The sequence below is a fragment of the Parasteatoda tepidariorum genome, chromosome 2 (genome assembly GCF_982258835.1).
Source record: "Parasteatoda tepidariorum strain Cologne lab strain chromosome 2, Ptep-v5.0, whole genome shotgun sequence".
NCBI lineage: Eukaryota > Metazoa > Arthropoda > Arachnida > Araneae > Theridiidae > Parasteatoda > Parasteatoda tepidariorum.
The window spans coordinates 27,573,373-27,645,461 of record NC_141756.1 but is presented as its reverse complement, the minus strand read 5'-3'; the positions used below and the strand labels follow the sequence as shown (position 1 = coordinate 27,645,461).

Sequence of the window (72,089 nt, the reverse complement as noted above, 5' to 3'; positions counted from 1 at the left end):
TCCATTTCGGTCTATTCTTAAGCAATAGAAATTTAAGAAACAAATCCAGAAATTAGTAGAAATTATTGTTTTTTCCCCTTATTAAACTCTAGTAAAGTAAGGAAAATGTTTTTGAAGTTTTTAAAAATCTTTAGCTGTTTCAGACAATAAAATTCTTTGCACAATACACGAAATCAATTCTGTACAAAAGGAATGATCCCAATTTGAAGCTCTCATTATAATTCCTTTTTATTGTTTCAGATTTAGAAAGAGAGAAATTATTCCGAATCTTTCATTAAGAAAATTATAAAAATCTCTAATTATTTCTTCTTATTTTGTGTTTTCAATTTCTTAGCCGTTTCTCGCACCTCCATCTGAGATGATGATATAATAATTTGTGGATACTGTAATAAATTGGATTTCTTCAATTCACATTAGAGATTTTCGATTACGAAATGTTTATTGGAATTACATACATTTCGATGAAATTGAACATTTCGGCCGATTCGAATGAAAGGCTTGTTTGCTCAATTTAGGCTTATAAACCTTTGTCAACATTTTCTTAAGAACAATCTTTTCTGATGAGAAAATATTTTGCGCAGAACAAAGTTATAATGCTAAAAATAATGCTGTATATTCAGCAGCGTTCGATGATATACCTGGAAGTGTAAGATCTGTGCAACGCTTTCAGAACAAGAGTTCAGTAATGGCTTGGGTGCAGTGTCAAATAACAGAAAATTTCCTCAGAAATTCATCGATAAGGGGGTAAAAATAAACACAGAATATTACAAAAAGGAAGTATCGGCTACACATTTATTGCCACATGCTGACAGATTGTATTCTAAAAAGAATTGGATATTTCAGCAATATTCTACACCGTCACATTGGGCCAAAACAACGCAGGCTTAGATCCATATCAATTGTCTGAAATTTATTAAGCAAGAAGATTAGCCCCCTTATTCACCAAATCGAAATCCTTTAAACTATTGTGTTTCGAGAAATCTAGAGTCTGAAGTTAATGCTAAGCAGCAGACTAGTTTGGAATCCCACCGAGTTGTTTGATTCCCTCATGAATGGGACGAATCACCGCCTAAAATGATTCGTGCCGCCATCGGACAACTGCGTAAGCGATTATCTTTAGTAATCATTGAAGATAGGGGCCGATTCGAATGAAATTTTTTAAAGTTAAACGTCCATTTATAGTGTTCATCACATTTGTGTATTTCATTTTATATTATAACCGCCGTTGAACAGCCGATTCAATTTTGGGTTTAACTAATTTTCAATCCCGTAGCCTTGTAATTTTGAACCCAAACCAGAAAACAAAGGAACTCCTGGATCAAGTATTGAGGAGAAATTTGCCTTCGGGGAGGGCTTTATATTTGTTTATTTATCATATATATTTAACATCTGTACAATGAAAAGATTCGATATTTGTAACAGTATTTTGTAGCCATCCTGTAGTATCAGTTTCCATATTTAACTTCTTTATTGTCCAAAAATATTTTGTAGTGTTTGCTGTTTTTTTTAAATATCTTTGTCCATTTTATTATATATGAGATATTGATGATATTTTATATTTCATATGCTTTTTTTTAAATATTTTTTATTTCATTTCACATAAAAAACGAGCAATATTCTGATAAAAAATGCTTTTTTATCTTATCTGTTTTGCGTTACTGGTGAAAGAGACTGATATGGGTTGCATTTTCGACATTGTGTGATAATGCGTCAGATTAAAATTGAAAAAGTCAGTGAGCTATTTCCCCCTTCAGTGTACATTAGATTGTTTTGAAATTTAGTAACGAGTTAAAATATGTCTTCAACAGAAGAACACGGATTTATGTACGTTTGGAATATTAAACATTTTTGTAGGCTTATGGAATCAGAAACCAATGATGTAATAAGCAGCCCCTCGTTTAAAATTGAATTTTTGAAAGAAACTGAATGGAATCTAACATTAATAAAAGTGTCTAAAATACTGTTTTGTCAAATTAAGCGAGAGTGCTGCAGTAAAATTCGAGAACGCATTTCAGTCGACTATCAATATGAGCTAACAACTTCTGCTGGTGTTATTTTAAAAACGTCTGATATATTAAGTGATACATTTAGTGATCTGTCCAAAATATACAAATTACTTGAATTGACTGACACCAACAAGCCTGAAGGTGTCAGCCTGCGATGCCGTATGACAATACCTTGCATAATTCCGTCAATGATCTCAAGTCCAACTTCTGTTGTCGGCTGGGAAGCTGAAACAGACATTGTGGCAACTAGTTACCCTTTTGAGTGGTCCTTAATGTTTTTCGGAGATAGTGACTGGACAGCTGTTGAAAGAGTAACTGTGGAAAATATACCAATCGATGTTCAATTTAAATATGTTGAGCCTAGGCTTGAGATTAAACTAATTCCCAAAATCGTTGATCATAAATTTCACACTGTGTGGTGTAGAATGGATTTAAAAGCAAATGGAAATTCAATTACAGTGAATAAATGGCAAAAATTTAAATTTAGTAGCACAAATAGAGAATACGAGTTATCCCATTCCGTTAATAAATTGCTCCTGGAAGAAGCTAATTGCTTTATTCATAAAAGAATTAATATGGGAGGGATGTTTGAATATTCATGTAGCGCTTCAGTCACAGAGGTAAAGAGTTTTAATGAAATTTCCCCAAGAGTTAAGCACTTTGCATTAACTCAAAATAAGGATGATTCAGACAGCATATTGTATCTACATTAGCATCTCAGGAACATGTTGAATGAAGAAACCTACCCTGACGTGAAACTGCGTGCTGGTGATGAGGTTATCTTTGCTCACAAATGCTTACTGGCTAGTCGATCGCCAGTATTCAAGGCTATGCTTGATCAAGAGATGCCAGAAAGCAAAACTAACACTATTGATATACGTGATGTTGAAGCAAAGATCCTGAAATATTTTTTGGAGTATATCTACACTGGAACAGTGAATGACTTGAACGATGAAACTGCTTTGAACCTACTGGTCGTTGCAGATAAATATCAGGTTTCCCCTTTGACTGAGAAGTGTTCGACATTCCTAAAGTCAGTTTCTAGCTTTGACAATATACTGGATATACTACTGATAGCAGACATGGTAAATCGAGAACAACTGAAAGTATTTTCTTTGGAGTACATCGTAGAAAACTCTACACAAGTTTTGTCTACAGTGAACTGGCCACAATGGATGAAAATGAATCGCACATTGACATCTGAAATATTTCTTAGGCTCTCCAAAAAGTTTGATTCGACTACTAATTGCAATAAGGTAAGTTAAAAGTGCCTAAACATTTTTATAAGCAATACCTTTTAACTTAGATCAATAAATGTACTAAGTTTGATATAGTTTCATTTGTTTTAAGTAGTTAAAAATATAAAATATCGAAATAAATATATAAATACTTTTTATTAGAAGTTCTGAAACATTTTATCTTTTCTGTAAAAAAGTTCTTAACATTTTAATACACGCTAATAGAGAGATTAAGCACCATCAGTTTTATACCACTATCAGTTTTATGCCACCCATTAACCTGTACGGAAGTAACTGGGTAATTTGTGTCTTAAACATGTGTAATTACTTAAGAATAAACATATGGTACATGGAAATTCCAAATCTCATTTTGATATATCATAACTTATTCACCAACTTAAGAAAGTATATCAAACACTACAAGCAATTTTAGTGCATCAAAACATCAAAAATAGTGTTTAACTACACCACGAAATGGATAACTCTTGGATTAGTGAAACATCAAGAATATTCTTTCACGCTACTTGGCGTAAATTCGAAGCCACCATTTTTAGTTTTGAGTAAAACTAAACTTTATATTTGCAATAAGAAATTTTTCATATAAGAGTCATTAAAGATGTTTTTACGATGCTATATCAAGTAATAATCATTAATTTGGGGAGGATATATGAACAGCAATTCACAAAATAAAATAAGTTTGTCAATCAATCTTGCACACAGCATAGAGAGAATCTTCAAATTACATCGAACTATGCTTAAGAGTACAGAAGCAAAGTGAAGTTAAATGTTATAACTATTTAATACTTTGTATAAGAACATATTTATCTTTTTTATATAGCTGAAAATATACAGGGATTACAACAGTTTACTCCTGTTTTTATTTTTATTTATTTATTTATTTTATTTTTTGAATGTTTAGATGCGTGCAAGGTGACAAAAAATTGTTACCTTGTCACATTCGATTGTGTTTTCATTTGACTATTTCAAAACATACGCAACAATTGGAGAAAATTATTCATGAATGGAGTAAATGCATCTGAGCTTGGTGAAAGGTTTCTCAATTATTGTTGTTTTAATGTAACCACACCCTTTAAAATGTGTATGAACTTATGATTCCAATATGACTTGAAATGAAATATTAATTCTCTGGAGTTTTTCTACATCTGATTCGAATAGTAGAAAGCACATGTCAAGAGATTGACTACGACCCTCCAAATTTAGGGGGTAGCCGCAATCTACGAAATGCGGTCCCCATAGTTTGGTTAGGAAAGCGATCCAAACTTTGGACCGCATAATGTTAATTTTACTTTTGTGTATTTCGGCATGACCTGAGAGCATTTTAAGCGAATTGAGAAATTTTTGCACACAGTTATAAAATTCACTTATCCAAAGGTATTTCCATGCAAAAAATAATTTTTTTTGAATATTTATTGTTTTTCATTTCTTCATTAAATAATTGAAAAAAATTTAAATTGCAAGGTTTACAATTTTTCGTTACATCATTTTAAAATAGGTAAATTTACATGTCAAAATTCAAAATTTGAGAAAAGTCGGTAAAACAGTTCCTGAGTAATCAAATTTTAAAAAAGTCGTAAATTTAAAATTTTATTTCTTAGGAACTATACTACCGATTTCGTTCAAATTTTATATTTCTTCATGTAATACATACTTTAAAATGATGTAAAAACATTTTATACCTAACAATTGAAAAACTTTTTGACAGTTATGAAATAAAATAATAAAAAATAATTAATATTTACTGATATTTATTTTTTGCAAGAAATTATCTTTAGATAAACGAATTGTATAATTAAAGAATTTTACAATTCCCTTAAAAAGTTCTCGGGGTATAGCAAAATACGCAAAAAATAGAATTAACCTTATGGTGTCCTAACTTTGGATCGCTCTCCAGACCAAACTGACCAGACTCTATTTCCCAGATTGTGGCTACTTTTTAGGGGTCAGAAATGCACATCTGTTGAAAAAAAGATGTATATATTTAGAGAAAATACGTTTTTGTGTCTAATTTCATAACTTAAAATATCGTCTGCACTAATTAATTAGTTTGAATCCTAGATTATTAGATCAAAAGTTTGACCCGATTATTAGATCAAAAGTTTGACCCGATTATTAGATCAAAAGTTATCCAAAATGGTCCGTGTTCTTTCTCTTTGCGCATGCTGGTACAGTTTATTTTTCGTTAGATTGAAGTCAATATTTTTTTTAATTCCAGGCTTAAGAAGATGACCAACCTTTGACCTTTTGACCAGCTTCATGAATGCATTCTTAAAATGTCTTTTTCATTCGGTTTTGTTATTCAAAGGACTGGAAGGAAACAAAGTCTGTTCATAAAAACAGAAGACAGAAATTGCTTTTATTTTTTACTTTTCATTCACGTTTTAAAGCTTATTGTTTTATCGCAACTAAAATTGAAATAGAAAGTCAATTTTAGAAAGTTTATAAAATCATAAATTTATTAGCATTCTCTGGTTATATCTTAAAAAATCTTGCTTATTTTCCAGATATATTTTTAATTCTTCAAGCTATGTGACGCAGCAAAAATAAATTGTTTGATGTTTAGTGTTTTTTATTCCTAAAAACTGAATTCTCAATTTTTAAAGAGATTACAGAAAGTAAGTCTTGTAATAAGTGCAAAAACTGATGTTGTTTTTCTACTGTGTCAATTTAAAATCATTTGTTTTGCTTCTCTTTAGTATATATTTTAACAAATTATTAAACGTTTTTTAAAGATATAATTTTTAATTACGTTCAAATTTAAATAATTAAGGAAAAATTAAGTTATTAAAGTTTAATTTTGAATAACTAATTCTCAAAACTGAAGAAGACAATCATATAATTCCGTTTTTTTGTTTCATAATTAACAACTGAATAATGATTGGCGTTAAAATTTTGAAAATATCAAATACTATAAAAATCTATTGGGGATTAAAAAGAGAAATTATACTGTCATTTGAGCCGAAATAGGCTAAACAGCTCTGTCATGCCTCCATGTTGGGATGGCGCTGTCATCAAGGTAGATGTAAAAAGACAGAGGAGGGAACGCTCTGATGGAGAGTGGTAAGCGAATTGTTTAGGTTGATTCGTTATATTAATTTTCTCCAAACTTCAATTTTTTTCTTTGTTAATAAGTATTTGTGTTGTTATCTGGTTACCATTTATTTGGCCAATTGTGATTTTGGGAAGTATCTGAGTGAAGAAGGGAAAAGGAGGAAAAATTATACATAATATCACAAGCTCCAAACTGAATGATGAACTAAAGGATACTTGTCAAATGCTTTTTCGTGGTGAACTATCCATATAGCTCCAATTATAGTCCATATATTCGAAATCAAGAAGATGATGGAAATTATAGATTAATTTTTGAAAGAAACTCTCCATCGCAGATTCTTTCAGGCAAAACTAAACAAATATAAATTATAAATTATAAAATACAAATATGAAATATCGTTTCAAGGAAAACTGTTAAATTTTACGGTTGACAGCAATGGCATCTGATTACATATCTGCAGTACAACTATGTAATTCTATGTTATTACAGTAGCAATACAGTGCAACATACCTATACTGCAGTGCAATGGAAAAATGAACGTGAACTACTAAAAATTATACAGTTGGCCTTTGCCTAGGATAAATTATTCACAGCAAAAACAATTTAAAAAACAAATTTTGTTTTTTCAGTTTTTTGAAATTTTATATTAGAGTTCATAGCAATAGAAGTAAATAGTTGTCAATCCACTTTTCTCGAAATCCATCGTAAAGCACCTATGTTATATTTTCAGTTGCAATAAAAAATAGTGTATAATTTACAAAAATTTCTAAGGAATTCCAGGAATGTATTAATATTATAACTATATGGTAAATATTAATTTCGAATTATACGTTTTTACTTTTTTATGAGAGATTAGAGCTGAAAATAGTTTATTTAAGGTATGCGACTGATTAAGAATTTAGAATTTTGAAGGAAATTTCGATTATTTTACTGTCTGATTTTGAAATTTTGAACATTAAAAAAATATTTTGTACAAAAAGATATTCTAATAAAAAAATTTTTTGCTCATTAAAAAAATTTTGCTTGTACATTAGCTTTCAAAAAAATTGCTTTCTTTAAAACATTTTTCTCCAGTCCTTAAAATCAAAGTTATACTTGTTTTTTGTAATCTGAAAGACAAAAGAAAATGTTTATTACTTTGCTTTTTCAGAAAGATGTTGATATGGAAATCTCTTAACGCAAAAACAAACTACAAAAAAAGTTTATTGTAGAATTCTTTGAAACTTGGAAAGTAAATTTTGAATAATGTTAACTGTGATTTTAACTATAACCTAAGGTGAGCCGTGATGGCTCAGTGGATAGAGCTTTCGCCTTTCAATGAGGTGAACCGGGTTCGAATCCCAGCAATGACTGGCCGATATGAATTCTTGCATCCGGCTCGCACCGACCACAATGCCGACGTAAAATATCCTCAGTGGTTGACGGATCATGGTTTAAAGTACTCTTACTGTCAAACTAACCGTGGAAGGTTTCCGTGGTTTTTCTCTCCATTTAGCGCAAATGAGTGTTAATTCCATCAAAAAGTCCTCTACGAATTCAAAATTTCTGTCGCTATTTGATCTAGGACAGGGATGGCGAACCAATGGCACGCGTGCCATTTATGGCACCCGACACAATATTTTGGGCACGCCACCGATCCCATTTGTTATTACACTATGAATTGTTATTACTCAAATGCTATTTCACTATGAAGCATATGTCACAATTAAATTAAAATTCACAAAAAACACGCAAAATAATAAACAATTATTAATGAAAAAAATTAACAATTAATGCTAAAAAAGCAATTAATAACCATAAAAAACAAGTTAACAATAAATAAATAACAAAAAAAATAAACAGCCCTGCTTAAACTAACATCTTACAACCTAATATAAGTTATTTGTCATCTAATCTGCAACAACAGAAGTCACACTGATGTTACTTTAAGTTGAATTACGCGTATAACTGAGACATTGCAAAATATATAACTTTTCAATGTAATTAAAGAGTTTTGAGTTGATAGTATTTAGTATTATTATTTTCCCAATAATCACGAAGGCATAATTATTTGACGGCACGTCTATGACCTTATTAAACAATTTTTTGGAAAAAATGGCACGTTGGTGTATAAAGGTTCGCCATCCCTGATCTAGGAGTTCCCTTGTCTTCTGGATTGGTTTCAAAATTGCAAGGCTACGGAGTTGAACATTGATAGCGAAAAGTGCAATATTTTTTGATAACAGTGAATGTTGATTTTAATAGTAAGGTTTCAAGAAGAAATAAAAGGGCAGTCTTATTAAAAGTAGTTCAGAATTTCTGAAAGAAATTTTCTTTTATTGGGAAGAAAATTACTTAGTCGGCGGTCACCCACGCATTGCTTTTAACATGAATGGTTAAAATTATAAAAAGGAAACTGTGTTCATTTTTTGCTTTTCTGCTCTCATAATAAATAAATAAAATGTATAATTTTGCTCACTTAAACAGTGGAAAAAATATATTTCCCTAAAAAAATGTCGCAATAGCGGAAGGTTACAAATTAAAATTTTTTTAACTCGTTATACCTTTAGTATTAGCATTTTAAAGCTGATTTAGAAAGCTACAGCATTAACGATTTTCCCAATATGCCGTACTTGTTATATCGAGCTTTAACATTATATTTTTTCAGTTTTTCCAATATATCTGAAAAACAATAGGAATAATGCGAGTACAATTCTCAAGAAGAATTCTCATGACTTGAAATATATTTTGAACCAAGATATTTTTATTTTTTCATCCTGTCTTTCTCATTAGTGGTTTCCCATGTTTCAATGCCTTTTTTGATGCTAACTATGATTCTTTTTTGACAAAAATTCTAAAAGTACGCATTAAGGGTGCTTACTAGGGTACACCCTGAAAATTTTACTCGTTGCCAAGACTGCTAAAGAAAGGGTTTTCAGAAGTGTGTGTCTGTTTTATCCCAGTTTTCCCTACTAACAATACTTTAATTAGTTTTATAGGATATGTTACTTCGCTTATTTTGATTTTTTATTTATTTGTTTATTTTCGAAATCTTAAAAGGCGAATTTTTTTTCCGTTTACTTCCCTTTTATGGCTCGTAATTTTCTAAACCATTAATCCCATAGTGATATATCTAGCAAGTATCTTATTGGAAATTATATGGTGCACTAAGAAAAAACTTATAGTCAAAACTACCAGTCAAAACTACCAGAATATGGCATAATTTACAGTATTTCTGTCTTTATGGCAACAAATAGGTAATTTTTACTGAAGCGCTTTGGATTTGATTGTGGTAAAACAACAATAGAAATATCTATTATATATAATTCTCTTACGTGGCTCCCAAATTTTGGCTGTATTTCTTTTCCGCCGGTGGCAACGTTTGCTTTGTTTCGAAAACTCCAAAGCATTCTGCCTTTTAATGATGTGTTTCTGATCTAATATATATAATTCTCTTACGTGGCTCCCAAATTTTGGCTGAAGTACTTTGTACAACTAAATAAGATTCTTTTCACAGCAGTTAAATATTTACTTCATTTTCTTCATTCATAGAGAAAACAGTCGGCAAAGAATTATATTAGGTTAAAAAACATTTCGCTAAAAAAATAACGAATTCTAATAAATAAAAATAAACAACTTAAAATAAAAATGCTGTTGCCAGCCATAAAATTTTTTGAAAGTTAACTTAGCAACATAAATCAAAATGACATAGAAGCGCAACTAGATCAAAATTATGATACCTGAGTACTTGACGTAACAAATCCTTCAATTCTAAAAGTTTTGTATCGCCAAATGCCCAAATTAACAATTGTGTTCTTAAAGAAATTCTATAAATTGCTCATTGATTAAAAATATTGTTTTAATTTTACAGTACTAACTTTACTTCTACATTCATTATTGCTATGACCCTCATTTTATAACTTCATGCTAAATTTGAGGACTTTAAGTTGTTTTGTGGTTGAATACTGACATTTAGAAATGTGCACATAAATGTGTACAAAAAATAATATTTAGAGGTTAAGAGTTGCCTCAGAAAAATTTGAATTGTTGACATTGAACTTAACAATGGAAGCAATCGTTTTTGTAAAAAATTGAATTGTATTGTCGACATCAAAACTAAAAATATTGTGTTTCAACTTAACAATACTACCTTAATTTATACTTTAGAATTGCCTCGGAGAAATTTGAATTGTTAGCAATGACTTAAACAAAAAGTTTTATTTCAACTGACAAATACTATATTATAATTTTAACTTTTTCTCTGACTATACCATACCTGCCAACTTTTTATCCCTTCCATTATTATTTTTCCCAGTGGTATTAAAATGGATTTAAAATTTCAATTTTAAGCATAAAAATACGATGTATTTGAAAAAGCTTAAGCTGTAAACCATGCAGTAGCACATATTAATATATATGATTAATTTTTTTAAGAATAGTGGTGATCAAAATCATTTAAAAATAAGTTTATAAAAGAAATAATAGTACATATTTACTACCACTTTAAATGTAAAAATAAAATTTTACGCCAAATGCGTAAAAGTTGGCAGGTATGCTATACTCATTTTCTTACTCTTTTCTTTGTTTTTTATACATTTTATATTTTTGTGATAAAATAAAAAACTTATAGTTGCTCTGCTTCTGAACACTGATGAAAACACAAAATGATGGGCATCATCAACAATCAAAAATATATACATTTATTTTACAAATTTCATATTATTAAGGTGGTGCCCTTCAGAGAATTAAAAATACAAAATTATCTTCATCAAAGCCGATGCTTTACATCCGGCGTTCAGTGGCAGACTACTATTTCATATTGTTTTACAACACATGGCTTTAGCCCTCTGGTGGGAAAGACTTTAAAACTGTGATTAAGAAAAATATGTGAACTGTTTGCAAGTTCAAATTAATATTGAAATGTACAGGTTTAGAATTTTCTACAGTGAAAAGTTTTCGGAACTTCAGTATCCAAAACAATATACAAAAACTAGACGTTAAGAACTTATGCAATGAGCGAGCAAAGCGAGCATTGGATTGCGAAGCAATCCGAAATGAACTGCGAAAGCAGTTCCGGGGGTTGATGAGCGACAGCGAGCAGGGGGCGTAGCCTCCTAGTAGTTTAATAAAAGGTGATAAAATTTGTAATTATGAAATTTGGTAATTTGATCATGATACTTTAGAGCACGGCATAAAAATTCCGTTAAATTTATTTTTCCGTTTTTTTTTTTTTTTTTGGATAAATTTATAGTTGTATATATAGGTACCTCGGCCGATGATGGTGGTGTTTTGATTTCGCTCTGATAAATATTAATTTTTGTTGGTGATTTCGATATTTCGATGTCCTATTTTGTGTCAAAAACTTGCCTCTACACCATGCTCTAGATTTTGGAGTGTCTACAGTTGGTGAGTTGAATTACAAACTCGTTGTATCTTATTTAACATTGTGTGTATTCAGTGATTCAAGATGGCGCCCGAAATGGCGGTGATAAATAAATTGCTGACCTGAAATAATTGATTGATTGATGGTTAATACATGATATCTGTTTCAATTGATTGAAGACGGAACTGGATCAGTACCTGTTGATCAATTACCTGCAACAGTGTCAAATCTCAACAGAGGGGTCAATTTAAACTTTGCGTTGCTTATTTGAAACTTTTCCCAAAATTGGAGTTATGGCAAAGTTTTGATGAATTTTGACTGTTTTTAGCTTCTGATCAAATTTTTGCAACTTTTGATTTTCTTTCAAAATTTTGAATTTGGGGATCATTTTATAATTGAGAGTTGAGAGCAAAACTGGATCAAGATAAGACTGGATCAATATACCTTTGATGAATCCGGATGTTTCATATGTTGCCTTTCTGAACTACCTGGCTTCCTGCTCGCATCGAACTTAATCTCCTGCTGCAACTTAGGGATCATTTCAACTAAAGAGTGGTTGATTGTGAGAGGCCATTTTTCAGTGTGGCGAAAGGTGGTATATACCGTATCGGAGTTAATGACTATCAATTTTAGCCACTGCCATGGATACTGAACGGTTGAGAGGATCTCAATCCTTGAACCAGAGTGAACAGGAGGAACAGGATGACTCGAATCAAGGAGACTCCTTGTTTGTTCCATTAATTACGCCTGCAATGACACTCCAGAATAGAATCCACTCAATCTTGTTGAGAGACAATTGTAGGATGACCAAAAGCGATAAGGAGGTTATTATGAACTACTTGGCGGATCTGATGATTCTGGTGTCAAAACAGGACGCTCAAATTGCAGTTCTACAGTCCAAGATGGATGAGTACTCCGCATTGAATCGTACTTACCTAGATCCGTTAATAGAAGACACAAACAAGCAGAGAGAGTTAAACAGGAAAACTTATGCAGATATCGTCAAGAACAATAGGAATAACAGGACCATAAATACCAAAAAGAAGAAGGAACATATAGCAATTATAAAACCAATGGCAAATGATGTGGGATCGGACAAAACAAAAACAGATATAACAAATCGAATTGATCCTGCCAAGTTGAAAATTGCAGTGAAAAGGGTTGGGAAAGTTAGAAATGGTGGAATTATAATAGAAACGGAGACAGAAAAAGAACTTGAAATATTTAGAAACGAAATGGAAAAAACTGGATTAAACAACGAATATACTTTCAACCCACCTAAATTAAAAAACCCCTCTATAATTATCTTTGGAGTTGAGGGGCAGGTGAGCAAGGAAACAGTCGGGGAGTCACTGGTGTCCCAACATGAAGGTGTTGATGAGGAGGAGGTAAACGTGAGAGGCTCCTTGGGAGGAAAGAAAGTTACCCGGCACTGGATTGTGGAACTTTCACCTGATGCTTTTCATTACATCAAATACCAGGATAAAATTAACATCAGCTGGAGAAGATACAACTACGACGAATATTTTGCGGTACGCCAATGCTACCGTTGTGCTGGCATCGGCCATCTCGCAAGAGATTGTCAAAGAGATGCAATCTGCAGACATTGTTCCTCAAATGAACACAAGATTCATGAATGCGAGGAGAGATCATATTGCGCGAATTGCCAACTAGCGAATGAAAAATATGGATTAAATCTCGAAACCGGCCATGGCCCTTTTGACAAGCAGTGTAACCAGTATCAGAGAGCACAGGCTGTCCAAGTAAGAAACACCGACTATGGCAAGTGGTATAATTAATCATCTTCCAATAGGGCACCTGAACCTTCATCATTCGCGCCTGGCTAACATACAACTTAATCTTGATATAAAACGACTAAATCTGCAGATCATTAGTCTTAATGAACCCTACTTTCAGCATGATGGTCAAATTCCATTCTTCTCAAATGATCTTAAAATTTATTCATTTAGAGAGAAACCTAGAGCTGCAGTTTTGGTGGGAACAGGGATTAGCGATGATTCCCTTGTTATCTGTCATAGAGATTTGTGCGCTGTTACCTTCCAAATTGACTCACAAATGTTTGTCTTTGTGTCTTTCTACCTACCACCTAGTGACTCAATGGATCCAACACTTAATATCCTGGACTCTCTTTTGGTCAAATACTCCCAATACAATGTAATACTGTGTGCTGATGTTAACGCTAAATCTACGGTCTGGGGCCCGAGATCTGATAATAGGGGAGATGACCTGTTGATGTTCTTGATTAGCCATGATGTTCATGTAATCAATGATCCTGAGGCTCCTCCGACTTACTCATCCACACTGGGACACAGCTGGATAGATATCATTGCTACTAACTCTGACTTGCTTGACAACTATACAGTCCATGACCACATTAGTTTGTCTGACCATGAATTAATTACAGCTGAAATAACCACCCAACATAACAAAATTCAACTTAAAAATAGATCACACAATTACAGGAATCTCAGGTGAATTGATCTCAGGACAAAGCTTTATAAGATTCCAGAAAAATGGAACGCTGAAAATATTGAGAATATTGATCAACTGGAAGATCTTATCAAGGGTATAACTAATGATATTAATAGGGCTTGCGATGAATCTAGGAGAAGATCCGGTTCTAGAAAAAAAAGACCAACTTGTCCCTGGTGGAGCCCCAGACTGAGTGAGATTAGAAATAAAACCAGAGCACATAGAAGATTGTACCAGAGAGCCCGGGAACAGGATGACAGAGTGGCACAGAAGATCAGGTATAAACAGACTCTGGCCAACTATAAATGTGAAATCAAAAAAGCAAAAAGAGACCACTTTAAGCAATTTATCAACGGTATTAACCTCGAACAGGTATTTGGATCGCCATACAAGATTGCTGACGACCAAGACCTTAGAAGACAGAATCTCAATAACACAATCAGATCTGATGGGACCACCACAATGGAGCTTAAAGAATCGATTGATAATATCCTTGCTTATCATTTTCAGGAGGTAGAGGAAGACATGATCACATGCTTTGGGCAGGAGGCTGAGGATGATCCTTTTGGCATTTATGAAATTGAGTGTGTAATTAGAGACTTAAAAAGTGGCAAGGCTCCAGGTCCAGATGGAATCCCGGGAGAGGTCATCAGAGACCTATTTTACACAAATAAGATCTGGTTCACTAGTATCATGAATAAATGTCTCTCTTTGGGTCACTTCCCAAAATGCTGGAAAATTGCCAGGGTTGCCCTAATTGGTAAACCAAACAAAGATCTTGTCAATCCAGATTCCTACAGGCCCATTTCCCTACTGCCAGTCTGGGGAAAAATTCTAGATAAGCTTTTATGCAAAAGACTCACATATTACTTGGAAAGTAAAAATATCTTGAATGATAATCAATATGGCTTCAGATCTGGTAGGGGGACGGATGACGCATTGAAGGCTGTAGTGGATTTTATTGGTGAGGCTAAACAATCCAGCAAACATACAATTGGAGTGGCCCTAGACATCAAGGGTGCTTTTAACAACGCGAGATCGGCTATACTCAGGGAGAGACTTAACAGCCTGGATCTTCCAATCAACATACTCAAGATTCTTTGCAGTTTTTTAAACGACAGAAGTGTTTTATATGAAAACAGTGCTGGTCACATTTTAACTCGAAGAGCTTTTAACGTTGGTGTTCCTCAGGGTTCTTCCCTCGGGCCTATTTTATGGCTGATCCTTATTGATCAAGTTTTTAATATCTTTAACGAGGAATACTTTAGCCGTTTTAATAATTTTAATTCTACTGACTTTAAACTTATCATTTTTGCTGATGACATGTTTTTACTTTTGAGGCGAACCATCTTGTATCACTTTGACTCTCTGGCTACACAAATTCTCGGCACGATCTTGACCTGGGCTGAAACCCAGCATCTCAACTTTAGCAAGGAAAAAACCAAATTAATCACTTTTCCGAAATCTAACAAAAGAATTGCTAGACTTCCTTGTGTCAAGATGGATCTTCCGGATAACGCTAATATAAAGAATGTGAAAACACTAAAGTATCTAGGTGTTATCTTGGATCCACAACTCACCTGGATTCCCCATCTTGACGAAGTTAAGGATCGTGTACAAATGTTCAATCACAAATTAAAGAGGATTGCTAGAGTCACCTGGGGTCTCAACCATCATGTTCTAAAAAAGATCTACCTCCAGGCAACCGAGAGAATCATCATCTATGCGGCCTGTGTCTGGTTTAGAAACACAGTCAAAATAAGAGAAAAACTAAAATCAATTCAAAGAATTCCGCTTATTACCATTACCAAATCTTATAGGACTGTCAGTACTGATGCACTCCAGATACTGGCCGGGGTAAAACCAATCTACTATAAAATAATTGACGAGATTTACATTAAAAGAAATATCTGGAAATGGAGGATAGAAGACATAAATTGGCTTGAAAATCATATGTACTTTCCTGATCACCTCTTACTACCTCCCAAACTGGTTCATCCCTCAAACTCTCTCGCGTTGCCCTGGGGGAAATTTCTTCCAACTAACCATGGCATTGAAATCTTCACAGACGAGTCGAGAATTCAAACTGAGAACAATGGTAGACTTATAAATAAATCTGCATATGGTGTTGTAATGAAGATAAATGGCAAAACCATTAATACCATCTCGGCGCGTTTAAATAACAACTGCAGTATTTATCTGGCTGAGCTCCTTGCGATACAGACAGCGCTCCAATGGCTTAAAAACCAGGGTTCTCCAATGGCAAGCATTTACACAGATTCCCTTTCTTCACTTATGAGCCTGGAGGACCCACGTAAACACCTCAAACTTATAGAAGACACCAAAGCCATGTGGAGTAGCAACTATAATATAAATTGGATTAAAGCACACTCAGGCATTGAAGGGAATGAAGAGGCCGACTGGGTTGCTAAGGAAGCCACTAAGCTTGGCCAGATTGATTTTGAGATCCCGGGTGAAAAATGCGAAATTAAATCTTACATTAAGAACATTACTTTTAACCGCTGGAGAAATGACTGGAGGTCTAGTGACAAGGGAAGACAAACCTATAAATTTTTTAAAGACCCAAGCATAAAGCGCCTGCAGGCCAATTTTTATTTAAACCAGCTCCTTACTGGCCACGGAGTGTTCGGGACCTATCAACAAAAATATTTCAAAAAATCAGCTTCATGCAATTACTGTGGAGTGAGACAGGACATTGATCATCTACTTAAGCACTGTCCAAGATTCCGGGCACTTCGTGGAACCCACATGAATAATTGCGAAGAGGAACATCAATTCTTCGCTATATTGACCTGCAGGAAAATTGTGACTCAAATTATTAAACAAACCCTCGAGGACATTCTAGCCCCAGATCAACTGACCCCAGTCATGAACCAACAATAGAGCATGTCATCGTTAATTTTTACTAATCAACTTTTAGCCTTACATTTTGAATTTTTATCTACTTTTGATTTTAGACTTCATAGACTTCTAGTCAGACTTTTACTTTTAGACATTTACTATTTGGACTTTTAGCTTTCATTGATTTTAGTTTTGAGATTTTTTATCTCTTGATTCTTTATTATTATAATCATTTAATTCTCGACATTTACACCGGCGCTATTGGGTTTCATTGCCTTTAACACATGTTTTTAATTGTCAAAGTTTACTGTTAATCCACTTTTAACTGATCACCACCACTGTCATTTGGCGAAATTTTACTGTAACTTTAGTTTTTAGAGAAATTTTATTGTAATAATTTTACTTTTATCTCCGTATACCCCCCTGGGGTGGGTCGGAGTTCAACCTTCTTATAGTTGTGAAATCTATGATTATGAAAGCCAGAATCTCCCATAAAACCGTTAACATAGTGAACGGTAAAATTACCAATCATCTTAAATAAAAATCAGTTAACACAAAATATATAAAAAAGCATTCAAATTGTCGTTATAAATATTGCATATTTAGAAATGGCATTTCTTAAATTTTAGTGTATTAAAAAATTTTTTTTTTTATTAGAGACTAGAGTATGACTTTGTATACGTAGATGTAAATAACCAAGATCATTAAGTAAAATGTATAAGTAATAGAACTTATATTTTTTAATTACTTTATTTCTTAATAATTACTTTTATTTCTTAATAATTATTAATTTCTTTTAATTACTTTTCTTTCTTATGTACTTTTATTTCTTAATAATAGAACTTTAACAAATTTAATAGAAATAACTAATATTAGTCTGATCCAAATAAAATAAAATATTTTAACAAATCTTAAATAAATTTCAGTGCATATAGTAGTAAAATTCAGTTGCACTTTTATTAAATTCAGAGCATTCAAAGAATTAGACAACAAACCACAATATCTATGAGTTAGTTTAAATAGAAGGAGAAAATAAAGATCAGTTATAAAAATAAATTTTAGTAAGACAAGGCAAATAAAATCAAATTTCATACATTCGGAAACATTTAACAGTAACAGTCTGATACAAATAAAGCATAAAATTTTGTAAAATCGTAAATTTCAATGTATACAGCGAAACATTAACATCAGTAATAAGACAAATTTCAGTAGCACTTATACAATAAATAAACTAAAATTGCTTACTTATCATATTAGCACTAATTCAAATAAAATGTAATTGTTTTTCAAATCGTGAATTTCAGAACGAGAAATTGGACAACAAACTACATTATCTATTGACTGAAGTAGAGGCAGAGAATCAGGGCCTGTAATAAAATAAATTTTAGTAACATTTATGCGAGAAAATAAATAAAACTGAATACAATAATTGGAAATAGTAAATATTCGCAGTTTAACTCAAATCTATTTATATAAAAATGAACGCCTGTCTGTCTGTCTGTCTGGGTGTGGGTGTTTGTGTCCTTTACAGACTCCTGAACCATCCAGCCGAAATCGATAAAATTTGGCACATGAAGCCTGATGATTAGTTTGAAGCACGTAGAAGGTCACCGTCGTCATTAGAACATTCTACTACAAACCGTTCTAGTGGTATGAGCAAAAATCTAAAAGGAATTTTCTGATTGTCAAGTGCTAGCCATTGTTTTAAATTTAACTATAGATGATTTAAATTTTTACATATATTAAAGATATTTTATTTTATATTTCATAACTGTCGTTGAACAGCCGACCAAATTTTATGGATTTACGACTACTACTGTTCAACTCCATAGCCTTGTAATTTTGAACCCAATCCAGAAGACAAGGGGATATATTGTGATCGAATATTGTGAGAAATTTGCCTTCGTGGAGGACATTTTGATGGAGCTAACCCGCATTTGCTTTACATGGAGAGGAAGACCACGAAAACCTCAGTCGGTTAGCCTGACGGCAAGGAGACTCTAACCCATGATCCGTCTACCACTGAGGATATTTCACGTTAGCAATGTGGTCGGTGCAAGCCGGATGCGGAATTCGTATCGCCTGCGATTCGGCATTGTTTAATTTTGGCTGTCTGGTTTAAATTAAGTTTAAAATTCTTCCAAATTATTAAAATCAGTACATTCAATAAAAATAAACAACAGACTGCTGTATCTGTGTTTTAATGTAGATTGAGAAAATCAAGATCAACTATAAAATAAACTTTAGTTGTGTTTAAACAGTAAATAAAATACGTATTACTGGCATTGTTTAATTTTGGCAGCCTGGTTTAAATAACGCAAAACATTCTGTCAAATCATTTATCTCAGTGCATTCAAAGAATTGGACTACAGACTACTGTATTTCTGTTTTAATGTAGATTGATAAAATCAAGATCAGCTTTAAAATAAACTAATATTACTTATACGATGAATGAAATCTAGTTGTATGCCAACTGGAAATATGTAATGTTAGTTTAATCAAATATATACATGTCTTGAACTTCACTTTACGCAAACAATTTTGTGGGTATGTTTAAATTTTGACGATAATAAAAACCTTTATTTATTAAATAAATTTTAGTAGGACTTAGATTTGTAATAAAATAAAATTATAAACTGGAAATATTAAAATATTAATTTAAATATCGGAACTAAATCAAAAATTACTTTTTAATTTTTGTAATATCTTCTTGAATTTCAGAGCAGTCTAAAAAGTGGACAACCAAATATATTGTAAATAAAAATAAAAAGATGGAGATAATTAATTAATTTTTTTAATAAATGCTGAATAAAATTTTATATAACTCGAAATTGTTAATATAAGGAATTTTGTAATCAAGTAAAAACTTTTAAAAGTGTGTTTACTGAAAAAAATTTTAGGTTTGTTGATAAATTTGACAGTAAAAACTGTAAAATTACTAGAAAATTTGGTTAGTAAATAAATCTGTAAGATCGATGATTTCCATTTAAAATTACTTTTAAAAGAGAAATAACCTAAAATAAATAATTATCTAGAATTATAATGCAGTAACGCAATTAAAAAAATAATAAAAATCATTATATTATTGCTAACAAATTCACATAGAATTTAACTTATATAAATTACAGATACAGATTTGAATTTCGCAAAAGAACTACACAAACCTAAATGTTTTTCTAAAAGACACAAGTATCACCAATACATATTTAATTTTATTTAACATTATGCCAATATTAATTAGAAACAAATAAAACACAACTTACTTATCTTCAAGCTGTTTTTTATGCTTAAAATATTTTGATAATTTGCTCAAAATATCAGAAGCTAATTTCACATTATTTTCAATCAATTCAGACCAGCTAGTTGTCTCTAAAACTTGTGTAGCATTACCAAACATATAGTTTAGTACTATATTCTTCAAACTTTCATGATTAATCATATCAGCCACAGCGATCACTTCACATACATTTTCTATATTCAAGTGACCCAACACCATGGATGAACATTCCTCCACTAGTGATTGAACCTGATACTTATCAGCTGCTAATAACAGTTTCAATGCACTCTCGCAATCCATATCATGTATGGTTTCAGTATATATATACTCTATTAAGCTATGCAAAGTGTTCATATCCACGTCTTGGATGTCTACAGTGCCGGTTTGAGTTTCCATCATTTCTTGATCGAACATTGTCGAGAAAATAGGTGATCGAACGGCTAGGACAGCTTTGTGGGCAAGAATCTCTTCATTTTCTGCTCGCAGTTTTACGTCTGAAAATTTTTTATTGGTGTAGAGTTTCTGAAAATCATTCAACAAACGATTACAAGATTTTGGCTTTGAATTGAATTCTTTACTGAAATTTAATCTGTGAATGTATCTTTGGATAGTTGATGAAGCAATTTTTGCTTTTGAAACGGCATATTCGGAAATGAATGTGTATTTGCGTCGAGTTGAAACAACGTTTGCTAATTTCAAATCTTCCATAGCTACAAATGTTGGATATTGCCATGGCTCCATCGATTCAAAAGTATGTACATCGCACTTAGAAGCTATTTCTCCCCATATGTCGCTCAGAAAAGTTATTTTAATCTTGATTAATTCGTTTAATAATTCCTCTTTTAATACCTGCATATTAATAGTAACATTCTTCTCTGGCGCACTTATAGTAATTTTAAAGTCAGAAGAATCTAAATATGGCAATGTTACACTATCAGTAGAGTTTAGAAATCCAAAGTTTGAAAGATCCCATTTAAAAGCACATGAATCGACATCTATAATAGTAAGAGCATCGCACTCTGTTCTTAGAGGTTTCTCAGTGTTCTCAAGACTTGTTATCGTACAACGAATCGTCAAGGTATCTTCGCTCCAAGTTTTCATACTTTCATATAGTTGCTCAACTTCAATCATATCCCAACCCCATGATCCATTATTTTTAAACTCCATTTCGGAAGATTTACTGTTTAAAACTTGATCATTTATGTCAACAAATTCTATTCTATAATTCAGGAGCACTGTTTGCCTAAATAAATCTGTTTTTTTCCTTGACAAAAAACATTCTGTGAAACGTCTTTTCTCATCGCAATATTTATTTAGATAGAAATCTAAATACCATTCTTGTACGACAAGAAAATCCACTACAAATATCGGACTGGAAATTTTTTCCGCGCTATTCCAGGTCAAACAATTTTTTATTTTCCAAGTAAAGATAAATTGGCTTTTTTTGTCATCAGCCATATTTTTAAAATAGAACGATGAACAGAAATAATATGAATGAAAAGAAGGTTGCTTCATGTCAGTTATGCGATTACATAATAATAAGCTTTAAGCCACCAGAACAAAATGAGAACACCCCTATCAGAGTTATCATTAAAAGCATGAGTGATGCTGTTAAAGCTTATCATTTTGTATCACTTTTTTAAAATTTATTTATCTCTTGTTTCGCTATTTGCTGAGAATGAGCAGATATTTAAATGCAATATGACACTTCATCGTATTTAAATGAAGTTAATGCAAAGCCACCGAGAGTCAAGGCTTCTGTGTCGTCATTTTCGGATGTATAAGCGAACAATAAACTAACGCCGTATTCAAGTTTCTAAAATGAAAACTATAATGAATAGTTCAAACTTTTGAGCCACGTAAAATATTTTTCACTTATTATTAATAAATTTTTGCTAATTTAATAACACTTAAATATTTTTCACGTAGTAAATTTTTAGCTTTCTATCAGAATAAATTTATGTAATTGTAGAATAAATTTATGTTATAATAAATGTTATTTAGCACGTTATAACTCAATAAAATGTTGGATTGTTCGATGCTTCTCATGAAGCAATATTATGTGTATTTCATTATAGAATATGATTTAATAAGGATTTTTTCGTTAATTTTAAATCTTGATTCATCATAACTATTTTAAATAACAAAAGAATAAACCTCATTTAAGTGCATAATTTATTATTTTCTAATATGTAATCAAATATTGGATTTAATCATATATTTTAAAATAAGAAATGATACGTTTCAATAAAGAAAAAAATGCGAGACACATAAAAATATGTTATATCATAGCAGAAAACAGACAAATTAAAAAAAAATTATAATTTTATTGGCACATTCATAAAATTGCAATTTTAAAATAGTTTCTAAGGAATTCTTTCAGAAACGTATGATATACATTTAATTTCAAGTTGACATAATATAAACGTAACCATTGTAATTATTAACAAATAAACGATGCATGTAGTATAAAAATAGGACCAAACAATTTAGCTAAGTAATAATTATAAAATAATAACGATAAATAAATAATAAATAATTAGAAAAGTATTTCGATCCTTAAGATTGTAAAACTTTAAAATAGTATTTTTTACTTATAATAATAATAATAAATAAATATAGCTTTATTTTTATTTTTTGTTGATTATTATGAAAAAGTAAAGTATTTTCGAATTTTCAGTTTTATTAACATATTAATTTATTGACAATATTTCCTATAAGATTTGTTTAAAAAAATATACCAAAATAGAAATTCCTCCAAAAAATTATAAGTATTTTATTCTGAGCAGAAATTGTTCAATAATTAAAAAAAATTACGCTCGGCCAAAGACAAGAAAATATTGAATATTTTTTTTCAACTGCATTTGAAATTGTCTACAAGTTCTTGTTTAATCGTTATTTTAAAAAAAAAATTATAAAAGCATTTATTAAAAATATTTTTCCTGTAACTCAATAAGATATTTCCGTTTAAAGTCCCTTGGATTAAAAGTAAAGCAAAACAAACATTTTCTTACAGTGTAGTTGTAGTGGTGACCTTGGTGACCTTAAATCAACCTTGGGTGAGATAAGAAATTTCTTCAACTGAGTCACTGACTCACGTGATTATCTGAAGAAAACATACAGATTGAATTACATGATTACTTCACTTCTAGAATTCGAAACATCAAGACTGGATAAATTTAATTTTACAATGTGTGAAGAGAAATTGAGTGAATACATTTTTACATGGAGAATAAAAAACTATTCGTCAGGCTGCAAAGCAAGGGGAGAACATATCGAGAGTCCCATGTTTCATACGGAAAATTTACAAGGAAGCCTATGGTCTCTGTGTTTTTACCCAAAAGGTGATATATGTTTAGAAGATAATGATAAGTATGCATCTGCCTATTTAATATGGTACGGATCGGACGAAGTTGTAGAAACAGATTCTGTAGATTTTAGTATAGAAATACTCAACGAAGATGACTGTATTTTGAATTATGCGGAATTTAACGACCATGCGTTTAATGAAGAAGAATTAGATTGGGGTCTTCCGGATTTCATGAATTTCGACAAATTAGCAACAGAAATGGATAACTGGTCAGAAGATATTTTAACCCTTCGATGTCGAATAAAGAATGGAAAACTAAGCAGAAAAACTATTTCCAAATCAGAAGCTTCTACAACAGTCGGAGTTGATCAAAGCGTGTCTGAATTGGACATTAGAATACCTGCATTGTTCGAATATAGCCAAAAGATGGCATTATCGATTCCAAACAAGTATGAATTTGAAATGACTGTCGAAGCCGCACCACTGTTGGAGACAGTTACGATTTTCATTCAGCTTAAAGATCGACCAGAGTTTGTTCGAGTTGTGACATTTAAAATCACCATTTACGATAGAGTTGGTTGTAAATTGATTTCAAAGCGAGCATCACGTTTGCTTGAAACTGATGGAAAATGGGAATTTCCTTATTTAATTACACGGAAACAGTTAGAGGTTTGTCAAATAGATCCAGCTTTTTATGAGTTTAAGTTGAAATGTGAAGCCTACGTTCCCAATGGTAACACATTTCACGAATCTATAGAACATTTCAAAATCGCACCCGTTCTGGAATCGCAAGCATCGGCTGGTTCTGCGGACAAAGAGAACTCCCCAAATGCTTATCCTACTTCTTCTCTCCTGAGGGAGTTTCGTAACAGTTTTCTTAGTAAAAAATATTCTGATGTGGCAATTCGTGTAGAAAACGAGGAATTACCAGCGCATAAATTCATTCTAAGAGTTCGATCACCAGTGTTCGCCGCCATGTTTGATCAAGATATGCTGGAAAACAAAACTGGTATAGTGGATGTAGCTGACATGAATGGGAAAACCTTAAAAGCCTTTCTTGAATATTTGTATACAGAAAATGTGGCTGAAATGGATTACGAAATAGCTAGCAGGCTAATTCTAGCTGCAGACAAATATGAAGTTCCTTCCCTTGTAAGTGAGTGTGCTTTTAGCTTGAAATCGGAAATGTCGGTGGAAAACGTATGTGAAATAATCACGATTGCTGATTTGGTTAATTGTGAATGCTTGAAACTATATGCTTTGAGCTTTATTAAAGCAAACGCAGCTCAAATTTTACCAACAGCTACTTGGTCGCGATGGATTGAAGGAAACGTCAAACTTGCCTCGCACATTTTATCCACCTTATCCGCTGCTCTCAGCACTAAATACAAGTTAGTCTAACTATCAATAATATAATGGATAAACATTTGTATTTTTCTTTTGCGAGTATTACTGAAATATTTTTTATAAATTTTAAATATTTTGAAATAAGTGAAAGTAATATAAGTTTAAAAATTCGTTTTGTCGTTGTTGTAAATAAAATAAATAGCACTGCATTTCTGCAATATAGAAATCACGCACATTTACTCTTAATATATATTGAAATATTGCCAAAATTGTCAGTCATATTTTGTCATGATCAGTTATACTCTTTGCATATTTTCAAGCTGAAAAACCAATTTGTTGTAGTGGAAGCACCAGAGATGGATGAGAAAAATTTGAAAGCTTCTGTTAGGGTTCTGTAATTAGAAACAAAGAGATAAAATATGGCCAGAAAAATTTACGCTGTTTGTAAATACCACTTGAGGTGTACGAAGTAAGTGTTAATTGTATATTTTTGGGTATATGGCTAAATATATATTTTTCCTGAAGTTAAACATATCAGTGAATAATGTGTGTGTTTTAATCATTATTGCCAATTTGATTAATTGTGAAAGTCTGAGATTATACGCTTTAAGCGTAATTAAAGTAAATACTGTGAAGTTGATAAAATATGACCAAAAAAATTAATCTTATTTGCAAGTACTACTTGAGGTGCACGAAGTAAGTATTAATTGTATCTTATTTGGCCTATGGCTAAATGTTCTTTTTCCTGAAGTCAAACATATTAGCGGATATTGTGTGTTACTTAATCATTATTGCCGATTTGATTAATTCTGAAAGTTTGAGATTACGCGCCTTTAAACATGATTAAAGTAAATGCAGCAAAGATTTAATTAAAATTAAAATTGGGTCGAATCTATTTTTGTTATATTGAAATAAATATTCAGACATCACAGAGACATTTTGAATCGAACAAGTAAAATGTTTTAAATTAAAATATGTTTTTAATTGTGTATAACAAATTAATTATAAAGTATAATATTATTGTTATCGGAATTGATTAAAATTAAAATTGGGTCGAATATATTTTTGCTATACTGAAATATATTTTTAGATATCACTGATACGTCATCGAATAAACATGTAAATTGTTTAAATTAAAATATGTTGTTAATTCTGTATAAGAAGCTAATTTTAGTGTATAATAATTAATTATTATTATAGATTTTAATGAATTACATTTTTTAATAAACACTAATTTGCACATTAAATTTGCACATTTGTTGAATTTACACATTAATTTTACAAATACCCGCAATATTAGTTCATTGTTTAGTGATAATTAGCCGGTATTAATTATACTATTAAACCTATATTTAAACACTTGTCTGAACAGTATTATGTTTTTAAAAATGCTATCTTTTACATCTATTAGTTTGCTGAAAATGTTAATTAAAGGATTAAACTTTCAAACTACGATTGAGTTGACAAGAATGTTTATTTAAAAAAAAAAAAAAAGGTGTAAGCGTCTATTTTGTTTAACACTATTATAAAAGTGAGCTATTTTTTCATGCATTTATGATGATTACTTAACTAAAATATTGGTCATAAAGAGATTCTAATCTCGAAATCTTCTTCTCCTCTGTCTCCTAAGCTTAAGAAAGTTATGTAAACGGATAATTCCTCAATAGGACAGTTATAAATATTTTGAACTTTTTTTTAAATCTTTAAGAAGCATTTGTAGAGCATTTGATTTTTAATGGCAAAATACATAGGTCACCATGCTGTTTTCTTATCAGAATTTCATCTGCGTTATAAGGTATATAGTTAAAAAATGGTCGTTTTTTTATACATGAAACTATTATAACTTCTAAACATTTAGTTCTATTGACTTAATCTTGTTTACTTTATATAAAGCATAAGCAATTCTAAGACCCAGTACCTTGCTTGTCTAGACAGCAATCTTTAAAGCTACCTCTCTTACTCTTTTAAATCACCGGAATCAAGGGCAAACTTTAGGCCATCAGGCTTATATAATGCAAAATATAGAGAGAAGAAGAAGAATACTGAAATAACATAATAAATCAAGAAAGAAAATCCGCGAAAAAAAATAATATAATCACATCAGCTCACACGATTATATTCGCAAAAAGGAGTGCTTTCTAATATTGTATTTTAACTTTAATAAAAATAAACTAGTTTCTTGGAATTCTAATGTTTCTAAAAACATCTATTTATATACCATTTTTAAACAAATGAACAGAGTTAACAGAATGTGTAGTAATGTTAATATATGTAGCAAAGAATATATGTAGAATATCTACATATTCATATGTATAAGGAATATATAATTGCCTTGAAGCAGAGCTATTATTTTATACCGCATCTGCCATCCTGATGTAAAGAATTATCTGGCTTTAAAACGGATAAATAACAAATAAATGAAACTTTAAAGTTATTGAACTTTTTTAAAAATTGAAATTTGGAGACATTTTTCCATCTAGGTAAAAATTAGCAAAATCAATGCCTCACTCCCATTTTTTTACAAATTTTAATGAGAACAGATAAGGTAGCATTGGAGTAAAGTTTTAAATATTTAAAAATTAGACCACAAACACTTTTTATTTTTTAAAAGCTGTGGCTTTTCTACATTATGACTTTTTTTTACAATTTTCAGAATAAACATAGAGGGCGCTCTATAACAGTCAGGCGTTATTGTTGCAAACTCAGATCAATTATGAAAATAGAATATTATTCCCAAATAAAATTTCATCTTATTATTAATGATGTGATGATTTAATATCTATAGATCAAAAAACATAAAAGTGTTCTGTTTTTTATTTTGCATACTTATAAGCTGCATGAAATAAAATTTATTTTCTTTGTATTCATTGAACAAAAATAAATACAATTGAGTGCTTCAAATTGTACAGCAATTTTAATCGTTAAAATATTTAAGTAATAAAAAATTGAGAACCTGCTTTTATTTTCCTTCCTAAGAAACAATACAATTCTGTATGGAAATAACATCATTTATTCAAATAAAAAAAATTTCGTTGATATAGTTTATGCAATTTATGAAACGTGATGATATATATCTTTGAATATAACTGAATTAATATTAGCAATAATTTTTTTTAGCCAAACTTCTGTGAAAGTTGTTCTGTCCTTCATACACAACTCAGTCCTGAAATCAAAAAAAAAAAAAATTAGATACAACTGCAATTAGTAAATTGGATAAGAATAAAAATAAAGCAATGTGTAATAAGAAATAATTGTAAGCAATAATTGTGGTGGAAGTAAATTAAATAATCCAGATTATCACTGCATTTATAGATTATTTTATCATATCGCATAGAGGTGGGAGAAACGACTAAAAATTTGCAATCACAAAATAAGAAAAGAAAAAAAAGAGTTTTTATGATTTCCTTAATGAGAAACAAGGAATAATTTTTCTCTTTTCAAATCTGAAACCGAAACCTAAAATTAGGATTTTTCCCTTTTTGTAAATGAAAAGATTTACCGTACATTGCAAAATATTTTATTTTCTGAAACATCTTAAGACAAGGACAAAAAAAAGAGCTTTCTTTGCTTTACTGGAGCATGCGACAAATAAAAAAAAAACTAAAAATATTAATTTTATTAATATCTACATTATTTTTATTTTTTCTTTCTCTACTGCTTCAAAATAGACCGAATCGGGATTTATCTAATTTTTTTCCAAGTACTACTTTAAAAAATGTTAGTGATGCGAATTTCTAACATAAATTTTATTGTATATATTTTTTGTTAACATATAGTATGTAAATTTTTCTTCATACATGTAAGTATAAAGCATAAATATTCTTTAGGTGATTGTGTAGAGAGAACAGGCAATTCCAATTAAAGATATAATTTAAGAAGTGTTTAGATCATGTGATTTCTCAATGAAGTTTAAAGGTTTGAGGGACCAACAATAAATTACAAACTGAAAATAGTGAGTTTTAACACCCTATGCTGAAAAATGAAGGAATAGATTTGTAACTTGTAACAATTATTTTGATAATTACATGCAATAATTGCGCAAAATTTAATAAACTTGGATTAGATATTAAAACTATTTTTTTTTTGTCTAAGGTTTTCTTGCTATAACTTAAAAAATATTCAATAAAATTAAACAAAATTTTTGAAGCAACTTAAAATTAATTACGAAATTATTGCTTTAAAATTTTTGAAAAATTCGTTTAAAATTGCGCAAGACATGAGTAATTGAAGTAGCTCTTTTATACTGCACATGCTTGACATTTTTTTCCTCATAGTTTTGCAGTGAGTCATTGTAAGGGGTTTGATACAAATGATAAGGGGTTTTCTACAAATAATATTTTATATTCGAAGGTAAAATTAAATAACAAAAGATAATTCTTAACAATAAACATTTATACTCAGAAATATGATAGCATAATAACAGAAATGAGGGAAAAGAATAGATGACTTTATTTGGAATGAACCCCAACAATACCTGTGACATTTTTAATGAATCTTGTTTTAATAGTACAAAATAAAATTTTTGTAAAACCCCTTATCATTTTGAGGTTTCTTTTAAAAGGTATGAAAACTACTTAAAAAATTGCTTAAAACTTTTTAAATTTTTAACATATTCAAATCGAACTATTTTTAAGATTCTCTTCCAAACTATGAGAAAAAAAATTTCAAAATTTTCCCGCTCACTGTATAAAAGAACTACTTCAATTGCTCATATCTGGGGCAGTTTTATACAAGTTTTTATAAAACTTTAGACCAAAAATTTTATAATTAATTTTAAATAGGTCTAAAAATCGTTTTTGATTTTATTTAATGTTTTTGAAGTTATAGCATAAAAAAAAAACACGTAAGAACAAAAAATTGTTTTTTTTTTTATATAAGAATATCCATATCTCTTTAATTATCGAATCTTGGTTTACGAAGTTTTGTGCTATTATTGCATAAAACAACCAAAATAATTGTTACAAGTTAGAAAATTATTCATACATGTTTTAGCATGAAGTGTTCAAAAACACTATTTTCCATTTGTAATTTATTGTCTGTCCCTCAAACCTCTAAGAGCTTTAAACTTCGTTGAGAATTCTCACTCTTCAATATCTTAAGTTATTTAGTTCATATAAACCTATATTTTAAAAATATCTTCAGATTATACTTTGAAGATTTTCTTCAGATTCTATTTTGAAGATTTTCTTCAGATTCTATTCTGAAGATTTTCTTCAGATTCTTTTCTTAAGAATATCTTAAGTTATTTGGCCCACGTAAACCTAAATCTTAAGAAAATCTTAAGTTTATATTTTGAAGATTTTCTTAAGATTTTCTTCAGAAAATATTCTTAAGAAAATCTTAAGAATGAGTGGGCCAAATAACTTGAGATATTCTTAAGCATTTTTCTTAAGAAATTCTTAGGATTTTTTTTAGTGGGCAAGTATGAGAAATCGGGGGATATAAATATTTCTGAAGTTATAAAATGATTCTCTTATTATTTCTTGAGAAATATAAACAAACTGTTTGAATTTATGCCATACATTTGCAACTTGAAACGCACCTATCCGTTTTCAAATCCAATTTCTAGAGGCACATTTTCATATTCCCTGTCTTTCTTATCATTGCCAAAGGTGAAACAGAATGACAGTCTTCAGGCCGACCAAGAGTTATAATTCGTGTGGAAGACGGTTTTCTAGCTTTTGCTTCAAAACGAGTATCGGATAGAAGCAACACCTCTTGGAAGAAACTAGCTTCCACTCGCATCAGTATAGTAAGTCTGATATAATGAACATAAACTGCGTAGTGGGGGAAATTATAAAATATGTCGTAACTTTCGGATTGCTAAACGATTGGATTTCTCGTTTATGATAACTCGTGAGGACCGTTTTTCTCTTCTAGGAGATGTTGATCGAAGTCGTTTATATCCAAGAATCTATCAGCTCCGTTTGCTGAGTAATTATTAAAAAAGAGAAAATATTGAGAATTACTTTTAAGCTTATTGGTCCTCTTTCAACCATAGAGGTTTAGATAGAAAAGGTATTGTAAATAATCTATGTGCATTTAAATGTTTAAAAATATCTTTTGCATGCGATTGTACACAAATATTTATAATTATGGTATAACAAATAGGACTTTGACAACAAATTTTACTTTTACAGTTAGTACCTTTTTGCAGCTTACCATTTTTTTCACCTTATGATTTCTTACAGATACTTTGTGTGTTTTCTCAGAATAATGTTTAAGATTTTGAAAATTCAAGTGATTTTAACATTTTAAATATCTCCTTCCATATTTTTATTTTTTAGTTTTTTTACTTGATCCCATCCAGTTTTTGTAGTGGAGATGGATCGATTGAAAAAATAAATTTTACCCAGAAATAAACACGTTTTTGTGACATAAAATAATAATATTATCTGTGAAATTCAATGCTTTTTACCCATTCTATTTCAAAAAAATAACGAAACCAGTATGAAGGAATATAAACATCGTGTAAACAATTCTTTTTATCAGGAAATATATACACGATTAAGAAAAGTATAGTATTTTCGTTACAAACTTGTGACTTATTTTTTATCTAAATACGGCATGATATCAGTAACTTATTCTACTATATTAGTCAATATACTACCACAAGGGTTGGACAAAATAATGGAAGCACTTCTATATTAACTCGTTTTTTTCATATTTTTCACGAAATACTTAGAATTATTTTAAAACTTTAGAAATATTTAAGTTATGTAATTTTTCATGCATATCAATTATGTTTAAAGCTATCAGAGGTTTGAGAGACCGGTAACAATTACGATCTTGACAGGATGTTTTGGAACACCCTATTAAGTTCAAAAATACAGCGCAAGCTTTTAACTCATGTAAATTATGTTGATTATAATATGAAAAAAACTGAAAAACATTTTGTTAACCTGGCGATTCATGGAGATGTGAACATTTTTATAAAAAGCTTATTTTTTTACCTACGTTTTCTTACTATAATTGCAGATATTTTCCATAAAAATTAACACAATTTTTAAAGTAATTTTTAAGTAAAAATAAATACTTCATTTTAAAATTTAAAAAAATTCGTTGAAAAGTATTGAATATTCGTTAAAAGATATGATTATTTAAATTAATATTTTCATATTGCATGGGAGAAAAACATTAACAAAATTTATTTCATAATTTTGAAAGAATCGTATTTGATAGCTTATAAAAGACGTCATGTTGAAATATTTTGAAAATTTCAAAGATTTGTAGCAATTTTCTACGAGTTTTTGTTAATTTGGATAGAAAGCTTTAAATGGTAAAGGGTTTCTCACAAAAAATGACATCTGCTCTATATAGGTTCACAGCCTATTAAAATACTTTTCACTTCACTTGTTTTATTGCCTAATACCATCATATTTTGTTGTTTGGACAATCCTTTTAAGTTTTTTATCATTTGTTGTAGAATTACGTTTTATGACACAAACTGAAATTTGTGGAAAATTCCTGATCATACAGATCTTTCAATAAAAAAGTACAAAAGCTACTTCGAAATTATCTATAAGCTTTTGAGATTTTCAAGATATTGAAATCGAACTTTTTCCCAAGTTAATAAAAATGATTCTGAATGAAATTATGATGAATAATCAAATGTTTTCCGCGCATGCGCAGTATAAAAAGATTACTTTAAATACCTATATCTTGCGCATTATAGTAATTCTTTTAAACTTTTAAAATGATCTTTTTTTCATTAATTAAAAATTACTCTAAAAATTTTATTTAATTTTATTGAATATTTCTGCAATTATAGTTGTGGAGAATTAAAAGAAATTAAAGAATATATAAGACGCGCGCATGCGCAAAGAATTACGTAACGCTTCCACCCACGTCTTCAGATCTTATGTACGAGCTAATTAATACGGTCGCTTTAATGCGGCGCTCTGTCTTTTACTATTGTTGTTGTTTATGTTAATAAAATATTGTTAATTACGATCTGCCTAATTAATTAAGAACCTCGATGGACATCCTTTAAGCAATAATAAGTAAGTTAATCAACATAGTGGCATCCCTGTCTGGACGTGCATCGAATTGATGCAAAGCGGATCGTAAAAAGAAAACATCAACTACGCAGTAAAGAAACTATAATTACGTAAGCATGGATGCTTCAAAACAATTACGAGCGGCTTCACGGACAAGTTTTACGAAAGCCTTAAATAAGTTAGAAGGATTAATACGAACTGAGACACCGGATATCATCGAAATAGAAATAAGTTTGGATACTTTAATGGAAAAATGTAAGCAGCTACGAGATACTCAAAACTTACACCTACGAAATATGCAAGCCGCAAAATGCACGGAGCAGGAGTACAACAATGAATATGAAGCTTCCGAGGAATACTACAACAAATTTTCTGCCACAAAAGTGAAAGCCCGAAAGCTAATATCGGCGACTACCAAAACCGAAACTACGACGCCGATTCGTGATGATACGTCTACACCAAATAAGTCTCCATCTACGGCGTATAAGTTACCTGACATCGAACTACCGAAATTTACGGGTGATCCAAGGCAGTGGCTTAATTTCTGGACTTTATTCAGCAAAATACACGATGATGAAAGAATTCAGGAGCGGGAAAAGTTCCAGTATTTAATACAAAGCACTGTTGCGGGATCCAAAGCAAGATTAATCATCGAGAGTTTTCCAGCAACAAAAGAAAATTATACGAAAGCTGTTGAACACTTAAAAACACGATTTGGAAATGAAAGTGTTCTCACGCAAGTCTACATACGGGACTTATTAAAACTTGTGTTAAGTGATAAATCTAAAGTTGATTTAGCTACATTATATGATAAACTACAAACACAACTAAGAGCTCTTGAATCACTGGGATTAACGAAAGATAAATATGCAGATTTCTTATTTCCTTTGGTAGAATCAGTTATTCCCACGGATTTATTACAGGTATTTGAAAGGCAAAAAAATTGTGCGACCGATACGTCAGGTAAGACTGATTTAGATTTGTTAATAGAATTTTTACGAAATGAAGTTGAATCTGAATATAGATTAAAATTAAGTAAGGAATCATTTTCTTCAGATAAAAATGTTAATAGTAAAAAGCATGTTAATAAGTATGAAACAAAACATATTGCTTCTTCATGTGAATTGTTTAACTCTAATAAGAATGAAAATGAATGTATAAATAAGTTTAAGAAATTTGATACGAATATTTGTATATTTTGTGATAAAGCACATACATCTGAGAGTTGCAGAGAATTAGCATCTATGACCTTGGAAACCAAAAGAGAAATAATTAAGAAAAAGAACGTTTGTTTCGTCTGTTTAAAAAAGGGTCATAGAGCTAATACTTGCAAAGCAAAGTATGTTAGATGTTTAATTTGTAATAATAGACATTTTTCTATTTTTTGTCCTGATAATCCGAAAAATAAGATCGATAATGTTTCGAATGAAGAAAACCATGAAAACAACATAAGTACGTTAAATAATCAAATTCAACTCTCAGACGTATTGCTTCAAACTTTAATTGTAAGAGTGCATAATGGTAAAAAGGAAATGTTAATTCGTGGAATTATAGATACTGGTAGTATGAGAAGTTATATTTCTGAAGATGTTGCACAATGTATGAGTTATATGCCTATAAACCAAGTAGAAATTAAGCAATTACTTTTTGGTGGGGTCGAAACTGAAGAAAGTATGCACAATGTATATAATGTAGAATTAAGTAGCATTGATAGGAGTTACAGATGCAGATTTGAAGCTTTAAGTCAAAAACAAATCTGTTCTGATATTAAACAGATCCCATATGGCCCCTGGGTTAAAGAGTTACGAAAACTAAATATTAAAATAAGTGATTTGGACAAAGAATTTTGTAATTTTGATAAAGGAATTAAGTTGTTGATAGGGGCAGATATTGCCGGAAAATTATTTACGGGTAGAATAAAAAACTTGAGTGCAGGACCCTGTGCGATTCATACTAGGCTAGGGTATACTTTAATTGGGAAGTTAAATGTTGGCAATATGCCAAAGGGGGAGAGCGAGGCTTCTTGTTACATTTCTTCACTTCTCGTGAAGGATAGAAACATTTCTGATTTATGGAAATTAGACGCATTGGGAATTACGGATCCAGAGATAGACAAAACAAAAACTCAGTTGGAGGAAGAAACATTAAAACATTTCGAGAATACCATTCAAGTCAATTTGGAGGGGAGGTATGAAATATCTTTACCATGGGTTTTAGACAGCTCGCTTTTGCCTGATAATAAAAATATTGCACTTAAGTCGATTTTGAATACGAAAAAGAAATTAATTAATTCGGGTAATTTTGAAGCTTATTCTAACGTATTTAAGGATTGGTCATCTTTAGGGATTATTGAAGTGGCCAACGATGTAAAGGTAGATAATGTTCATTATTTGCCTCATAGAGCAGTGGTTAAGGAAAATTCTAGTACGAAAATAAGGCCGGTTTTTAATGCATCAGCCAAGTCGGCCGGAAAACCATCTTTAAATGAATGTTTGGCTACTGGACCAAACTTAATGGAAATGATCCCGTCTATTCTTAATCGATTTCGTAAGAATTTTGTGGGTATATCTGCGGACATTGAGAAAGCATTTTTACAGATATCAATACGGGAAAAAGAAAGAGATTTTTTGCGATTTTTGTGGTACAGTGAAGACAATTCGGACGAACTTAAAATGTATCGGCACAGAAGGGTAGTCTTCGGAATTACCTCAAGTCCTTTTTTACTTGCCGCTACATTGCGTTACCATTTAAATCGAGTTTCTGAAAATTTAAATAGTACTGCAGATATTCTTAAACAATCATTTTATGTAGATAATTGTGTAACTAGTCTAAGTACAGAAACTGAAGCTCAAAATTTTATTTTAGAATCACAATGTATAATGTCTCAGGGTCATTTTAATTTAAGAGATTGGCAGACAAATTTACCTGATTTATGTGTTAAAGATTCATCTATTACAAAAAATGTACCAATTTTGGGACTTATTTGGGACACGGAGAAAGACACTTTGTCATGTAAGATTGAACGAGCAGATAATTCTGACGAATTAATTACGAAAAGAAAAGTGTTAGCTGTGGCTCATCAGGTATTTGATACAATCGGTTTTACGGCACCGGTAATGTTATTACCCAAGTTAATTTTACAAGAAACTTGGAGTTCAAAAGTCAAATGGGATGACAAACTACCTGATAATTTGATTAAGAAATTTAAATCTTGGTTTATCCAATTACCTTTGCTACAGAACATTAAGATTCCAAGATGGATTTGTCTCGATTCGTCAAATACCTTGATGAGTCTACATGTGTTTTGTGACGCAAGTAAGCTAGCCTATGGAACTTGTGTGTTTGTAAGAGTTGAAAGTACCAATGAACCTTTTGTTAAAGTTAATTTAGTGCAAGCTAAGAGTAGAGTTGCACCTCTAAAACCATTGACAATACCAAGGCTAGAGCTTCTTGCATGTTGTATTGGATCTAGATTGTTAGCAAATATAATTAAAGATTTGAATCTTAACAATATTGATATCTATTGTTGGACAGATTCAACGACAGTTTTGAGTTGGATAAAACGGGAACTCAACTGGGGTATTTTTGTTCAAAATCGTGTAAAAGAAATTCGTTCTTTGACTTCTCACACCATGTGGCGCCACATTCCCGGATCTTTTAATCCTGCCGATCTTGCTTCGCGAGGTTGTTCAGCTGAGCAGCTTATTGAACGTCGTTGGTGGGAGGGGCCTAACTGGTTGTATGAAAACGAACAAAATTGGCCAAAATCCTTTGAAGCCCCAGATGAGAATTTAGTCAACTCTGAACTGCGTAAATCTGTCATTGTAAATTTAAGTAAAAATGATAATGTTTATGATAATTGGTATTATAAATATTTTTCTTCATATATGAAAATTGTAAATATGATAGCTTGGATTTTTAGATTTTATAATAATTGTAGAAATTTAGGTAAGAACTGTTCTAAGTTTTTGAATGTAAATGAATTGGATAGAGCAGAGAAAAGTCTCATTCGTTTGATACAAAAGGACAGTTTTACAGGTATCAATGATAATAAGTTGAGACAATTAAGGCCATTTTTTGATAATGATGGTATTATTAGAGCTAAAACTAATTTAGTTTTTCGTGAAGATAAATCTAATTTCATTTATCCAGTTATATTACCTAGTGATCACCCAGTTGTCAAATTGTTAATTATTAATTGTCATATTGAACTTTTACATGCTGGTACTACTATGATAATGTCTCATTTAAGAGAAAAGTTTTGGATTTTGAAGAGTCGTAAAACTATACGAAATTGTATAAGACAGTGTGTAAAATGTTTAAGATTTAATACTACAAAGTGTAATGTCACGCCTGGAATTTTGCCTAAAGTTAGAGTTAATGATGCATCTGTTTTCGAAATTGTAGGTGTCGATTTAGCCGGACCACTATATCTTAAGGATAGGAAAAAGTCTTATATAGTACTTTACACGTGCGCTGTGTACCGGGCTATACATTTAGAGTTAGTAACTCTGTTAACTACGGAAGCCTTTTTTCAGTCCTTAAGACGTTTTATTGCGCGTAGAGGAAGACCGTCGGTAATATATTCCGATAACGGAACAAATTTTGTTGGTGCGCAAAAGATTCTTCATTCGATAGAATGGGACAAGTTAGCTTCAAAAGCTGCAGAGCATGAGATACGGTGGAGGTTGAACCCTCCTTCCGCCGCCTGGTGGGGTGGTTGGTGGGAGCGGTGAATACAAATGGTGAAACGAATTTTACGAAAGATATTAGGACGCTCTTCCTTAAATTATGAGGAATTGGTCACAATTTTGTGTGATTGTGAAAGAATAATTAATACGAGACCCCTCACCTACGTATCGGAAGACGTGGACACCGTTTCCCCTTTGACTCCAGAAATGTTTCTGCACGAAATACCTTCTTCAGGTGTTACAGACATCGATAAGGCAGATAAGGAAGGTTTAAGTAAGAGAGCTAAACATCTCCAAAGAGTAAGAGAGTCTTTAAGAAATAGGTTTAGGACTGAATATTTAGGTCAGTTACGTCAACAAACTATAAGAGATTTCAAGGATAATCCTTTAGTGGTCGGTGAAATTGTATTAGTTGAAGATGCTAATAAAAAACGCGCTTTTTGGAATTTAGCTAGAGTATTGAAATTAATTCCAGGTCGTGATGGCAAAACAAGGCTTGCTCTCGTAAAGACAGAGAATTCTGAGTTTATGAGACCTGTCCAGAGACTTTATAGATTAGAAGTCAAAAGTTAAATGTTTTGTGAATTTTTATATGTATATGTTTTCTGTTAAAGTTACATGTATGTCATATTTGTGTGTCATTTTATAAGTTTAAGTACATTTCATTTATAATTGTTTAGTAAGATTTAATTTTTGAGTGTGATTAAGGTTAATTAAACTCAAAAGGTGGGAGTGTATGTGGAGAATTAAAAGAAATTAAAGAATATATAAGACGCGCGCATGCGCAAAGAATTACGTAACGCTTCCACCCACGTCTTCAGATCTTATGTACGAGCTAATTAATACGGTCGCTTTAATGCGGCGCTCTGTCTTTTACTATTGTTGTTGTTTATGTTAATAAAATATTGTTAATTACGATCTGCCTAATTAATTAAGAACCTCGATGGACATCCTTTAAGCAATAATAAGTAAGTTAATCAACATAGTAAAAAAACATATCTCAAAATAAATTAGTTTTTTTTATAAAAATGCTTATTTTTCAATGAATATTTCAGCTAGGTCTACAAAAGTTTATATAGCTCTTTCATATGATAATCAACGTAACTGACAAGAGGTACAAGCTTATTGCTGTATTTTATTGCATAGGATGTTCAAAAACATCCGTCTTCGTTTCCTTCGTAATTTATTGCCAGTCCCACCAAAACCTTTAATCTTTATTATTGATGTTTATGAGAAATCGCGTGTCTTAAACACTTCTAAAGTTTTAAGATAACTCTCTAAGTATTTGAGAAATGAGAAAAAATTAATTAGTATTGAAGTATTTCTTTTATTTTGTCCAACCGCTGTTAGAAACTGTGAATAACTAAGTAACTGCGTTTTAAATTAAAAAAAACAACAACTTACCATATTTGTGGTTGTGTCAAATTTTTTCGATATTCTGAATAGTACTTTCGTTGCCAAAGTGATATTCCTTTTTATCAAATCATTCCACTCCGGCGAAGACAGAGTTTCTGTGGAATTATTTACGATATAGTCCACGGCAGAATCTCTTAAAAAATCATGATTTATCATGTCAGCTATAAATAAAATACGGCAAACAATATTTAGAGAAAGAACAGATTCCAAAAATGCTGAACACTTGTTCACCAACGGTACTACTTGATACCTGTCAGCAACTATTAACAAGTTTAAAGCCATTTCACGGTTCATTCCATTAAGAGTTCCCGCATAAATGTATTCTAAAAAGTATTCCATTGTCTCTGGTTCTACGTCAAGGATATCCACAATGCCCGTATTACTCTCTACCATGTCCTGGTCGAACATAGCAGAAAAAACAGGAGATCGAGCAGCCAATATGCATTTGTGAACTAAAAATAGTTTTTTCTCAACTCGCAATTTGACATCAGTAAATTTTTTTTCAAGTAGTAGTTGATGAAAATTATATTGCAAATGTTCCACGCAGTTTACATCATAACCAACAGAGCTCTTGGAGACCACCGGAAAGTTTTCATATTCATGTATAGTTTCGTTATTCAACAGTTCTTTATTCTTGCCATTTGACCTACCTTTTCCACAAACAAGCATCTTAGATGAATACTGATATGAAATACCAAACTTAATTCTTATTTCTTGAAGATCAAAACAGGTAGCTTTTTCTAAATTGCTTTTAAAAACAAAAGTGGGAAATTGCCATATTTTACTTTTGTTGTTAAAGTTATGATCAGCCGTTTTTGAAGCCACTATGAATCCTCTTATATTATTTAAAAGCTTTATCCAGCATTGGACAAAGTGAGTTGCATTATCTTCAATATTTGAAAAAAGTTCAATCTGAAGTTTGTCATTGAAGTAAGTGAAAGTAACTTCGATTGGAATACCTTCCAACTCAATTTTTTTAGTTGCTGACCAATCTTCGAAACTTGAGAATTCTAAAGACCACACTGAGTGATAAGGCACACACTTAATAAGCGTAATAGCGTTAGAGCACATTATTGTGTTTTCATGGGAAATTGGTAACTGCCTGAAACTACTGTCTTCTATTTGGCAGCGTAAAATAATTGATTCCAATCTTGTTTCTTCCGTTAATTGCACACCGTTCAATTCAATTAGTTTATAAGAATCTGGTAATGATTCGTATAAACATTTTTTGTGTTCAATAGGAGTTTGCTTTAAAACACTGCTAGAAGTCAGCTTGTACTCAAGGTAAGAATCTATAAAAATATTGGATTTTGATGAGGGGCTTTTGGTAGTTTTGTTATGTCTTTCCAATTTGCACATTACTCGAAAGGTCTTCGTTTGATTGCACATTTTAGAGTAAAGACGCATAATCCATTCACTGTCCCCCAAAACCTCAATTTTAAATACAGGGGTTTCGAGATAGGCATTGAAGTCACAAGCGTTAAAATGTACTAAATAATCAAAGTTTTCAATTCTCCAAGAGAAGGAATATTTACGCAGTCTTTGCTCAGCCATTTTTCGATTTCAAATGAAGATAAATGAAATAAAGATAATAGACAATACACGAAAAGGCAATGAATATTTTTTTAACAACGTAACATTTTCTTGCATTTATCTAGGTGATAATTTTCTCCCATCATATTGCAATATTATCAAAACACCCTTTAATCTTCTTATCAGAAAAACTCCGTAGAAGATAAGAGCACGACAAAATCTAAATGTTTTTGACTGTTGCACTTGCAAGTAGAGATCTTAACATCAATAACGACAAAAATTTAGCATTATCATAGACAGTTAACAAACGTATTTATTTATGTATTTATAAACCTTTTCTCTCTGATAATTGGTGTCACAAAAAAGACCGACGATTTAAAGAAAAACTGAAAGGGAATTAGTTGAAAGTAGAAATGTGCGGTATGCTGCATCGTACTTAGAAAACTTGTAATTTATTTTCATGAAGCTTTTTTAATAATTACGAAAATCGATAATTATAGAATATAACTATAATAAAACTATGGAACAACGTTTTCTAAATAGTCTCCTTTTACAAGAACAATGTAGTGTTATCTGAGGACATTGCTATGCTAGATCTCCGATAACGTCAATAGAAACTTAATGTAAGGCGAAATGGGCCATGGGTAATAAACTTAGTCCCATATTAAGTGAATTATTTTTATTTCCAATTATATTTTCTTAGATTAATACAGTTTTTATTCTCTATTCGTACGTTGCCATATCCTTTGTAAAAACATATCATTCATGCTTTGACATCGAAATTTGAAAGTTTCTACAGCACCAAAAAAAAAAAAAAAAAAAAAACAATAATAATAATACTTCTGTTTCCCTTCATTCAAGTCCAGCAAACCTTTGAAATGGACGCCTGTCTCTAAAGCGCTTGAAACACTGTATGTATTTTTATGTATTTTTAAAGCGATTTTAATTTTGAATCGGGTAAAATCCTATCTCTTCAGTTTCTTAGGGTTATTTAATTAAAAACTCGACTGTTAATGATCTTACGGCAATATACCATAATTTTCAAATAATAATATCCAAGTGCCATTGCCCGGTATACATTTCCCATGTAATCCGAACACTTTTTTTTTCTAATAATCTATCCTAATGAGGTATTAAAACATCGTATAAATATAAAATAATAAATGAGTAAATTAACAACAAACCGGACATAATCAATATTTCAAGCATTTACTATAGCGACTATGTGATTGTGAATATTCAACAGTAATCCTTGTGGCAATTCGCTAGATTCTACACTTTTAACAGAAAAAAGTACAGTAAATATACTAAAAATATATATTTAAACACTAAAATCCAATTCCAATCTCAGTTAAAGACTTTCCAAACCATCGAAAAATTAGGCTGTGATATCAGCCATCCATCACAAATATTGGATTGACGATGACGCGTCATAAATAGGTATATTATGCGCCATAAGTAAGCCATGTAAAATTTCGTAAGATCCTAAAATTTTAATGGGAAAACAAAATATTAAACATACTAAAAAATATTAAATACTGACAAAGATTTAATCCAAGCCCAATCACAGCCACAGATTTTCCAAATCATCAAAAAATTAGGCTATGACATCCTTACGAAATATTGGATTGAAGATAATGCGTCATAAATAAATATAAAAATCTGTTGCAGTAGCGGTTCTCAAAAAATGCTCTGCGGAAGGATTACAGAGGTTCTGAAGGTCAGGATTCTTTTTATATAACCACTAATATACATATCCAATTAAGATCCCCTAATTTTTTTTAACGTATCAGTTGTACACATGAAAATGCCAATATATATTGTAGCAAAATTTTTTAACCAATGTTTTTTTTTTTTTTTTGCAATAACAATAAATTGAATAAATCATCAAAAGTCTTTTGTTTTGTAAGCATACAACGTTAAAAATTTATAAAAATTAGGCTGTGACATCAGCCATCTATAACAAATATTGGATTGACGATGACGCGTCATTTAATATTCTTCAAATTTAAATATTTTTAAATCTTTTCTTTTGTTAGAATATTAACGGCTTCTAATGAACTTTTTGTTTAGAATGCCGGGAAAAAACGAAAGTTTGTTTTATATAAACTTAGGAGATTTATAATAAAATTTTAATAAATTTATTAATTTTTAAATTCGTCGACTGCCTGAATGCCCGTAAATTCAAATTTTTTTCCCTCCAGATATTTATACAATATTCACAATTCCTTTAAATTTAAAATGAACAAAAAAATGCAGGTGTTTTTTTTCCTTCAAATTGCAAAACATTTTAAAGAGATACTCAGTTTAATTTAACATATTTTACATTTTGAAGTATGAAGCTCCAAAGAAATTAAAATAGAGCATGCGCTTTTCGAAAACCTCCTCACTTGGGTGATATTATTTATTTTATTACTAAAGAGCAACAACAGAAGAAACGATAATGATACGTCATTTCTCGTGAGTTCACAGTGTTACGTCACTCAGTAAAGAAAAAAGAAAGAGCCGTTTAGTTCGAAAAGTCACATGACAGCTGTGTGATTACGCTATGATAATTCAGGAAGTTGAAAAAGTGTCGTATTGTGAATGATTTTTGCCTCAGAATTAGCTGAGAGAGCGTTTGCCTTTCATTGGTTTTAATTTTTCAGAAAATGTCTGACGGTGAAGCGAATGAATACGTTTTTAAGTGGATGATAGAAAATTATTCAGCCTGTTTTAGAGAGAAGGGGAAGAAGATAAGTAGTCCTGTTTTTAAAATAAAATGTTTGTACGGCAGCAGATGGATGTTGGACTTTTACCCAAATGGAAGTTCAGATTTAGAGGATGATGAAGAATTTGTGTCTTGTTACTTGATATGGGTCGGATCGGACAAAAGTATACACCGAATTCCAATCTCTTGCACTGTAGAGATTTTAAATGACAAAAATTGTGTTTTAGCTTCTTTTGAAATTAATAATATCTTCTTCAGAAAATTCACGCGTTGTGGTTCCGACGAAGTGATTGCTACAAAAGAATTGGCTGAAGAAATGAGTAAATGGGAAGAAGATATTTTAACTCTTCATTGTCGGATAACGAGTGATTTAGTTCAGGAACAGATGTATTCCGCATCTGAAGCTTGTACAAAAAATGGCGTCGACAGATGTCGTGCTGATTGGAATGTCAAATTACCAATGCTGATAGAGTATTCCGAAAGCATAGTTTTTCCTATGGTCGAAGCCAATCAATTTGAGGTGACATTAGTTTCCAATATAGACACTGTTAAAATTTATTTCCGATTTAGAGAAGATATGTCCGATTTGCCTATGAGGATAACATTTAAAATTATAATGTTCGACATGAAAGACTGGAAGATAAATTCGAAACGTGCCGTGCACCTGTTTGAATTTCCGGAAAAGTGGCTATTTCCTGATTTTATAACGAAAGAAATGTTGGAATTTTGTAAAACCGATTCATCCCTGTATGAATTCAAATTGATTTGCGATGTCAGCATTTGGAATAAAAGTGTTTCTTCCCATTCCATCATCAAGTTTAAATCCAATTTCGTCTCGAGGAGCATGCCAAAGATTGAAACTTCTCTTCAAGAAGAGTTTCGGAACCTTTTCAATAGTGGCCAAAACTCTGACATAATGATTCGAACTGTGGATAAGGATATTTCTGCTCATAAATTCGTTTTAAGTGTTCGATCTCCCGTGTTCGCTGCCATGTTCGGACAAGACATGGTGGAAAATCAAACAGGCATAGTGGATATAGCAGATATGGATGGACAAACTTTACATGCCTTTCTTGAATTTGTATACACGGGAACTATAAAAAATATGGATTTTGACTCAGCCAAAAACTTGATGTTTGTTGCAGAAAAATACCAGGTACCATCCCTTGTAGATGAGTGTGCTTCTTTCTTGAAGTCAAATTTATCGGTGGAAAATGCGTGTGAAATCATAATGATTGCTGATTTGTTTAATCGCGAAGTTTTAAAATCTTATTCGTTGAACTTCATTAAATTCAACGCTGATAAAATTTTACCAACTGCTGCTTGGACACGATTAATAGAAGAAAATATTAAGATAGCTACACTTATTTTATCCGATTTGTCTTCGTATATACACACTAAGTACAAGTTCAGATAAGTTCAAATAGATATTTGTGTTATTTTACTGCATACTTTTGTTATATAATTCACGTTACTTTTTTATGATAACTGAATTTTTATGATAACTATTTAATAACTGAATTTTTTTAAAACTAAATCTGAATTTTAAATTTAATTAGGCTATCTAATATAAGTATAATAAACTCATGCTATGATTTGTGTTTATTTTACATTAGAAATTCTTATTTTAACATTTTGACTGTATTTTTTTACTTTATTTTAGAGCTTCAATTACATTCCATTTTAAAAAAAATTTTGTATTATAACCTGAATGTAATTTAAAGTATTTGGTATGTTTATACCAACTTTCTATATTACAAAATGTCCAACAAACAATCCATTACTTTTTTATTATTTCCGTCGTTTTAATGAAAATATTTAATCGAAATTTCATTAAAAAATAGAATACATTTTATAACCTTCGTTGAACAGCCGTCTCAATTTTGGGACTTACGACTTCTAATGTTCAACTCCATAGCCTTGTAATTTTGAACACCAATCCTGAACCCAAGGGAACTCCTTGATCAAGCATTGAGAGAAATTTGCCTTCGTGGAGGACTTTTTAATGGAACTAACGTCATACGGAGCTATTAACGGAACTATTTGCGTCATACGGAGAGGAAGATCACAAGAACCTCCCTCGGTTAGCCTGGCGGCTAAGGGACTCTAACCCATGATCCGTCTACCACTGAGGATATTTCAAGTCAGCACTGTGGTCGGTGCAAGTCGGATGCGGATTCGTATCGACCAGTCATCACCGGGATTCAAACCCGGTTCAGGCCAACGCTCGATCCCCTGTATTATTAATAAAAATAAATTGAATACATTTTGAAAAAGATCGGCATTTATAACAAATGTCTATTAATATATTCCGCCAAATTTTTAAATCCAAATAAATAGAAAAAATATCAACAATAAAGAAATGATTCTTTGTAACTATTCTCAACATTTATGACAGTACATATAACATTCATTATTCATTTTTAAATAAGGAAAAAAAGAAGCATTATTCAGCTTATTTTATCTATTACATATTATGCATTCACCAATTCAGTTGTTGTTGTAGTTGTAGTTATAATTTATTTATGTCGCTCTAGTGCCGCACAATGGGTTATTTTATTTTATAACCGTCGTTAAACAGCCGACCCAATTTTTGGGTTTACGACTACTAATGTTCAACACCGTAGTCTTGTAATTTTGAACGAAATCCAGAAGACAAGGGAACTCCTGGATCAAGCATTGGGAGAAATTTGCCTTCGTGGAGGACTTTTTGATGAAACTAACCCGCATTTGTGTTACATGGAGAGGAAGACCACGAGAGCCTCCCACAGTTAGCCTGGCGGCAAGGGGACTCAACCCATGATCCGTCTACCACTGAGGATATTTCAAGTCAGCACTGTGGTTGTTGCAAGCCGGATGCGGAATTCGTATCGACCAGTCAACGCCGGGATCGATCCCCGGTTCACCTCATTGGAAGGTGAACGCGCTGTCCTCTGAGCCATCGCGACTCACAATGGGCTATTGGCGACGGTCTGGGAAACATCGCTGAAGATGATTCGTAGACCCATCACAATTTTGATCCTATGCAGAAAGGATGGCACCCCCGCTTCGGTAGCCCAACGACCTTCACACGAAGTCGAGCACTTCACTGTAGAACAGTTTAACGAGGACCAATACCACACACCCTCAGTCTCTATTTTTTTTTTAAAATTTTCTTGAAGTTTCTCATGTGTTAATAATATCGTCTTTTAGAAAATATTTTTATGGTAGGTTTTCGTTTAATAATTGAATAAAATATATTTATTTACTCAACTAGCGCTTTTGGAATGAAGTATTTGAAAATTAGCTGTTTTATAGTAAGTAAAGTTTTAAGTATCGAAATTCGCTTATTAATGTACCAATTAAGTAAGGGTATGCAGACTTCGGATCTTGAATTCTCAATATTTTATAATTAATATTATTTCTGTTTAATACATAAGATATGAAAGAGATATTGCTGACTGCCTCACAGCAGGATCTTTCAATTTAAACTACATTTTAGCACTTAAATGGATCCCCCTTGTTAATCAGCTCATGAGCTAGGAAATCTTTTATAACCCGTGTTGAAGATCCGACACAAATCTACATCTATCCGTAGCCTTGCAATTTGAGCCCAACTCAAAAGACTCTTAGACATTGGGACAACAGAGCTTTTGTGAGTTTTCGTTTGAACTAACTCATTTTTGCGTTGCCGGACGGCGAGGCCAGCACTGTGGTGCGAGCAGGAACAGAATTCGTATCATCCAGCAATGCTGAGATTCCAACCTCATTCGGAGGCAAACGCTGTATCCTCTAAAGCAGTGTTTCCCAAAGTGTGGTACCCGTACCCCCAGGGTACGGGAACAGTTTAGTAGGGGTACGCGTTCTTATGCCAAAATCTTGCAACAAGCGAAAATTTCAAATTATTCTATTGGCTATATTTTGCAGAATTAACAGCTAATGATTAGTGGTGTCAACAGCCATTTGTGATTTTTAACTTTTGTGCCATTTTTATAGTAAAGGTTTGTAATAAATTCTATTTATTTTGGTTATTTTATGAAATATAATTTTTATCACTAGAACTGTTATTACAGCAAAAACAATATCATCCTTCTCACTGATGCAAATAAACTTATTAACGAAACTTCGTACCAGAAAGGAAAAAAAATATCATTTTTTCTATTAGTGGTACACAGCGTAACAAAAAATTTAGAAAAGGTACACAAAAATCATAAATTTGGGAAACACTGCCCTAAAGCATCGTGGCTTATAATTAAAAAATAGAAAGGAATGAGACTAATTAGATTTTTAATTGGCACATTTAAAATTTGACAGTAATTATTTTGAAAGAGGACCACAATCTCCGTTTAAATAATGATGTTGAAAATAAAATCTGATTAAGGTTTTTAAATACAAATTTTTTAAGTTTGAGCTAATGTAATGTAAAATGCGGCCTTTATTTTAAAATCGTATGTTAAGTTTGAAATTTCCCTTCCAACGAATCAGCCTCTTACTGTTCATAAGTTAAAAATGTAGGTGGCCTTTAAGATGTATATAAAAAAAAACCACTTGACAAATGCTTTTCTCGCTTTTTTTAAACTTTAGTGGACCTTACCTGGTAAAACCAAAGGGTGAAGAGTTCGACTGAGCTTAATGCGCTTGCTACTGGTACATTCACGAAATTCAAACTAACACAAGAGCTGAAAACTTTGTTTGAAAACAAAATAAAAAATTTCATTTCGTTAAAAAAATTGCAGGCGTTGAACTGTAACATTGACTGCTTTACTCTGACCGGAAAATATTAAATAAACAAATAGCAAATCGAATGCATGCGTGTCGAATGATAAGACCGCGATTCAGGGTTAGCAAATGACAACTTTTAAATGCGATGCGTTCTTTCATTACGAAGATGAGTCGAATTATTTGAGTTCACAGGTATTAAAGATGATAGCGTTATAACCGCGTATAAATAATAGCGTAGAATTCCCGCTTAAATTCATTCTAAGAGTTCGATCACCAGTGTTCGCCACCATGTTCGATCAAAACATGCTGGAAAACAAAACTGGTAAAGTGGATACAGCAGAAATGGATGGGAAAACTTTAAAAACCTTTTTTTAAATAATTATGTACGAAAAATGCGGCTAAAATGGATTACGAAATAGCTAGCAAGCTAATTCTAGTTGCAGACGATTATCTTCTTTTGTGAGTGAGTGTGCTTTGTGCTTGAAATCGGCTTTGTCGGTGGAAAACGTATGTAAAATAATCATGATCGCCGATTTTGTTAATTACTAATGCTTAAAATAATATCTGCATTGAACTTTATTAAAGTAAGAGCAGCTCAAATTTCACCAACAACCTGGTGACTATGGATTGGAGGAAATATTAAGCTTGCCTCATACATTTTATCCGCCTCATCCGCTGCTATCAGAACTCAATGCAAATTCGTTTAATTTGATCTTTTATTGTAACGATGCCTATTTGTGAAACCATTTTTCTTTTTAAAAATTTTTTCTTTTGTGAGTTAATAGTAATTTTTTTCATTTTAAGTATTTAAACTAAGCTAATATACGTTTAAAAATTTGTTTAGTTGCTATTGAAAATAAAATCATTTGCATTAAAATCATCAAGTAAGAGATTTAGAAAATTTCTTTATTATGCATCGAGAAATATTGCCCCAAAGTAGAGATTCATGCTTTAACAAATTTTGTTGCACCTTTTGTTGCCGCCTTTAATATGTATATTTTTTCATAGTTAAGTGAAATTTGAAATCGAAAAAATATCCGAATCGATTTGCTTAAAGCGATTAATTTAATAAGACTGATGAATCTTTTTTAAGGAAGCAAAATCAAAGACATCAAAACAGCTTTGATTTTAGGATGGAACTTGAGGTAGTTTCTAATAATAGCGTTTTAACTTCTTATTTATTCCTCAGGCAATACATTATGTCTTTGCTGCCTTTTAATCCCGCCTTATTCAATAATGTTCATCATATTTCGATTGAGATTTCGTCTTTTTTCAGTTGAATATTAATCGGTGTCCACCGCTATTGTATGTGTATACACATATTTTGGGAAAGATTTTAAAGAAAAAAACAACGCACTTTTTGGTAATATATATATATTACCAAAAAGTGCGTTGTTTTTTTCGTTAAAAATATAACATAATAAATTTTAAAATATATAACTACTGGAATAAATCAACCTTTAACGAGGGTTACGAGTTCAGTAAGTTACTCAAACAAAATGTTTTTTTTTTCTGAGCACACATTTGTGGTAAAAATAAATATGTAAATGCATGTTGACTGGATGCAAATACACATTTGCTTATATAATTTACTTAAAGCTTAAAAATATCAATTTTTATTTACGTAACAGGTGCATAATTTTGTGCAATCTATGAAAAAGAAATCAAGTGAGAACATTTGTAATTTTTGTTCGTTTAACCCTCTCTTAGGCTTAAAAATTACTTCTTTGTGTACTTACCACCAATTTTATCAATTTTAAAAATTTCCATGATAAATTATTCTAGTACTTCAAAATTATACTGCCATCTGTTTTTAAAATTTCAGTACGTTTGAATAAATTTAAGAAACATGTGGTAGTTTTATAGAATGCATACAGGCGTTTGTCATTAACGCTTTACTAATCCATATCAAAAGAACATACGAAATTTGTGCATAATTCGAGATGTACCGATGTGTGTTTATTGATGTTTTCAGAAATTTCATGAATAACAAGTTTGTAATTTTAATCATAGATGATTAAAAAAAAATTTATGTAATAATTAAATGCATTGAAATGCATGCATGTTATCTAATGCATTCTTATGTAATAACATTGTAATGTGCTCTTGAATTTATTCTTTTATAATTTTTTATGTTTACAAAACTTTATAAATGAAAATAAGTAAAAATCATGCTGCTGTCTTCTTTTTAATAACCTCCAATCATATATTTATCATTGAAACATGCATACATATACTTATTCTTCTTCACTGCGAATCGGAGAATAGGGCCTCTATCATAGCTTTTTATCTCACTCTATTTGTGGTCAGATATTTTGCTTCTTTCCATGTCTTTCTTATTGCTTTCAATTCGTTTTCACTTGTCCTGCCTAAAGTATTTTTAGCTGGGATTTGAAATCGGAACCTCTCTAGTAGAAGGTGGACAGCAAACCGTTATACCACGAATTAACTGATATTTTAATCGGGCATATTTTAACCTAAATGCAGATGAGACGGCTAATTTGCACCCTATCCACAGTTTCCAAACATGCTCTTCAATTAAAGCTTAAATTTTTTTAATAGAAATTTTCGAGATTCCTACTTCCTTTTCGTAAGTTAAAAACGTAGAGTGAATCGACGAAGATATTCGTTATACCTCTTTTCAAATTTTGAATGGTTTTGGCCAGTTGATAGAAAGATAGAATAAACGAAGATGAAATGCAGGTTTTTAATCCTATTATTTGTATTTTGTTTAAAAAATACTTTATTAGAGTAATTACAGGACTAACATAATGCAGGAATATATACTTAGAAGTAAAGATATATAATTTTTCATGGTGTAATCATCTGTCTTCCTTCTGGTTCAGGCATCGTCGAGCTGAAAATAAAGGAAAGAAAAATCATATATTTTTTTTACGAATAAATCATTATTATACTTATGATCCGAAGAATTTTGAAGACATTGCCAATTATCCAAGTCAAAAAATTTCAACACCATTTATTTAACTTTTTCAATTTATATTTTCAATGTGTTTTTTTTTGGGTGGATGAATTTATTTAAAATATAACATTCATTCATGCATGCAACTATTGATTCAGCATTTATATACGAATCAAGTTAGAAAGTATTTTAATATAAATTGATAATTTTGAGAATATTCCTCAGAATAAAAATAATTAATTTTTTCAATACTTTGTTACTTAATATATTTTGAATACTTATTTTATTTATTGAAACAATTATTTTCATTGATAATAATATGAATTCAGAATTATTGTATAGATCAATTGTTATTATTTTTATAAATGATTGTTATGCTTTGTATAATCAAATTTTCTTCTATATCAAATAGAAAATAAGTAAATAAACTACATAAAACTTAAGATATCAGGAAAGATTTGAATTTGATAAAGAGAAAGATCAAATATATATTTAATACGTGAACATTGCATGGTTAATGTAAGACAATATTAATTCTTATAGCATTGAATTAGCGCATTTTTAAATCAATGCGTTTTAAATAGAACTTAGAAAATTTAAGCGTATCGTATCAAAGAATATAGTTGAGTACAATCAAATAGATAGTAATTATGGCTTGAAAACATCTAAAAAACTAAAGCAAAATTAATTCAGTTAAAATTTCGAAAATTCAATTCTAGGGTTAATTAACTTAATTGAGTGACAAGGCTGCGAAGCTATGACATAAACGGGTCTCGAGAGAGTCACGATGTGACGGAGCTGTGACATATTCATTTCTCCAGAGAGTTACTGTGTCTCCAAGTTAAGACGTTTATAGGTCGCAGCTTCATTCCTGTGTGATGTCATTGTGAATGTCGTCAAATGAATATCTGTGATTGTTGCGATCTGGTTACTGTGTTATTTGGAGTCCACTAAGTTGGCAAGGAATACAAGAAAAATAATAAAAATGAGCATAAATCATGGGGACCAATTGCATGCTTAGACTAGAGAGGTATATTTAAAGTAAAACCAATCAGAACTGAGATCGTTGAACTAGAAACATTGCTATTAATGAAATATAAACGGAAGTTAATCGGATATTACCTTAACAATACAGTACAGATATTGCCATACAATATAAACGTATGTTAAGCAGATATTAAAGGTTGCAAAGTAAGACATGATAAAATAAAATCCTCATGCTGCCTTTCAGATTTTATTTTTATTCGTTAATAAAATGTCCCGCCATATTTTGTTCGGAGGAGGAACATGTTCAGTACTCGAAACATTTTATTTTCATTAACTGTTAGAAGCTTTTATTATTCTAACACGCCATTGTTAAATTTTTGCCATGGTCTTTAAAAATCGCTTCTTCTAGTAATGTTCTAGAATGCATATTAAAAAAAAAATTTATAATCTAGTTAAAAAAATTTCTCTTAAATAAATATTTTTATCAATAAAGGTATAAGTTATAGAAGAAAATGACAATAACGTGTGAAGTGCGATGACGAAAACCTACAGCCAGCAAGTTTTATACATAAATTACCGATGGTTATTGCTAAGAATTTTTTTAAAATTCTTATTAGGTCCCTATTAGTTAGACAGAAATATTTAAAAATTATGCGATTAATATGCTGCACTTTGTTTTTAAAAAAAATTATGCGGACAGGCTGTAAAAGATCTGGAAAACTAAAATAGGAAAAAAAATGCTAAATTTGAAAAAAAGAATGCACTTTTCAATTTCTTTCTTGATATAATAACAATTTTTCAAGTAATAGAGAACAGATTTTTACAATGTTGTCTTATATCTGTATTCAACAAAATAGCTGTTATTAAATTTTGTTCAAGTGAAATGAAATTCGATCGGAATCTAAACATTCTTTCTATCTTAGTTTCGAAAAAACTTGACCGTGAAGGACAGTTAGTTTAGAATCTAATGAATTGGATAGTCAGGGATAAGTATATAAAAGGTTTCTTAGAAATGAAGAAAATTGATTTTTTTAAAAATCACGAAAACTAATAAATGATATGTTAAAATATTTTTCAGAAAAATAAACGTTATTTGGACTTACTGCGATTATGCAGATAATTCTATTTTTACACAATTTATAAACACTCCAATTTATAATCAATCCTTCGATTATTTCCCTGTAATTAGGCTCAAACTTTAACAAAGGGACGAGTAAAATAGAGTAAGATGTAACATATTTTTTTAAAGATTTTTGCGAAACAAAACTTTTATAATTCATAAATCAAAATATTAAATCATTCTAAATTGAAAGAAACCTTTTCTATAAGTATCGTGTGAGAGTGATGCAAGATGGTTTTTTAAATGTGGTACCAGTATTGCGCGATTTTTTTAAACACCTCACCATAATTCTTGAACTTACTTCGAACTTCCAGCATCAAGATTATTCTGCTGTCGAATAACAGGTGGCAAACTAACTTCTTTCGAACTTCCAGGCATTGATTCCTCTGAAAATGAAAAGATTTTTTTTAATGTTACCCAATAGTCACACGAATAGCCATAGCCAGAATCAAGGGAGCCGGCAGCGGGGTGCAAGGGGGTGCACTTGCACCCCCCTGGCTTTTTTTAAAAAACAATTAAAGAGATACAGAAAAATTTTGTTATAAAATTATTTGTTAAACATATTTTTATGGACAAACAAATAATTAAGTAATTATTGATACATAACAATTAAAAAATTGTTTAATCGAACAAGAATTGTAATCGTCTTGTTTGCTGTCCAAATCTGTTTTTAACTTTTTCAATGAATTCTGAGTCATCTTTGATTCTTTTCTCATGCACACTGAGCATTCACAAACTTGGCAGATATCTAAGCTATATTTTTAAATTTCATTTAAAAAAATGTAAATAATATATTTTCTATTAACAAAGGTGTATAACACAAGCTGACTTCTCGCAACTGTAAAACTTCATCAACACAATGAATACCAATGTTAAGCGTGCACAAACACGTTAGTATGCGAAACTACTGTTTGTAGTTATTTGTGCTTCAAAGTCAGTAGCTATGCCAGCGCGATCGCTTCTGGGCAAAATTTGTAAGTACAAGAAATTCGTACTTTTTTTTAAATATCTTGCTAACAATGAAAAAACGTATCTTGAAAAAATGAACAGATGAAAGTATATGTAATAACAAAACAAAATGCAATAGCAGAATATTTTAATTTTTTTTCGGGGGGAGGGGAGGGTAGTTTTTTAAAGGGTTGCACCCCCTTTTATATTATTCTGCCGGCGCCCTTGGCCAGAATCTGTTTTAACAATTTAACAAATTTTTATAATTGTTTGCATATTCCTTAGTTCCGCAGAGGACTGATCGTTAAGACACGGTTTCCAGCAGATCGCCGAAGTCAAGCATCACTGGTTGCGGTCAGTGTGCGGGTGGGTGACCACTTGGATCAGTCTGCGTAGGGACCGAGGGTGTGCGGTATTGGTCCTCGTTAAACTGTTCTACTCTAAAGTGCTCGACTTCGTGTGCAGGTCGTCGGGCTACTGAAGCGGGGGTGCCATCCCCTCTGCAGAGGATCAAAATTGGCATATCATCCCCAGGGATGCTTCCCAGACCGTTGCCAATAGCCCATTGTGCAGCTCTAGTGCGGCGCAAATGAGCAACAACAAGCATATTCTTTGAAACATTTTCAACAATAATCAATTAAATAAAACAAAGAACAAATAAACATCCATATAGTTATGACGAACATGCAATGCCATAGTTAATGTTTTCATTCATATGCAATAGTTCATAGCAAGTGTTTCAGCTCTTAGTCAGAATGTATTTATATAATTCTCAATATCTCAACAGTTGCCAGGGAGTAAAAGGACTACTCGAGCACGTTATCAAATCATATAATTATTGCAGATTAGTGTAAGCAAATATTTTGTTAATATGTTAATCATGTAATGAATTGGATGATTATTAGGAAGATAATAATTTTCAACTTAAAACATTAATCGAAATAATACAGAATGTATGTCTCAAAAAGAAATAAATAAGAAGTAATTTAACAAGATGAAGACACTTATGACAATTTATATTTACCATCTCTTCTAGAGGAAGTTTTGCTGTCTTCCTCTGACGTCATGGCAGAACATGACTATTTCTGTTTCTCTAATCTTTCCTATTTAATTTTATTTCCGTTGTTGAACAGCGGACCCAGTTTTTGGCTTTACGATTACTAATGTTCAATTCCATAGCCTTGCGATGTTGAACCAATCCAGAAAACAAGGAGACTCCTAGATCAGTATCCCCTGAGGTATTATTTGTTATGGGAGCATGCAGTACTTTGGGACTCGACAGATTTAACGTGCATCAATCACCATTTACTACACGGGGAGTCTTCCACCGGTGGGGATCGAACCCGTGACCCCTTGAACACGGTCTCAGTTCTCTATCAACCAAACTATTCCGGCCTCAGTTTTTGCTATTTAATTTTGCTATTTAACATTGAAATGAAAGAGATGGGTTTTTAGGGAATTTAAACATTGTACTTTCAGATAACAAACTAATGTTTCGATGCATAGTGAAATGTGATCTATCTGCCTTATGAAAATGAATTTTTGATGTCGGAAGATAATGTAAACAAAAAAAAAGTTGAAATTAATACAAGCAAAATCTTCTACCCGAAATAAAAACAACCTCGGCAAATCTTATCGTTCAGAACACTTTTAAACACAGGTCTAGAATAAAATCAATTTGGAACATTAAATATAACTTTTTGTTCGATTTTTTTTAAATATTTGACTATAAACATTAAGGTTTATATGCATAATTTCTTTCTCTTTATCTCTTTTGCTACTTTTAATCATAGAGTAATAAATAGGAGGAAACGGCATGCCCGTAAACTCGTGAAGTCTTAACCGCAACCGCGGCGCCATATTGGTACAACCAAAACAAATCGAACTTCCGTAGATATAACCCAGCGAACTTCGTTGAACTAGAGCTGTACGTGTTTAAACATTCTTCAAACTGAGTAATAGATTTTATTTTAGCAATTAGTCTATTGCTGAAAATGATATTAAACCAAATAGAAATTTAAATAATACAGTCTGAAAAGATCAATTTTTCAAATATAGTTGCATGCTTTATATATTGATAAACAGGTTATAATAATTAATTCATATGCTTAAAAAAATTAAAAAGAAACAGTTTTTTTTTTTTTTTTTTTTTTTTTTTTTAACTAAGTGATACATTAACAAATTTAAACAGTTTTATTTTCTGACTTTAAAAAAGCAAGCTAAAACTTTTTATAAAAGAACTTTTTAAAATTATTTATCTAAAAATAAAATCATTTTCTTTATCATTATCTTTCTTCATTTATTTGAAAAAAATGGGACAAGTACCTGATACTCTTTATAATTATACGTAATTTTAATTTCACTTTCTTTTCATCTTATTATAAAAACATGGATGACCATTAAATATTTATTTCAGTTTTTTATTAAAGTCAAAAGTCAGATGAAATTTTAGTTTTTACTGATTATAAATATGTACAGATTATAATTTTATGATATATATATATATATATATATTTAATAAATATAGTAAATAAATGTGTGTAAAAACAAAAAGATTAATAAACTTGTTCCTTTTTTTTACTGCATTTATATTTTACAATGCTTGAGTTAAAAACTGTGAAACATTATGTACTTAACACTAAAGAAGATTCACACATATATTAGTGATAATGCGCTCTTTAAACTTAACATAAAATACATAAAATAGATATAACAAAATTAAAATAACTTTTTGGATATATTTCTATTTTAAAGCTTATACGACACTTTTTAATAAATAAAAATATTTACACAGTAAAACTTAAAGCTTATGAGCACTAAATGAAAAAAACCAATGTCCCCCGGGTTTTTTTAATAAAATCAAGGCGGGTTGGGTTTTTTCAAACCCTGCTAAAAAGCAGCAAGTAATTATATATTTACTCATTGTATTTTCAAAGTGTTGACATTTAAATCTAGTACTTTCCAGGATTTCTATGTGCCTTAAAAAGGCTTTAGTATTCATTTTATCTTTTAAAGTTTCTTAAAAGCCTTAAAATTTGTTTCATCTGAGCCTCCACCTTCCTCTACTAACGATTCAATTGCTGTGTCAATGCTATAATTTATTATAGAGCATTCATTATAGATAATAATGCCTGGGCATTTATTATAGAGCATTTATTTGCTCATATACTTCATGTATATTTTGTGAATGAGATAGAGAATTTCATGAGTGGAGTTTAAACCTCAATTGGAAAATAAATATTCCTATATATTAAATACTCTGGGTATCTACCTTTAAAAATAAATACACAGTTAATTTACGTTGCTATTTGTAAATTACAATTTTGTACACTTCATATGATCAAGTGCTTTGCAAAAAAAAAAGAAGAAAAAAAAGAAATTAGACTTCTATGCTTAGCAATAAAAAGTATATTATGGACTAGTTTTATTACCCAAATGTTTACTCAATTGGCTTAATGTTGATTATTGCTATTCTTTTAGCACAAACCAATATTTTTCCCTTTAAATATTCTAACTTTAAAGAAAAGTGCGTTTCATATTATTTTGCTTATATTCAAAATAGTGTGGTTTTAATGTGATATTCTTTGAATAAATTTTTATTGGAAAGATGCCCCCTTAAATAACAATAATATATTACTTTTAATGCCTAGATAAAATATAAAGGAACCTAAGTTCCCGAAAACTGCTGTAAAGTTCTTTTTTCAATTCAGTTGTAAAATAGAGCTATCTTAAAACGTTTTTTTTTGGGAAGAAGAAAAGAAACTAATGTTGAAAAATTGAATGAAAAAAGGTGTTATGTATTAACAACAAAACTATTTCAATCTCGTTTTCGAAATTTTCCAATCATAAGAGAAAAGATCAAAAACAACCTAACTCTTCCTCTTGAAACCTGAGCTGCTCCGCGAAGTTTCTGGTTATACCAACATGGCCGCCGCTACTTGACAGTTACTTCTCTCGCGCCAACAGGGAAGGGGAGGAATGCCCACTCCTTCTTATTTATAACTCTATGCTTTTAATTGACATCTACTCCAAGGAAAGTTTATAAAAATTTTATATATAAAAAAGAAATAAAGATCTCTTGAGAGTATCTACAGTCAATAAAGTTAAAAAGCTGAAAAAAAAACACGAGAAAAAACTTGAATTTGCCATAGTTTTTAAAAAAGTTTTTAACTTGTAAATAAGTTTTTAACTTGTTATTTTTAAACAAAATTTGAAACAAAATTTGCGCTAAGTTCTCAAGCAAAAAAATTTCACTTTCATCACGGTAAATTTCAGCTCTGTCTTTATATTTCAGAGGACTACAGATTGACTAAACGGTATTTTTTTCCTAAAAGTTAAAAAGTTATTAATTCTAGAACTAGTTATCGAATCTTAAATTTTTCTATCCCGTAATATCTAATGTACTTTTCTAAACATACTTTCTTAATTTCAAGTTTCTACGCCTTATAAATTTTGTGCAGCAAAGCAAAATGCAAACAAAATTTAAAGGAAAAAAAACGAAATTCGCAACAAAGCACTTAAAATTTATATAATTTTCAAGCAAATTAGAATTTGAAAACAAACTCCATGTTAAGTTTAAAAATAAATGTGGCAACAAAATTAAACTGTGAAGTTCATTCCTGTGTCCTGTAGATCGGTCCATACTGGTTTTTTTCCCACAATTTTAACAGTTACTAGTTTTTGAACTAATAAATGAATGTTTATTTTTCCAATCCCTGTGGATATTTCAGCACACTTTCGTGTTTTCAAATTTATAAGTTTTATAGTTTTTGCGCAAGAAAACAAAATGTAACGTTAAAATGAACATCCAAACCAAATGATGTTGGCGGCTATCATGGTTTTTCAATAAAGAGCAATACTTTCTGTACTATGAAAAAAAAATAATTGAATATTAACCACAAAAATGGGGATCCCTTCTTTACCAGGAGTGCTTCATTATATTGCCACCATTTTTCGTGTTCAATGACACAAAAAATTTTAACAAGTTATGATGAACGAAAATCGTTATTTCTACGATAAAATTTATAATAAGAACAATAAATTTAGAATAGACAAATTGAACAATTCTCGATGAAAAAACTTTGTAATTCAAACATGCACATCAAGCAAAGAGAACACCAAAGCGAATTCGAATTAGGCTTAATAGAACAGATGCGGAAAAAAGTAGAACCTAATTTATTTAATTTTATCGATAAACATGCGTAAATTATCTTAAGAGAACATTAACAATCATTATCATTCAATTAAAGTATGCATGCCAATGAATATTTGTCTGTGTGGAATTTTTAGCAGCGAGCAAGACAACTAATAACTTACATCTTTTAGTGATCAATGGTAAATGGTCTGACGATTTCCAAACGTGAGGTAAAATAGGTGTTTTTGAATGCAAAAATAACTTGAATTGGCTTAAATGCGTGTGAGCTTAATAAAACAATGTTCCATTATTGTTTAAAGAGCATATGAGCTATCGATACGAAGTTATTTTGAAGCAAAGGTTAAGTTGACAGACTTTCTGAAATTCTTTTCACCAAACTCATTACATCTCACTTTATATATTAAGTGGTAAGTTATTGGATAGTATAACAAAAGAATTTTTGTAAATTTTAGAATTGCATATTTTAATAAATAATTCAGATTTTTTTTGTATATGTGGTAATAAATTAAATTAATCAATGCTAAAATTTGAATGGATAATATATACACACCGAACAGTGGTTGATAAAATTTTACAAAGGAAAGCAGCATAATTATATATTTTTTTCGCAAATGTATTGAAAGAAAATGCAATTATTTTTACAGTCCATCGCTATTTTATTTTATTTAGAAAAGTAAAGGCCCAAGAATTCAAATGATTTATAAAATATTCAAACGTTTTGAACAATAAATATCATAAATAAATATCAACAAATAAATATCATAAGTATAAAAACATAGTCACATAGAATATCTATTATTATTAATTCATAGGAAATTCAGATATTCATTTTATTTTTTCAGTTATCTTTGATTACATGGCTTTTAAAATTGGTTTTTGTGTTGTTGTTTATGTTTATATATTGTTAACAGGAGAGATACCTACAGGGCAAAAAAGCCACCAAGAACTTATCATTCATTAAATTTTTCTATTTGCTGTTTTTTTGAAAATAATTTTACAGATTGTTATTTTCGTTGACCTTAAGTAATCATTAAGAAACAATCATCTTGTTATGAAATTTCTAATAATGGTAATGTATCTTTAAGTTGGCTCAAATCTTTGAAAAATAAAACTCAAAATATTTTAAGCAACCTAAGTTTCATTAGTGAAATGTGTGGGTAATTTACTCTTAATTTACTAACTAATCGTTTCGATGTTTGTAAGTATAATTGAAACATTTGTTAGGACTGATACAAAACTAAATTTTGTCGAAAAAAATTAATGGGAGTTTATAAATCAGATAAAATCGTCTTATAGTTTATCAGTCATATGTTTAGCTAAGTTTGTGTACAATTACAGCTTCCATAACCACTTGTTACTTGTAACTCATAGAGGCAATTTAAAAGAAAAAATATTCTTAAGTTGTGCGTACAAATTAGCTCTTAAATAATACCTCGGTCGGCTAGATCTCATTGGTTCTTGGGATTTATAGGAAAAGCAGGTGTGGTCCTTGGGGAGAAAAGTTTGGACACTCCTTTTTCACCTGTTATAACTTGATTGATTGAACGTGGAATTTCATTCTATTCCATCAAGCTATTATGGTATTTTGAGTCAAAGCTGGTCATTCTTATTTACCTTATTCCGTCATTATTTTGTTGTGATTTAATGGACTGCTGAGGATATAAAAGATTACTTTGACTTACCTTTCTTGTTCTTGGCAAGGTTATTTGATACTCTGAAAAGTATAACAGTCGCCAAAGTCTCGTTTATTTTTATTAATTGCAACCATTCCGGGGAAGATAACAATTCCACCGAATTTTCGACGATGAAGTCAACTGCTGAATATTTTAAGTATTCATGATTTCCTTTATCAGCGATTGATAATATTTTGCACACATTTGCCAAGGATAAAACTGACTTTAGAAATTTCGAACATTTCTCAACCAATGGCAGTACTTGATACTTGTCAGCTATTATTAACAGATTTAGAGCTACCTTTTCATCCATTTGCTGGATTTCACTAGTGTATATGTACTCCAAGAAATATTTTAAAGTGTTTTTATCCGCTTCGATATTTAAGAGCGTCGAAGACATGCCCTGTTTAAATATCGTGGAAAATACTGGTGACCGGGCTGCCAGCACAAGTTTGTGTGCAGGAAAAATGTCATCGCCAACACGCAATTCGACATCGATAAATTGTTTATTTACAAGCAAGTTTAGGAGGCCTTGTTTCAGATCTGAAGCAATATGAATCTTAGAAGCTCTAATGCCTTCCTCACTGATTGACGAATTTATGCATCCCCGCTCGTTGTTTTGAAATTCGATATTTTTGTTCATTTCCGAGTTTTTTAGATAATTTATTGTAGATGAATATGGATGTGTTAAACGGAGTCTCATCCTGATTTCTTCAAGACTAAAACATTCAGCTTTCTCTAGGTGCTCTTCAGTAATAAAACTGGGAAATCTCCAGACTTTATTGCAATGCAATATTTCAAAATGTTCGTACGATACTATTTTGGTACCATTTGAACTAAAAATGGCTATATCACACACAAATAAATGTTCGCAATTATTTTTAATGTCCGAAGAAATTTCAATTTGAATTTGGTCAATAACGTACTTGAAAGTGATTTCTAAGGATATATTAGTTAAACATACATTTTTAATAACTGACCAATTTTTAAAGTTTGAGAATTTGAAATGCCACTCAAATGGTACAACATGTAGATGAGCTGCTGTTTCGATTTCGCAACATGTAACCAATCTATCCTCAAGTGAAATGGAGCAACTCTCAAAATTACTCGACATGTAACAACGGAGTACTAAAGTATCATCGGAACAGTTCGACATTTCCTTCATTAAATCATCCAACTCTATTAGTTCACATGGCTCTGAAAAAATTTCATTTTGAAATATTTGATTGAATTTTTGAGAGGTTCTTAAAAAATCTCCATCAGCGTTAGTTAGCTCATACCAAAAGTTGAGATGGATGTTTCCATTTACTAAACTACATTTCTCCAATGAAAGTTGACACGCAATGTTTTTCTTCTCAGTCTTCCAGATAAGTCCTTCTGTGTAATGTTTTACAAAAAGATGTAAACACCATTCACACTCTTCTAAGCTTTCGACTTTAAATATGGAGCTTCTGTAGTTAAAAAGACATGAAAAGTTGTAGTTCTGAATTCTCCAAATGCACAAAGATTCTTTTAAATTTACAAACATTCCTTCGAATTCGTCACTCATGCTCAAATCTGTTAACAAAACTGCCAATTAGCAAAACTGTCAACTGCACCCTAGCCTAGGTTTAAACATCTTTCAAAAAAACAATGCTCGAAATATTTATCAGTAGTATCAGTCTATCTAATATCAAGTGGAAGTCTGTGATAGAAAACAATAGCTACAGAAATTATCAAATCTCGCTATAACTGAAGATACAATTATTTATCAAACACGAAACATGTTTAGGAATTAAAAAGTATACTTTGTGATATTATAAAATTAAAATAAAATAACAATGTTTCAACAATCTAATAAAAACAATTCGATGTCATTTGTGCTACAAGGAACAGCTCCTTTCAAGCATAGCAATTATGAATTAATTAATACATAATTATACATAACAATTAATTTAAATTAATTGTGATGTTAAAATTTTATTTGATTTAAGTTTTTACATACAGCATTTGGCCTATGAATTCTTAAAATAGTTAAATATTAATTATTTCTATTATTATAAAACAAAAACAAATGGATGACTTTTATCGAATTTTGTAGGTGCTTCATTATCAATATATTTATTTATTTCGGGAGGGAAGAGTTGAGAATAATCAACCTTCTCTTACTTTTTGTTGCAAGACTCGTTTGCAATATTACGATAGAATTCTTTAGTTTTTATTAAATGAGAATGATATTTTAGTTACAATGTCGTTTACTACCTTATTTCAAAATTATTCTTACTTTTGAACACATAAATATTGCAGAATTTTCGTTTTAATATTCTAAATATGTAAAGAAAAGATAGAAAAGAAAGACCAAGAAAAAAATAAAACATTCTAGTTTTCTTTCAGAATTAAAATGTTTTTCTAAAGGATTATAAATTCATATTTTAAGTAATAATTATTATTTTTGATTATCGTCAAGAATTTTGACTAGTAAGTCATTATAATTTGATCATCTATCTAGGTGAAAAGAGAGAAAGTTGAAAATTTTTGCAAAAGAAGAGAAAGTTTTAAATTTGCATATAATTATTTTGTTTCGTAGTAGGAAGTGCATGAGCTTAAAGACTACTTAGTATTCGGGCCATTATTGAAATTGAAAAAGTAAAACGAAATTTATAATGAATTGTCCAAAGAACGACTTTTTTTTAAAAGTATTTGACAATTATAAAGACTTAATCAAATATATTCTTTAAACTAAAGAATAATGAGTGTTCCAAATCGTCCGAAGTTTGAGCGTCTAAATTTTGAGTCGCTTCATAAAAGAACTGCGTTGTATATGTGTTTATATTCAGAACCATATTTGTAAAATTGCTGCAGGGATAGCTTGGTTGGTAGGGCACTGGGCCCGTGTTCAAGAGGTCAGGGGTTCGGTACTCGCCGGCTGAAGACTCCCCGTCTAGTAAATGGTGACTGATGCCCGTTAAATCTGTCGAGTCACAATGTCCTCCATGCTCCCATAGCAAATAGTTCCACTTGGGTTACTGATCCAAGGAGTTTCCTTGTCTTCTGGATTGGTTCAAGATTATGAGGCTACGGAGTGGAACATTAGTAGTCGTAAACCCAAACATTGGGTCGGCTGTTCAACGACGGATGTAAAATATATTTTTAAAATATTAAATTAAGAGATTGAAGTCGGGGATTAAACAGGATTAAATTAAACCAGGTGCATTGATACTAGTCAATTCAAAAACCTCCAAAATGAGAGAAGGCCTTTGTCTAGATCACTTTTGTAGTTTTATAGAGCGATCGTAAATTGCACAGCGGAGGAAAATAAGAAAGATATCAAATTACACCGTTAGGGCTACGAGAGGATCAAATCCGTCGTGTATGGTTGCCCGTGCGAAGGCCTTCTCTCTTCTAAAGGGTGCTGGTTAATTTCCCTTACTTCAGTTGTATTAACTCTTAGATTCCCAACGTGGGTGGTATGGTCCCAAGAGAAAGATAAGGATTTTTATGGAGCACTAGGAAAAATGTGGATATTCTATGGGCTAAATACTTCTAAATTTCTTCGTTTTGTATTAAAAATGCCTCTTACATTTATTATTCAAAAACTAATAGAAAGTTATACTTTGAGGACCTAAAGATATTTTAATTTTAGTTCATTCTGTTCCCCTCTTAACAAAGAATTTTTGAATTTAATTTTACGTTTATGTATTTTCTTCTTTGCTAATTTAAAAGGTTGTTATCAAAGCATAGTTGACTTCAGTTAATCGATTGTTAATTTATGAAATCTCTTTGATTTATTTTCTGAATATATTTTACTTAGTCTGAGTGCACCAAAAACTCGGGTAATGGATTATAGGTAAACTTTATTATAGTCATAAACGATATCTCCTATTTCTCTCCTCTTTTTTTTTTTTTTTTGTAATACTTCGAAAATTAATTTAATTAAGCATTTCATTTAAATCACGAAGTATAATAATTTATTTTCTACAAATTAATATAAAAACGTTTCCAACATTGCCCATTAAGATTATTTTAAATAACCTAACGGCAGGGTTTTTGAAGTGTATCATAAGAAACTATTAAGAAGATTTAATCGAATAAAATATTTATTGATTATATATTTTTATAATATCTTTGTCTTTTTTCTTTTTTCGCTAAATGCGTTAAAATTTTTTTGACATGTAAATTGGGAGTTGATCCAAGAAAAGTTGGGAACCTATGTATTGACTAAATAGGGGGCCTAGTATTTTGGTCTTAAATCATTTTTTATATTTTATAAACTATGTTATAATCTTCGTTTAACAGTCATCCCTATTTTCGAGTTTACGACTACTAATTTTCAACAACGTAGACTGGTAATTTTGATCCAAATCTAGAAAACAAAGGAACACATCTATCAAGTATTGGGACAAATTTGCTTTCTTGTAGAACTTTTTGATGAATTAAATCAAATTTGCTTTACGTGGAGGGAAAGACCACGAGAACCTCCCGCGGTTAGCCTGACGGCAAAGGGATTCTAACCCATGATCCATCTACCTCTGAGAACATTTCACGCCAGCATAGTGGTCGGTGCAAGCCGGATGCAGAATTCGTATCGACAAGTCATCTCTGGGAATCGATCCAGGTCACCTATTTGGAAACTGAACGCTTATCTGTAGAGCCATCACGGTTCTATATTATATTTATGATATCTCAGAAATATTTTTTCATTTTAATTTCAAAATATATAGTTTAGTTACTATATTTTTTCATTTACAGAAAATCAACAAAGGCATAAAAATATTTTTGACTCACCTGCAGTTCCAACTTTCAATTTAGTAAGCACTTCCTTCGCCAAAGCATTATTTACTATTATCAACTGGGACCATTCCGATGACGATAATATTTTCATTGAATGTTTCAAGATGAAGTTTACAACATAGGATTTCAACTCCTCTTGATTTTCTTTATCAGCAATCAATAACAATTTACAAGCATTTCCCAAAGACAAAACAAACTTCAAATATTTCAAGCATTTTTTTACTAATGGCTCAACCTGAAATTTTCTTGCAACATCTAACAAGCTCATTGCTTTTTCTTCGTCCATTTCGCTAATTTTACCAGTATATATGTATTCTATTAAAGACTTTAAAGTTTTGGTTTCAACATCAGGAATGTCCACAGTGTCAACTGGTATAAGAATGCTCTCGACTTTTCTCTGAGCAATGGACAATGGTTCATGACTGGACCCCTCTATGTAATATGGTCTGCCTTTCTCAAACACTTCCCTGAATACTGGTGATCGGATCGCCAGAATTGCTTTGTGAGCAGGTATTATTTCATTATTAACACGCAATTTATTGTCAGCAAAGGTTTTGTCCATCAACAAATTATAAAGGTCTCGGTGCAGATGTGAAATACAATCAGTAACAGAAACTACATCTGAATTTGCTTTTGCGATCAATGGATGCTGGTTATCACTACTTTTCATTTCACTGTTCTTGGTCAAGTGTCCACTTTTATCCTCAACTACATTAGTGTTAGCATTCGGGAGTAATCGGATAGGGTCGTCAAAGTTTTTCAATTTCAAATTCTTGTTCTCTTCCAGACTTTTATAATAATTTAATTTATTAGATTTTCCATGCTTAAAATGAAAATTTACTCTTATTTCTCCCATTTTGAAGCATTGGGCTTGGTTAAGATGTTGTTTTGAAAAAAAAGGTGTTCCAGGCAATTTTTTGTTGCATTTACTAATGAAATACAAACTGATTTTTCTAAATACTTCATTATTACTGGCATCAGTCAGGATTACGGTGCACCAGACTTTGTGTTCCCAGATATCGTTAATACTTGATGAAATTTCAATTTGAATTCCGTCAGTAGTATACTTAAAATTAATTTCTAGCAGTATGGTTTTGAGATTTATACGCTTCATTGCTGTCCAGTTTATGAAGTCAGTAAACTTAAAATTCCAGTTAAATGACTCGCTATAATCAGTTATCCTTGTTTCAGCCTCACAATTTATGAACGCAACATCGCTCGACAACAGTAAAAAACCAACTTGTGCATAAGCCAAGTGACATCGTACAGTTAAATTTTTTTCAGTACATTTGGATTGTTCGTTTATTAGCTCTTTGATATCAATTAAATTATATTCCATTGAAATTGATGATCGTTCTAAAATTAGAGTAAAATCTTCTGAGGATTTCAAAATTTTGCCCATTGAATTAATCAGTTCAAACCGATACTTCAAATCTGTATTCTTATTCATTGCTTTGTTGTCAAGCAGGGCAAAATAACAGAAGATGTGATTTTTTTCCCTGTAAACATATAATCCCCACTCGCTGTCTCCTAAACTTCCAGCTTTAAATATGGGACACATATAGTAAAAGTCATTTTCAAACTTACACCCTTTAATAGTCCAATTAATTAAAAAATATCCATTGTTTCGTGCGGCCATTTTTCACATTTAAGCAAATTTAAAGACTGATGATGAAAAGCAAGTTTCAAACAATGATTTATCACTAACACTCTTATACCAATTCTTCTGCTTTTCATTTGTTTGAAAGACCGTCACGTGGTTAACGTCTACGTCATTATCTTTTTCCTTCTTGTTATCTTGTATGTAACGTCACATTATTTTGCTTCAGATGTTTTTTAGTAGTGGTTGGGACTTTTCAAAACCGAAGATACAAAACGATTCCCTTTTAATTAATTTTATTTATTTTTAAGAGTTGTGAATTATTTCTATTTCTATATGAATATTTTTGAGATTAAAAAGATTTTTTTTTGTAAATAAAACTTGTATTAAGGTGTATTATGTAAGATCACCCTTAATATGTATTTTTAGCATCTTTATCTAAACTGAGAAGAAAGAGTACATACATTGGGGTAAAAATTAATATTTAACCATAGAATTAACAAAATCGCTAAAAAAGATTACAAATTACAGTAGAAATTTTGTGAACAAAAAGGCAGATTGGATAGCAGAAGGATATAAGTTTTATTTATTGTGCGTAAACTGCAAGTAAATAGAACTCATAAAATAAGTTCAAAATGTAGATTAAACAAAGGCAAATTACAGAACAATGAAAAAAAGGGAAAAAGAAAAATAATAATAAAAATAAAAATACCAAAAAACTGGAAGAAAAAAAATCCGCAAAAAAGGACAAAAATTTAATGAAAAATCCGGATATAACAAACTTTAGATATTTCAAGCATTTCTTTACCAATGGCTCAACCTGAAACTTTTTTGCAACAAATAACAAGCTTACGGCTTTTTCTTCGTCCATTTCACTGATTTTACTAGTATATATGTATTCTATTAAAGACTTTAAAGTTTTGGTTTCAACATCAGGAATGTCCACAGTGTCGTCTGGTATGACAATAGTCTCGACTACTTTCTGAGCAGTGGACAATGGTCTATGACTGGACCCCTCTATGTAATATGGTCTGCCTTTCTCAAACGCTTCCCTGAATACTGGTGATCTGATTGCCAGAATTGCTTTGTGAGCAGGTATTATTTCATTATTAACACGCAATTTAACATCAGCAAAGGTTTTGTCCATTAACAAATTATAAAGGTCTCGGTGCAGATGTGTAATACAATCAGTAACGGAAACTACTTCTGAGTTTGCGTTTGGGATCAATGGAGGCTGGTTATCACAACTTTTCGATTCACTGTTCTTGGTCCAGCATCCATTTTTATAATCAGGATTTTCATTATCAGCTCCATCAGGAATCGATAGAGGATGATAGTCACTATTTTTTAATTCGCTCCTCTTGGTCAAGTGTCCACTTTTATCCTCAACTACATTAGGGTTAGCATTCGGGAGCAATTGGAGAGGGTCGTCACATCTTTTCAATTTCAAAAATTCTTGTACTCTTTCAGGTTTTTATAATAATTTAATTTATTAGATTTTCCATGCTTAAAATGAAAATTTACCCTTAGTTCTCCTCGTTCGAAGCATTCGGCTTTGTTAAGATGTCGTTTCGAAAAAAAAGGTGTTACAGGCAATGTTTTGGTGCATTTACTAATGCTATACCAACTGGATTTTTCAAATACTTTCTTATTACTGGCATCAGTCAGGATTACAGAGCACCAGAATTCGTGTTCCCAGCTATCGTTAATATTGGATCAAAATTCAATTTGAATTCCGTCAGTAGTATACTTAAAACTTATTCTTAAATCTAACGGTAAGGTTCCGACATTTATACGCTCCAATGCTGTCCAGTTTTCAAAGTCAGTAAACTTAAAATTCCAGTTAAATGACTCGCTATATTCAGTTATCCTTGTTTCAACTTCACAATTTATGATCGCAAAATCGCTCGACAACAGTAAAAATCCAGCTTGTGCATAAGCCAAGTGACATCGTAGAGTTAAATTTTTTTCAGTACATTTGGATTCTTCGTTTATTAGCTCTTTGATATCAATTAAATTATATTTAATTGTAGTTGTTGATTTTTCTAAAATAAGAGTAAAATCTTCTGATGATTTTAAAATTTTGCCCATGGAATTAATCAGTTCAAACCGATACTTCAAATCTGTGTTCTTATTCATTGCTTTGTAGTCAAGCAGGGCAAGAAAACAGAAAATGTAATTTTTTTTCTTGTAAACATCTAATCCCCACTCGCTGTCTCCTAAACTTCCAGCTTTAAATATGGGACACATATAGTAAAAGTCATTTTCAAACTTACATCCTTTAATAGTCCAATTAATTAAAAAATATCCATTGTTTCGTGCATCCATTTTCCACATTTAAGTAAATTTAAAGACTGATGATGAAAAGCAAGTTTCAAACAATGATTTATCACTAACACTCATACACCAGTTCTTCTGCATTTCATTTGTTTGAAAGAACGTCACGTGGTTAACGTCTACTTTCTTGTTATCTTGTATGTAACGTCACATTATTTTGCTTCAGATGTTTTTTAGTAGTGGTTGGAACTTTTCAAAGCCGAAGATACAAAACGATTCCCTTTTAATTACTCTTATTTACTTTTAAGAGTTGTGAATTATTTCTATTTCTATATGAATATTTTTGGGGTTAAGAATATTTTACTTGTAAATAAAACTCTGTGAGCTCATAAATTTCAGTATGTAAAAAATAATCATATCTTTTGGAAAATAATGGATACATAAAGCCTTGCAAATATTTTTGTTTAAATTATACCAGATACATTTTACGTATACATGGAATAAGGAATTAAATGGCAGAGAATCGATAAAAAAAGATATCGAAATTAATTTTGTGGAATGAAAAAAAAAGAATAATACGCTTGTAAAATTACACATTTTCAAAAAAAAATAAAAAATAATAGAGGCAAGTCACTAAAATAGATTCAAAAACTATGTCTGTAACACAAATTGAAATAGGTTTTTTTTAAAATTCAAAATATGTTAATACAGTTGAATAAATAGCATAATATTTTCAGATAAATCAAAATCTAAAAACATATTATTTTGAAGATGTTAAATTTTCCAATGTCCCTCATAATGTATGATGGATTAAGGTGTATTATAGAAGATCACCCTTAAAAATATATTTCTAGCATCGTTATCAAAACTGAGAAGAAAAAGTGCACACATCGGGGTAAAAATTAATATTTAACCATTGAATTAACAAAATTGCTAACAAAAATGACAAATTACAGTTATATATATATATATATATATATATATATATATATATATATATATATATATATATATATATATATATATATATATATATATATATATATATATATATATATATATATATATATATATATATATATATATATATATATATATATATATATATATACACAGATGGGTGACAAAATAATACGAACACCTGTGAAATATCAGAAAATCTTTATTAATAGGGAGTTGGACCACCCTTTGACGGAATTACAGATTTAATACGACGTGGGATCGATGCATAAAGGTCATGGACAACGTTTAAAGGGATATTAAGCCATTCCTCTTGCAAAGCGGCCTCTAACTCCAAAAGATTTGATGGAGGTGGGAATCGGGAACGAAGTTTAGACTCCAAATATTGCCACAAATGTTCAATAATATTTAAGTCCGGAGACTGAGGGGGCCAGGCGAGATGCTCAACTTCATTGTCATGATCTTCGAACCATGTTTAAACGCACCTAGCGGTGTGGATAGGGGCGTTGTCGTCTTGAAAAATCGGTCGCTCTCCAGGAAATACAGTCTGTACAAAAGGATGAACATGATCCGCTAGAACGCTTAGATAGTCATTAGATTTGATTCTCCCATGCAGACGTACTATCGGCCCAAGACCACGCCAAGATATCGCACCCCAAACCATAAAGGAGCCACCTCCATGTTTCACAGTTGGTAAGAGGCATTCAGGATCAAACGCTTTTTTAGGTGATCTCCAGACATAAACGCGTCCGGTGGTCTGAAATAAGGTGAAGGATGATTCCTCGGACCATATTACCTGCTGCCACTGCTGTGGGGACCAGCCTTTGTGACCTCTGCACCACTGACGGCGCTTGAAAGCATTGGTTGCTGTCACCAAGGGTTTGCGAAATGCCACTCTCCCATAAATGTACGCTGCATGAAGTTCTCGTTGAATAGTTCTTGTTGAAACGGGGTCCTGAAGATGACTGTCCATGTCTGATGTTATCTCGGATAACGATTGCTTGTGTTTTCGAGCTACTACGCGCTGCAAGACACGTCTATCCCTATCATCAAGCTTTGACTTTCGGCCACTGTTTTGCTTTGAAGACTTTGTCTTACCTTCTTTCATGTATGCTGTCATAACGGCTGATACAGTACTTCTTGCAAACCCCAAAAGGTTTGCTGTTTCTGTCACAGATGCTCCACTTAAACGCGCCCCAACAATCATCCCTTTTTGGAATTCTGACAGGTCAGACATTTCACCTTATAAAAGCTAGTTAGATAAACTCATGCAACACTGGTGACTAATGTTGAGAGACTGATAGCTTCCTCTTCACGCTCACTAGGTGGCAGACTCCTGTTGCAGGTGGCGTGGCTGTACTGCAGGTGTGAAATAAGCCATACTTTTTCACAGGTGTTCGTATTATTTTGTCATCCATCTGTATATATATATATATATATATATATATATATATATATATATATATATATATATATATATATATATATATATATATATATATATATATATATATATATATATATATATATATATATAGTCACATTTACATTTTGTGTAACGTGACAATTACAATTTACTATTTTAATTATATCTCACCTTTTAATTTTTTCTTAAATCTTTATGTCCTTTTTATTATACAGCAATTTAAATTTAATTGACTAT

General features: G+C 31.1%; 5 protein-coding genes across 6 annotated transcripts; 2 read left to right on the top strand and 3 right to left on the bottom strand.

Moving 5' to 3' along the window:
- The first annotated feature begins 2,722 nt into the window (after positions 1 to 2,722).
- LOC147814873 (speckle-type POZ protein-like) lies at positions 2,723 to 5,824 on the top strand. Its single transcript, XM_087157072.1, has 2 exons — positions 2,723 to 3,262; positions 5,478 to 5,824. The coding sequence occupies exons 1-2, from the start codon at positions 2,732 to 2,734 to the stop codon at positions 5,481 to 5,483; spliced, it is 537 nt and encodes a 178-aa protein (XP_087013198.1). The 5' UTR covers positions 2,723 to 2,731; the 3' UTR covers positions 5,484 to 5,824.
- A 12,245-nt stretch (positions 5,825 to 18,069) lies between these two features.
- On the bottom strand, positions 18,070 to 21,931 carry LOC107444713 (TD and POZ domain-containing protein 4). The gene is made up of 2 exons (XM_016058924.4): positions 20,295 to 21,931; positions 18,070 to 18,398 (listed from the first exon to the last, which is right to left on the bottom strand). The coding sequence occupies exons 1-2, from the start codon at positions 21,821 to 21,823 to the stop codon at positions 18,392 to 18,394; spliced, it is 1,536 nt and encodes a 511-aa protein (XP_015914410.3). The 5' UTR covers positions 21,824 to 21,931; the 3' UTR covers positions 18,070 to 18,391.
- Positions 21,932 to 27,955: 6,024 nt separating this feature from the next.
- On the bottom strand, positions 27,956 to 40,688 carry LOC107444715 (uncharacterized). Its single transcript, XM_016058929.5, has 2 exons — positions 39,061 to 40,688; positions 27,956 to 28,128 (listed from the first exon to the last, which is right to left on the bottom strand). The coding sequence occupies exons 1-2, from the start codon at positions 40,624 to 40,626 to the stop codon at positions 28,123 to 28,125; spliced, it is 1,572 nt and encodes a 523-aa protein (XP_015914415.3). The 5' UTR covers positions 40,627 to 40,688; the 3' UTR covers positions 27,956 to 28,122.
- A 2,433-nt stretch (positions 40,689 to 43,121) lies between these two features.
- On the top strand, positions 43,122 to 44,925 carry LOC122271798 (speckle-type POZ protein). Its single transcript, XM_043054177.3, has one exon. The coding sequence runs from the start codon at positions 43,257 to 43,259 to the stop codon at positions 44,730 to 44,732; it is 1,476 nt and encodes a 491-aa protein (XP_042910111.2). The 5' UTR covers positions 43,122 to 43,256; the 3' UTR covers positions 44,733 to 44,925.
- A 5,816-nt stretch (positions 44,926 to 50,741) lies between these two features.
- On the bottom strand, positions 50,742 to 67,352 carry LOC107444714 (TD and POZ domain-containing protein 1). 2 transcript variants are annotated; one of them, XM_016058926.3, is made up of 3 exons: positions 65,584 to 67,352; positions 53,345 to 53,429; positions 50,742 to 50,873 (listed from the first exon to the last, which is right to left on the bottom strand). In XM_016058926.3, the coding sequence occupies exons 1-3, from the start codon at positions 67,226 to 67,228 to the stop codon at positions 50,828 to 50,830; spliced, it is 1,776 nt and encodes a 591-aa protein (XP_015914412.2). In that variant the 5' UTR covers positions 67,229 to 67,352; the 3' UTR covers positions 50,742 to 50,827. The 2 variants fall into 2 exon arrangements, with proteins under 2 accessions (XP_015914412.2, XP_042910110.2); XM_043054176.3 differs by lacking the exon at positions 65,584 to 67,352 and adding an exon at positions 60,829 to 62,497.
- Positions 67,353 to 72,089: the final 4,737 nt, after the last annotated feature.

Excerpts from the sequence above, each read along its gene's own strand:
- LOC147814873 (XM_087157072.1), top strand. The coding sequence starts at position 2,732 with ATGTTGAATGAAGAAACCTACCCTGACGTGAAACTGCGTGCTGGTGAT.
- LOC122271798 (XM_043054177.3), top strand. The coding sequence starts at position 43,257 with ATGTCTGACGGTGAAGCGAATGAATACGTTTTTAAGTGGATGATAGAA.
- LOC107444713 (XM_016058924.4), bottom strand. The coding sequence starts at position 21,823 with ATGAAGCAACCTTCTTTTCATTCATATTATTTCTGTTCATCGTTCTAT.
- LOC107444714 (XM_016058926.3), bottom strand. The coding sequence starts at position 67,228 with ATGGCCGCACGAAACAATGGATATTTTTTAATTAATTGGACTATTAAA. Across the intron at positions 53,430-65,583 it reads ATTGAAAGTTGGAACTGCAG|AGGAATCAATGCCTGGAAGT; the intron begins GTGAGTCAAAAA and ends TTTCATTTTCAG. Across the intron at positions 50,874-53,344 it reads CTTGATGCTGGAAGTTCGAA|CTCGACGATGCCTGAACCAG; the intron begins GTAAGTTCAAGA and ends CTTTATTTTCAG.
- LOC107444715 (XM_016058929.5), bottom strand. The coding sequence starts at position 40,626 with ATGGCTGAGCAAAGACTGCGTAAATATTCCTTCTCTTGGAGAATTGAA.